This window comes from Mauremys reevesii, linkage group 8 (genome assembly GCF_016161935.1).
Source record: "Mauremys reevesii isolate NIE-2019 linkage group 8, ASM1616193v1, whole genome shotgun sequence".
In the NCBI taxonomy this organism is placed as follows: domain Eukaryota; kingdom Metazoa; phylum Chordata; order Testudines; family Geoemydidae; genus Mauremys; species Mauremys reevesii.
The window spans coordinates 42,335,231-42,407,319 of NC_052630.1; the positions used below are offsets into that span (position 1 = coordinate 42,335,231).

The window sequence follows — 72,089 nt, forward strand, 5'->3', positions numbered from 1 at the left end:
CAATCCCCCTCCTCTTCTTCCGCCCCGCCCCGCACTGTATTCTACATCAGTTGTTGCAATAAAACACATTCTTCTAGGAGAGGTTTTATTGTTTTCTTAAGCCTGATTAAGTCTCCAGAATTACATATTCAGCTGATAAAAGCATCCCCTAAGGCCAGTCCCCTTCTGGACAGTGTGATGGATGTCAGTGAGTGGGTTGTTAAAAGGATGAGGCAGGTGCTCTCACAGTGCTAGAGATGGGCAGTGAGTATCCCTGTGATACCACAGGGATGAGAGGAGGCTTGGCAGATCATCACCCGCTTCTACTAGTCAGCTTTGCTGCCATGGTACAGCATGAACGGAGTGGGGTTCACCTCTGCTCTAGTAGTGGACTATGAAAGTGGCCAAAACTATTGTTTCAAAAGCTCGTTAGAAATTAAAATGGGCCGGAAATTCCTTGAAAATACAGATTCATGTTGGACCTCCTGGCACAGAGCAGTGCTGTGATGTTACTCGCTGTGGCATGTGGGGGATGTATTTGTACTGAAATCTGCAGTGTAAGGAGGGAGGTGAGCCTAAGGGAAGCTGTTGAGATTATTTTTCCATGCACTGCATCTTTCAATGGAAGGTGTTCCAGATTGTCTGCTGGAGTGCAGAGCTGAGAGTCAATTTGAGGTAGCTTTGGGGGCGCCTTGGAAGACTCTCAACCCTGCACAAACCATCAAAACAGGTGAGAAATGAGAGACGTGGAATACCTGCTTTGTTCTACATCATGCCGAAATTAACAAATATTCCTATTTTTTAGTTAACAAGTTACTGATTCTAACATTTGCATTTCCCTCTTGAGAAGAGATGGTTGAAGGAGCCCTTCCAGGGGGGAAAACAATTTAATAGAGATCCTTTATTCAAATGTAGAGAATAGATGGGAGAAAGGGGCAGGGAGGTTCAGGGAAGGAAGCTTTTAGCAAACAGTATTGCCTGCATGTTATGACTTATGTTTACAAAAGTGTGTTTTGCCCTGAAACGTTCATTTAAATGTGTCTCCTCAAGAGGAAACACTGCAAATTCTTAGGGTCAGTCTTCACTTACAGTGGTGTGTAGAGTACAGACACTGCGTGCACAGCTAGCACAGGCATTAATAGCAGGATAGATGGTGCAGAACAGCTTAGGTGGGTAGAGTGTCCTATGAACCTGACCCCTTAGGTGTATAGACCCTATACAGGCTCTCTACATAGAATCATAGAAGATTAGGGTTGGAAGAGACCTCAGGAGATCATCTAGTCCAATCCCCTGCTCAAAGCAGGACCAACACCAACTAAATCATTCCAGCCAGGGCTTTGTCAAGCTGGGCCTTAAAAATCTCTAAGGATGGAGATTCCACCACATCCCTAGGTAACCCATTCCAGTGCTTCACCCCCCTCCTAGTGAAATAGTGTTTCCTAATATCCAACCTAGACCTCCCCCACTGCAACTTGAGACCATTGCTCCTTGTTCTGTCATCTGCCACCACTGAGAACAGCCTAGCTCCATCCTTGTTGGGACCCCCCCTTCAGGTAGTTGAAAGCTGCTATCAAATCCCCCCTCACTCTTCTCTTTTGCAGACTAAACAAGCACTATTCCCTCAGCCTCTCCTCATAAGTCATGTGCCCCAGCCCCCTGATCATTTTCATTGCCCTCCGCTGGACTCTCTCCAATTTGTCCACATCCCTTCTGTAGTGGGGGGCCCAAAACTGGATGCAATACTCCAGATGTGGCCTCACCAGTGCTGAATAGAGGGGAATAATCACTTCCCTCAATCTGCTGGCAGTGATCCTACTAATACAGCCCAATATGCCATTAGCCTTCTTGGCAACAAGGGCACACTGCTGACTCATATCCGTCTTCTCATCCACTGTAACCCCTAGGTCCTTTTCTGCAGAACTGCTTCCTAGCCATTCAGTCCCTAGTCTGCAACAGTGCATGGGATTCTTCCGTCCTAAGTGCAGGACTCTGTACCTGTCCTTGTTGAACTACAAATGAAAAGCCATCCGTTCACTAAAATGCATTCAATAGCTGTTCCCCCCGGCATGTGCACTCTCCTTTCCCCCGCACTTTTGCTTGCTTCCCCCTTCATGGTCTCCCCATTTGCTCCCAAAACAGCCAGTGATAAAGCAGTGCCATTTGCTCAGTTCAGGGGCTGGGAGTTGTGCTGGTGGCAGCTCCTTATCTAGCTGTGGGCTGCAGGAGTGAGGGTGGGGAGTTTGGGGGCCAACAGTGGTCCCTTCCCTCCAGGGGCGGCGAGTTATATGGGCCCGTGGGGCCCAGGCCCCACCAATAATCCAGGAGCTGGGCTCAGCCCCACCAATGTTTGGGCCCCAGGCCCTGTGCTGGGGGTCCCCCCGTTGCAACACCCGGTGCTCTCACTCACTGCAGTGGCCGCGGCAGCTCCTGGGAGGGGCCTCAGGAGCGACTGGACTCCCAGCCCATTGGCCGGGAACCCCAGCCAATGGGAGCTGCCGGGGGCGGTGCCGGAGCTGCCTGGCCGCGCCTCCACAGCAGGGAGGGGGAGCGAGCCACAGGCAGCGGCTGAGCCCTGGGCAGCCATTGTGAGCAGCAGACAGACACAGACGGTGAGCTGTGGGGGCAGCCAGACACACACACACACAGCCGGGGGGGGGTTGGTGGGGACAAACACACACAGCCAGGGGGTTGTGGGACAGACACACACGGGGGGACAGACAGACAGACAGACACAGCCTGTGAGCTGTGGGGGCAGCCAGACACACACACACACAGCCTGGGGGGTTGGTGGGGACAAACAGACACAGCCAGGGGGTTGGGGGTTGTGGGACAGACACACACAGTGGGGGGCAGCCAGACAGACAGACACAGCCAGGGGTTGTGGGACAGACAGACACAAGGACACAGCCAGGGGGGTTGTGGGGACAGACAGACGGACACAGCCAGGGGAGTTGTGGGGCAGACAGATGGAGCCGTGGGTGGGGAAAGGAGCAGCAATGGGCACCCCGGGGCTGGTATAAAATACACAGAATGGGGGGGCTTCCTGAGGGGACTATAGCAACACCCCCTGCAGAGCAGACCCAGGTTGCAGCTGGCTCCGCCCATCACAGCCCCCTGCCCCACAGAGACCCACACAATCCTCTGCCCCCTCGAGAGACTCCCAATGACCCCTGTGCCCCTGTCACTCCTCTCCAAAGAGCCCTCCCCTTTGTGCCAGCCCACTCCCCTCCCCCACTGCCTCCCCTCCTCCAAAGCTCCCTACAATCTCCCCCTTTGCCTTCCGCCCCCCAGCCCAGCCCATTCCATTGGCCGGGAGGCTCCCAGTCTAGTAGCTAGCAGGGCCCATGGGAGCTGCACCTGAGGCAGGGTGCCTGCCTGCAGATGCAGACCTGCCTGGCTGTGCCTCCACAGCACAGGGAGGGGGAGCCACAGGTGAGCAAGCCCTGGTCATCATCATCATCATCATCACAGGCCCAGTAATTCTCTGGATATTTAATTTCACTGAGGCAAAATGTGTGCAATTTTATGGGTTGAATGATTGAATGACATAATACCCACCTGCCCGCATTGTCCGTCACTAAGTCCAGTAATTTTGTCAAGTGTTTGTTGCACAACATGGTGGTGCCTACCCCTACCTTGTGCTTCAGGGGGTGATGGGGTCAGGGCAGCCTGTTATAGAACTACCTGATTAGTAATTGGATATGTTGGCTGGCATCTTTTTTAGTAATTGGATATGTTTGATGTTAGAACCTGGCTACACCACTGGGGAGGGGAGCTTCCTAGACCTGTGCAGCTGGGGCTTAGGTGAATTTTGTGATACTGTGCCCCTTCCCAGCTACCACCCTGCAGTCCCCACTCCTGCACCATGCTGGGCAAGGGGCAGCCCCATCCCCAGTGAGGCTATGGTGAGGGGTGGCAGCAGGGGAGGCCATACGTGATGGCAACCTCCCCCCTCAGTACCCACCATAGGGGAGCCGACTGGGCTTTCTGGACCTGAGAGGGACCCTAGGAGCATGTGCAGTGAACTGCGGGGGAGAGGAGGGGTCCCTCCCCTGGAGCTTGCTGCTGCCAGGGAGGGTGGAGGGGAGTCCTCTTTGGCCCTAGCCCTGGGGCAGCCTGTCTGCACCCCAAGTTCCTTATCCCCAGCCCTGCCCCAGAGTCCTCACCTGACCGGAAAAACACGCAACTTAAATTTGGTGGTCAGTTTAGAGTATCATAGAATATCAGGGTTGGAAGGGGCCTCAGGAGGTCATAAGGTCCAACCTCATGCTCAAAGCAGGACCAATTCCCAACTAAATCATCCCAGCCAGAGCTTTGTCAAGCCGGGCCTTAAAAACCTCTAAGGAAGGAGATTCCACCACCTCCCTAGGTAACCCATTCCAGTGTTTCACCACCCTCCTAGTGAAAAAGTTTCTCTTAATATCCAACCTAAACCTCCCCCACTGCAACTTGAGATCATTACTCCTTGTTCTGTCCTCTGCTACCACTGAGAACAGTCTAGATCCATCCTCTTTGTAACCCCCTATCAGGTAGTTGAAAGCAGCTATCAAATCCTCCCTTATTCTTCTCTTCTGCAGACTAAACCATCCCAGTTCCCTCAGACTCTCCTCAGAAGTCATGTGCTCCAGCCCCCTAATCATTTTTGTTGCCCTCCACTGGATTTTCCAATTTTTCCACATCCTTCTTGCAATGTGGGGCCCAAAACTGCACGTAGTACTCTAGATGAGGCCTCACCAATGTTGAATAGAGGAGAATGATCATGTCCCTCGATCTGCTGGCAATGCCCCTACTTATACAGCCCAAAATGATGTTAGCCTTCTTGACAAAGGCCAGAGGAGGGAGTGTTAGTGCCTGTGTGGACTTCTGAGAAGTGCATGGGGTGGAAGGAGATGCTGGGATGCTCTGGAACCACTCCTTCAAAGCCAGTCAGGACTCTGGGGGAGCCTCCTCTCTGAGCAGACTGTCTCCAGGGCAAGAAGCTTACACCTTCCTGGGTCTGACCTCAGAGCATTCAGCATGCCCTTCCACACCATGCACTTTCCGCAGTGAGTCCGCCCAGGCAGGGTCCAGGGGCAGCCAGAGGTCCCTGCACCCCAACTCGGCAGTCAGATGTGACTCTCAGCCAGACTGTAAAACAGAAGGTTTATTAGATGATGGGAACACAGTTTAAACAGAGCTTGTTGGTACAGAAAACAGAACCCCTCGGTCAGGTCCATCTTGCGGGGTGGGGAGCCCAGAACCAAGTTCTGAGTCTCTCCCCATTTCCCCAGCCAGCTCCAAACTGACACTCCCTCCTCTGGCCTCTGTGTCTCTTCCGGACAAGGAGGCCACCTGATCTCTTTGTCCCCAACACCTTCAGTTGGCATCTTGCAGGGGAAACTGAGGCACCCACACAGTATTCAGAGAAAATATTAAGAACATTCCCGCTTCATCACAACAGGTGCAACAAAATATAATACTGTATATTGAAGTAGGCAAGTGCTGCTTCTGACTTTCCACTTTTAATTGACCCTTGTAATCTTGTGGCGCTGACGCGTTGTAGCTTCATTTTATATCGGCTTACAGGGCTGGAGCGGGGGGGCACCACCATTTTGGGCCCCACCAAAAATTATACAAACCTGCCGCCTATGCTTCCCTCCCCTGGGGCTTGGCCAGCTGGCAGCCTGACCTGCAAAGGCGGGAGATGAAGAAGGCTCTGCTGTAAAGGTTCATCACAGCCTAGTGAAGTCGGGGAAACTCCTTCACTGTAGGTTTTCAAAAGGAGGCTGGATCACCATCTGTCTTGGATAGCTGAGACATAACAAATCCAGCATCTTGGCAGGGGGTCAGACTAACTGACTCTTGCGGTCCTGTCTAACCCTGTGGTTCTATGGTTATCTGTCAGGATTACTGTACATGCTGCAGGTAGTGGCAAGAGGCTTACAGCTCCCTCTTTCTCTCCCCTAGCCCTGAGCATATTGACAACACCACACACGTGTATGGGGCCAGGCAGTATGCAGGGGCTCCCTGCAGGGGGAACATAGACTGCAAAGGTGGGACAGTAGCACAGGGAGTCAAAAACTGCCCCTAGCTGTGATGTGCTACAAAGTGGAGGCAGACTTACATTTGTTCTTTCTTTGTTCCCTTGTTTTCCTTCATCTGAAATAGAAGTCCCTGGATGGAAAGTACATACATTGTGTGTGGGAAATGTAAGACAACTATGGAGAAAACTATGGAGTCAACTAAAAAGCACAGGCAGCAAGGTCTCTATTTCAGAATCACCAGTGCCTAGCACTAAAAAAATATGTCTCCCCACCCCCCATTTCATTAAAATGTCATAAAATCATGAGATTTAATGCATAAATAATCATTGGGCTCTTTTCATTCACCTTCTGGTTTTTGAACCACTAGGCGTCACCTTTTCAGGTTTTTCACTGTACCCACAAAGTCTAGAAACTTAATTTTGTTTTCAAATGAAAGTTGAGGTTTTCCTATTATTCACACGACTCCAGAAGCTGGGGCTTTAAGAACAGCCATCAGATCTCACAAGATGTGTGATAAAATCTCAAGAGCTGGCAGTACTGCAACTTAGAAATCCATTCTGCTGAAGCTCTTTCTGTGCTTCCTATGGCTGACAGCAAACACGGTCATGATGGCACTTCTACATGGCTGGCAAGTGCCTTAGAGAAAAAAGCCGATATGGCAAGGGTGAGAGTCAGAGGCAAGAGATTTTCTTCCCTGACATAAATGCCTAGGAGACTTTCTTTAGTTATCCAGTCTGTGCAGGAAACAGCAACTGTACCTTCTCCTCTGAAACTAGCTCCCATTAGCAGCCTCCTACATTAGCCTGCAGATTTATGAATCTCTTACCTGCAGGAGTAATCTTCCTTTCAGCAAGAAAAAACCTCTCCTAAGCGGGGATGTCACAGTGAATGGAAATGAGCCCAGGATACAGGAACAGACACGTGCCCCAGGAGGGAGGGCTGTATGCTGACCAGTTGTGCATGCTGCTCACACAGAGTCCATTCCCTTACGATCACATCTCACCCACCTCCCCATGAGTTACACTATACCCAGTAACTAACACACTGTATCACCTACAGGGACAGTGCCAAAGGGAGACACATGCTAGGCCAGGGGTTAGAACAGTGTGTGTACTGCAGTTAGGCACATGCCTTCCACAGGTCCCTGGCAGGCAATAAAGGGTGCAGCAAACACACTGTCTTCTCCATCGGCCAGTGCGAGGAGGTGGACCACAGAGCCATGGCTGCACCTCTCTCTCACCTACTTTTGGGTGTCTAATGCATGTAGCCCTGCACAGCGTTCATGTTCAGATGCCTTGTCCCCAGCCTCTGTGCTGGGACACTCACCGCACACCTTGCGTACCTGTGACCCTTCATGGTTGCACAGCTCTTTGTATTTTGATAGCCCTTTTCCTATCAGGCTCTCAAAGAACCCTTGTGGAAATATTTTACCTACTCCCCAGTTCCTCTGATCTCCCTCTGAGGAATTAGTTTTAAAATGTTTCAATCAGCTCTGGATTTGGGCTTTGTCCATTTATTGCACATTGCAGGAGTCTGCACTAAACCAGCAGTGTTTTTATCCACCAGAAGGGGCATGTGTATGACATTGGCCAGAGGGGAAGGGTCTCACCATCTGTTCACCCCTCTCCTGACATGCATCCAGGGCCGGTGTAACCACTAGGCGAACTAGGCGGCCGCCTGAGGAACCAAGATTTGGGGGCGCCAAAAAGCAGTGCCCAAAATTTTTTTACACTATTGCTTAGGGGCAGGTACCTGTCAGTCTCCAGCGCTCGGGCCGCACCAGCAGCCTCTTCACCTCGGAGTCTCCCCACCTTGTCCGGGGGCCTCCCAGGAGGATGCAGGCAGGGGGCGCCGCCGTGGAGGAGATGCCATGGGCCATTCTTGGCTGTGGCCCCGCACCTTCTGACCGAGAGCAGCAGGAACTGGGTGCCACTCGGGTGGAGCCAGGTGGCCCGAGCCAAGGGCAGTGGTGCAGCGGCGTAGCCAGGTTCTACCAGCAGGGGGAGCAAACACATAAAAAAAGTGCCAAAGCAGCGAAGAAGGAAAAAAACCAAGTCTTGCTGCCAAAGACTGAAGGACTTGCCGCCGAAGACCCGGAGCGGCTGAAGGACCCGCCTCCAAATTGCCGCCGAAGACCCAGACTGCTGGGGTGAGTATAAAAATTAAAAAGGCGCCACTTTTGGGGAATGTGCTCCCCTGGCTACGTTACTGGGCAGCAGCCTCCGCGGCAGCAGGGCCACGCGGGGAGCGTAGCCTGCCATGGCGCAGGAGAGGCAGCACTGCTGCTGCTGTTTCCCACCTACAGCCGTCCTTCTCCTGTGCCGCGCGGCAGGGCCGAGAAACAGCAGCAGCAGCACGGCCTCTCCTGCCCCAAGGGCGGGCTACACTTCCCGCCTCCCGCCTGCCCCTGCCACCGTGGAGGCTGCCGCCGCCCAGCTCCCCCCAAGCAGCGCCTGGTTCCTGCTGCTCTCGGCTGGCAGGTGCGGGGCCCCAGCCAAGCCTGGCCCCTTACATCTCCTCCGCGGCAGCGCCCCCACATGTGTCCTGCCACGGCGGCAGCAGCCAGGGAGCCTGAGAGGAGGAGCGGCCCCCGGGCAAGCGGGGGAGACTCCGAGGTGAAGAGGCTGCTCGCCCTGGCGCAGCCCAAGCACTGGAGACTGACAGGTACCTGTCCCTGCCCCATCCCGGCACTACCTGCCCCCCAGCCCAGTAAATGTTACCTGCCCCACCAGCCTCAGTGCCCTGCCCCATACTATCAGCACCCCAAGCTCACTGTGACACCAGCACCCCTTGGCAAAGGGCCTCCTGATCTTCACAAACAGCTGTCACCGCAGGCCTGACAAACTCACTGCACCCCACACATGTCTTACGGGCACTTACCCACAAAGAGGAACATGGAAGGGATCTACACAAGGCTGGTAACTTGTCAAGAGTGAGAATCTTTGTGAGATGTGTGCATGGGTAGTATTGAAGGAATAATGTATTTACCTTAAAAGTCTGCTTTATAGACTTGGAGTAGAAATTAGTCACCAAGGGATAGTGGCCCCTTGGGGCAAAGGGGATTTGTCACCCTGCCTAACCTGGCTGGTGATGCAATGCAAGGCTCAATTGTTTAGCTTTGCACAATTGTAAGACTTTGAATGGGACACTATCAGAGGCAATGGCAAACAACTGAAACGACTTTAAAGGTAAAAAAGAAACATTACAACAGCCATTACCCATTCTGACAGGCTGTTTATAATGTTATGTTTACTTGTTTTAGGAGGTTGTGTGTGGGGGGGTAGGAGGGGGAGGGGACGCAAGGTGGAAGTTTCGCCTAGGGCGCAAAATATCCTTGCACCAGCCCTGCATGCATTTCAGTGAAGGCCTGAGTCACCAACAACAGGCTGATCACCATTGTTGTCGGGCTTGAGAAAAGTTCCCTCTTTCCTCCCACACATACACAATCTAGTGCTTTCAAGAGGGGCACATCTTTCAGAAATAGCATGAAACCAGGCGAGGGAATGAGACAACGCACCGCTCTCTACAATGGAGAGGGTTACATGTCAGAGTCAACACACGCTTGTCTACAGTAGAGCTGGCTGGAAAATTTTAGTTGAAATGGGTTTTTTTCTTCTGAAAATGTCATTTCAACAAAACCAAAATGTTTCACACAATCACATCTCTGCAATGGAATTTCCTGCAAAAACATTTTGTTCCAAAATGAAAAATGTTCCATTTTTTGCAAAATTTCATTTTCAAAATTTTTTGATATTTTGAATCTCAATAATTTTGTTTCAAACTTTATTTTATTTTGTATTATTTTCCACTAGGTCATGGCATGTCAGCAGTGCATAATATGGCATGTCAGAGCATGCTACATCATATCATATGTATGACACATAGTAGTTATAATATGCTATTTATTATTTTATACTTTGACTCTTATGTCACTATATTTATGCACTGGTACTACTATTGATGTCATGAAATAATGTAAAATAATAATATGTATAAAAAGTAAATTTTGAAAAAAAGACTTTCATTTTGAAATAAATTTTCAACATTTTCCAAATGAAATTTCTAAACTGTCTATATCATGGGAAATAGTTGAGTTTGTTCCAATTTGGAATGAAAATAAAGTTCTAAATGCCAATATAGCCCATGAAATGGAAGGTCTAAGTTTTGACCAGCTCTAGACTACACTATCAACACTTATAAATCAATGCAAGTGCTTCCACAGTGAAGGTTGTGTTGATTTAGTTAAACTGGTGAAAAAAACAGCATGTGGCTGAGCTCTGAGTTTGCTTTGGTTTCATGCCTCATCATCCTGTGTATGCAGACTGAATATCATCCAGAGAGAGTTTATCCTCCTAGTAAAGCTAAGGGTAAGACCTTTTGAATTTAAAAGCCACTTCCTTGCAAAGAACTATTTAAAACTACATGCAGGAAGGCAAAGATGGAATGAGGAGGCCTTATCCAGCAGGCAGCTCATTCATGGTTGCAAGGACTGAGAGGTTTTCTGAAAGCTCAGAACCGTACTGTGAAGGGCTAGATACAGTTTTAACATCACCACCCCCAATCAACTGTAAAACGCAGACACATCCCTGCAAATCACAGGGTGCAGAAAGCCAAGTTATAAAGAAAATATTTCTTCTCATCATAATGACATGCAGCCAGCTGTGACCCAGACACAAAACAGCTCTTGATGGGAGTTAGAAAATACAGATTAAAAATGGAAAACAGCAGCTCTGTTGCCTACTCATTTAACTCAGAATAGAGCCCCCAAATTGTCCTCAGCTATCACACACTCAATGGAGGTTCTCCAGCTCGTGTCACTGACATTGTCTCTGTCTATTGTCATTCTCCTTTATGCCAGTCATCCTGCACTAGCTTCCTCTGCTCTGCAGAACCTCACCGATCATGTGTGGGATCCTACTTGCTGTAGCTGCTACCACAGGGGGATTCCTCAGCTGGGGAAAATCAGCGACATTCCACTGGCTGCCTTTTATGCCATTTGAGGATCTGGCCCAATGTACTTATACCAGGAAAGCAGAATGGGGACCCAATCCTGGATCCACTGAATTCAGTGGTAATTCTCCCCTTACCATCAGTGGCTGTGGGGTCAGACCATAAGCTGACACAAAACAGGACAAGTAGTAATAGCAAACAAGGGAGTGAGGGGTGGATGGACAAGGCTTAAAATGAGATCATGTAACTACATGTCCCGGAGCCCAAGAAGGGGTGAGAGGATGGGGACGATCCCACTCACCAATCTCTATGCTAACTATACTAAACTACACTAACAACAACTACCAAGAAACAGAGAGAACTAGATAACTAAGCTAAGGGAGCACTTGCATAGCACACAAGACACAGTTACAACAGCTGCCATGGATGGTAAGAAGGAACTGAAGGGGGGGTTAGGTCGGCAGGGTCATATATTGAGCACCATGGAGGCGCCACTCCAGGGGGGCTCCCAGCCGACCCGACGGGAGCTGCTAAGAGAAAAAGTTTCCGACGACCGTGCATGCAGCGTGCGCACACCTGATTAGAATCGACATGAACAAGCACTCAAAGAAAAATGGAAGTGCTGAGCCTCTTCCTGTGCCCAGATAGAGGGGTAAGCACACGGGTCCTTGCACTCACTACCCCCAGCTTCCCTGCGCACTCACAGACCAGCTAGGGATGTACAATTTGCAGTTACCCCCCTTGTGACATCATCATAGGTGTTAAGTGATTTCACTTGCCCAACACTAACTTCCCCAGCCCCACCAAACAACATGCAGAAGTACAGTAATCCAGAGGGAGTTATCTGAGGAAAAGGCACCAGCAAACACACAACAGCAAAGGCCGCCACCTTGTCATATCCTTGTTAACCTCAGACTTTATCTTCCAATTTACTGAAGGATCAGCTGGGGCTGCGATGGGAAATAGGACTTTGATGGGCTGGAATCTGTGCTGCGAGTGGCTTCTCTTCACGGCATGTGTCATATTTGTTTAGTTTCTAAAACCAATTTTCTCCCAGATGCCGAAGACACTGATTTCATTACAGGGACACAATGGCTCTTAATCAGCCCTGCACAAGGACGGGGGGACACTCAGCAGCTGCTGTGCTGCTGAGACCAGACCAGGGATACTGACGGGAATAGTCCTTTGTCTGGTTGACATTTTGCTTTTGGTTGACAATATTATTTGCTGTGAGTCTCAAACAACACAGAGCCCAGATGTAAAGGCATTGTTCTTCCTTGTCCTATGGTGGCTGGAAACCAGAACTGATGAAATAGCACAGAGGGATTTCTATCATATATTTGGTGTTTATATGACCCTGTCAACATAGTATCTGAGCGCCTCACAAGCTCTCGTGTATTTATCCTCACAACGCCCCCATGAGACAGGGCATGGCTATTATCCCCATTGTACAGATGGGAAAGTGAGGCTCAGAAAGACCAAGGGCCAGATTCATAAAGGAACTCAGGTGTGGCAATGCGAAGTGTCACTACACCTAACTTTCAGGCACCTAGGAAAACCACTGGCACCAAGGCTTCCAATAAAAAGGATGCGGAGAGATGGGAGCATCACTGCCCTCTGTTTGTGACCCTCAGCCGTGAACCCACCCCTTAAGTTAGGTGCCTATGCTGGCCCAATGATTCTTTCATTATTTAACCCCAGCACAACAGCATCAGCAGGAGAGATGGAGGGTACCACATCAGCATATCCCACAGCCCAGCAGTAGGTAGGGTGGCTAGATGTCCCGATTTTATAGGGACAGTCTTGATTTTTGGGTCTTTTTCTTCTATAGGCTCCTATTACCCCCCACCCGCTGTCCCAATTTTTCCCACTTGCTGTCTGGTCACCCTAGTGGTAGGAGCATTCTAGGAGGTGGCTGAGCCCCATTCACAAGCCTCAGGCAGAAAGGGAACTTGACCTGGGTGTCTCCCACTTGAGTACGCTAACCAGTGACTAGGCTAAAAGTTCTCAGCGAGGTCCTCCTCCCCTCTAGCCTGTTTTATGTAGGCTCGTCTACATAAAGCTGGGTGGCAGGCTCTGAGGTGGTGGGTATAATAGGCACAGCCACAGCCACTGGACCTCCAGTTGTGGGTTTTGGTGGTTTGCACGGGGGAAGTTTTTGCTTGTTATTATCATTCCCCTGGAGATTACTGATGAAGACAGGAAGTTGAGTAGCACATACTGCCTTCTCAGCTGCCCCAGAACCTGCATGGGGCATATAAAAGCTCAAGTTCTTCAGGAAGAGACAAACATTTTTCCTGCTGGGCAGCTTGGGGTCTCAGGAGGGGAGGCGCAGCACGGCTGAGGTGGCTTGAGCCAGTCTGGGGCTCCTCCAGCCGACGGAGGGTGGAGCTCCCTCTAGGCAGGGGGCTTGGAGCTCCATCCAGGGGTGTGGGGGTGGGCTCAGGGCTCTAGCTGTGGGGGGGAGGGGACTTTGGTGGAAGGGGTGGGGCTGGCGGCTTTAGCCTCACCGAAGGGGGGGCTCCACCCATTGCCCATGGTTCCGATGGGATCAGGCCCCACAGGTGACATAGGCAGAGGAACACATAGCTCTCCCAGCCCTGTGTATCACTTTGGGGCCAAGTAGATGCAGAAGTAGCTGCAAAGGTGCCTGGGGTGGTTTGTCTGCACATATGGAAGTGCTGAGAGCAGTTAGTCGCCTATGGGGTTTTGTCAGTCCCAGTGGGACTGGTTCTGGGATTTAGGCATTTTACGTGGCAGTTAGGTGCCTATGTCCTTTTGCCAATCCAGCCCTATGAGACGTGCCCAAGGTCACCCAGGAAGCCTGTGGGAGAGCAGGGGCTTAAACCTAAGTCTCCACACCACTCCCAAAGAGTTCCCCTGAGGCAGAGAGCCTGGAGCAAGAGCCTCACCGCACTGAGAGCAGGGCAAGGGAGTGAAGCGACGTGACATGCAGCACAGTGAGGAGAAATTTAATTAGAAACAATCTGGAATACGAGGTTGTGTAAGTTATGGCCTCTTTGGCAGCAGTAACTTGTATAATATTTACAGCACAGCAATTTTATAAGCTTAGCACAGAATGGCTGGTTTATGTGGTACGCAGGGTGCCGGAGCTTTCCAGAATCCAAATTGACTCTTGAAACCAAATTTTTGGACAGGTACAGACACAGGCCTGGAGCAGAGACAGCACCAAATGTCGTAAGGGACAGCAGAAAGGAGAGGCGAGAAGGAAAAGGATGTTTATTTTTAACCTCTTTTCTGTACATTAAAATCCCAGTGAAGTCAATTTGAAACGGCGCATGAATTCTGCAGAGACTACAGTGCTCAGAATCCATACACACTGCTGTCACAATGCATCAGCACACTTGGCAGCCTCCCTACACCATGTTTACATCACAAGATACTATGAGCTGTGCCTTCCACACTCGCACTTACTGAGTATCTAGATTTAATTCATGTTGAGGGCAGACTTTGTCAGCTGGCTGAGAGCTCTCACCTAAGTGAAAGGAGTGAGAATAATGCAATTGATTCAGCTGAAGCAATTAGAGCAGAGCCAAAATGTGTGATATAAACAGACTCAACATGGGTAAGTAATGCAAGGCTGCTTTTCATCAGTGCAGCAGGGAAGGCAATTTCCACATGTCTTAGGGGTAGCACAGAGGTCTAAGGGTATGACCCAGATATGTGACTGCAGCATGTGTAGACATACTCCTGCAAACTTTAACCAAGCTAGCTGGAAAAACAATAGCAGCATGAGCTGTACATCCCTAGCCAGGACCATGGGTATGTACTCCAGTGGCTAGCCGGTATCAGAGGGCTTGGCTACACTGGAGAGTTGCAGCGCTGGTTGTGGGTTTACAGCTCACTCACCATCCACACTTGCAAGGCACATACAGCGCTGCATCTCCCTGGCTGCAGCGCTGGCTGTACTCCTGCTCTGCCTCGGGTATAACTATTGCAGCGCTGGTGATGCAGCGCTGCTCCGCCAGTGTGGCCACCAACAGCGCTGTAATTGGCCTCCAGAATTTTCCCATAATGCTTTTAACTAAAGAACTCTCTTTGTTTTGTTATGATGCCTCTCTTTGTTTTTTTGTGAACTTGGGCTCCCGGAGCTGCTTATCTAAAAAACAAACACAGCTCCTGTTTGCTGTGAATGAGGCAAGCAGGGGGATGAATGTCTACAGCTAGTGTTTGCTTGAGGAGAGAAACAGCATGGCGGGAGGGGGGAGGGTGGGAAAGGGAGTCCCTCGGAGCAACTGCTTGTCTGGTCTGCAGGCTATTTGCATTTAAGAGTGAATGAGGGGTCGGGGAAATGGTCAGAATTTGCAAGGCAGGGAGCTGACACAATGGGAGCATGAACAAGGAGGTGAGAAGAGCCGAAGGTTGCACTGATATCGCCTTGGGCAAACTTAAAAGAAAGGAAGGGATCGGAACTTGCAAGGCAGGGAGCTGACACACTCTCTCTCTCTCCCCCACGCTCCCTGTCACACTCCACCCCACCCCCCTCTTTTGAAAAGCACATTGCAGCCACTTGAACGCTGGGATAGCTGCCCATAATGCACCACTCCCAACACCGCTGCAAATGTGGCCACACTGCAGCGCTGGTAGCCACACTCCAGCACTTTCCCTACACAGCTGTACGAAGACAGCTGTAACTCCCAGCGCTGCACACCTGCAAGTGTAGCCAAGCCCAGAGTTTGCTCTGCCACAGCTGCATTGCTATTGTTATCAGGTATTTCTCCACATGCTTCAGTCACATCTCTGATTGCAGTGTAGACATATGCTAAAATGATGGGAATAGATTACCCTAAGCAGTATTGGGCTATGCTGGGACTTTACATTCTACATGTGAATGAGTCTCAGTTTACCTGTAATTTTAGGAGATGGCCTAAATTTGGAGAGAGCAATTATCAACTAACACAGGATAGGAAATGCAAATCTGCAATTCTCTTTCTTATACTGGAGAATGAGGGTTGGGATTGTGAAAGTAGAATGAATTATATTGTAAAAATAAGAATGGATTAAAGAAATGTTGTATGTACCTTTAAGCAAAAATAAGAAATGTTTGAATACAGGTGCCAGGAAAAGAAACATTAGGCATAAACAATGGTACTAATGGCGAAACATTAATAGGAGATCGGTAATAGTTAATAAGGAAATAAGATATGCATGCCTAGCCCAGGTAAACTTATCAGATTCTGCTTCCTTTGTTATCTTGTTAAGTTCTCACCCTTTTATCTGTATAAATAAGATAGCTTGTGTCTTGCATGGTGCTCACATTATCTGTGTGTTATTAGCAGAGCGCTGTGCTAATAAAACAAAATGGTCTGACAAACTGTGAGTCCTGAGTCTAACTTTGACAATTTGGAGGTTCCACCCAGATGGCAACCGTCTTCACTGGGGCTGTGTGATTCCTGACCGTTTTTGTAGGACGACCCTGGCAGCCGGCACCTGGGCATTTGGCCCGAGCGGTCCTCCACCAGAATGGAAAGGTGCACGACCACAGTGAAGTCTACGCCATCGAACCTGTTGGTTCCCACTCTGTTCTGGTAGGGATCCCGGGATCTGACATCAGGAATCTGGTCAGGTAATTATTTCTATGTTTTGTCCGGACTGAGGACTGTCCTGTCTCTGTGTCTATCCGTTCTCCCTGTGGAGCGTTTGAGTCTGGGTGCCATCTTCGTCCGGGGATCAGCCGACCAAGGGGTTCCTGTCCCCGTGGTCTGAGTGAGTGGAATCTGCACAATCACAGCCGCATCGCACTTTGGGTAAAACCCTTGGTGTGAAAGCAAGGGCGATTGAGGCAGTAGCCTGTGGGCTCCTTTTGTGTGTTGCACCGGGCATCGCTCTGATGAACCAGAATTTCCTTCTTGTGCGATTGTTGTGTTAAGTCCTCCTGTATGGGTAACCAGATGTCTAAGTCAGGACAATTCCCTAAACGAACGCCGGCTCATTTTATGTATTTTAGGATGGGTCCGGACTCCTGTAAAAAGGGTCCGGACTCCTGTAAATTTCTGGAAAAATGGTCTAGGCTAACTCAGGGGGATCCCAAAACTCAGTGGCCACTGTTAAAATCTTGGAACAAAGACCGAGTGGACGTCTTAAAGAACAAACTCGGCCAACCTTAAACTAAATTGGCTAAAGGAGAGGTTAATTGTTTCATGCAGTGGTGGGAAGAGGCAAATCATAGGTGGACAAAATCAAAACTCGGCCTCTCACAAATATTCAAATAATAAGTTAAAAGCTTTATTAAAAGCCTCCTCTCCCACCACCAGACTGAGCGCTCCCCTTTACCCTGTTCTCAAAAAAAAAAAAACCCGGATCGATCCAACCCCCTTCATACTCCCATCTCATTGTAAAAAAGGACAAAAAGCCCCTTGTTCTGTTCCCCTTTATTTTCTGCCTCAGAAACTGATTCTTTAGTGTTCCACTACCAATTCAGCAAGGAGGGTGGGCTCCTCAACTAGCCCCCCACCCTTCCTGGTCCTTTTCCTTAAACATTTCTTTCAAAATTGTGAAATGACCACAATATCACTCACAAACGGTTCATTGGGGAAAAAAAAAAGAGCTGGATCGGGCCCAGACAAGCAGGCAAGCAACAGATAAAGAAACTGAAAAACAGGTTGGAAGCCCTAAGGGCATAGTGTCAGGAGTAAGAAGAAGCAGTAAGTGCAGGCATGAATCCCTGGAACAATACTTAAAATGGTGAAATCTGAGGTGATAAAGGTGTCATTTTGGGAGATAAACAAGTGATTTAAGGAAAGACGGAAAAGTTAACTCTACAGAGGCTGGAGAGAATTAAGCAGTTAAACTTTGTGAAAATGTTAAAAAGGACCATGTTAAAGAGAGAGAATTCTTGGTTTCTTTGCAGCCATTCTGAAGGAAAAATGGGCCCTTTTCCAAAAGAATACCTGTAAATAATCCAAATATATATACAGCTATGTAAAAACAAAGCAGTGTAAAGGAATGTTAAGGAAAAGAAAATGTGTATGTATCTATTTGTCTGTGAAAATATGTAAAGTTCTAAGAATCTAAACCAGTACATCTGGTTTGTAAAATTTCTGTTTTGTAGGTGTAAGATAAATTGGTTTTGTTTTTGTTTTTAATGCTACTAAAAATTCATTTGACTCTTTAATTCAAAGTTGCAAAACTGACAGACCTTTTTGCATGACACGGGTAATTAGTGTTGTTTGGCTTTGGGATTTAGCATTTAATCCTTAAGGGGTAACTTGATTCTTTACAAAATTTAAAATGTTTTAAAATAAAGACCAAGTCATGGCTGCAATAGGGCAGTCAAAATCAGGAGAATAGGGAGAGATTCTGGAGTCTTTTTGTTTGTTTGGATGGGTTTTTTTGTAACAATAGCAGATAAGAGCTGTAGTGAAAGAATAAGAAATTAACAGTGTCCCTCTGAAGCAACAGCAGAGGTGAGGTGCACAAAACAAAAAGAAGCAATGTTAAAAACACTGAGCCTTAAAATGGCTCTGTGTAATCAGACTGTCACTTTGATAAGGGTACTTAAAAACTCTGTAAGAACAAAAGAAACCGTTACACCTTATGTAAAAATTGATATGGCTAATGTTTTAAAAGTTATAGTATAGAAGGAATGTGCATTTTCCCTAGGACATGTGCAGTGTATATTGTAGAAAGGGGTAAAAGAAATACAAATGAAACATGCTACTGAATTAAAATCCTATTAGGGCTCCAAAAGGAGCCGCAATAGACTGTGTTTTCTTTTTCAGATCTCTGTGTGTTTTGTAAGCAGGAGTTGAAAGTGGAAAGAAATCAAAACTCTGGTGGAAGTTGATTGTGTCCCTTTTAAGACAGAGTCTCTGAGCTCTGCTGATGGCTTGGAATCCAAAAGCCAAGCCTGTGTTGATGCAAATTACCTAACTGATAAAGGAAGGTGAGAGCTGCCAGCACAAAAGAAATTGCCTAAATAAAAGACATGGTATAACAAGATACCTTTAATAGATTTGACGCTAATGTTATTTTTAATATTAAACATTGAAATAAATTTAATGTTAGTAAGTACCCCTGTAACAACGTATAGTGTGTATGATTTTTTGAAAAATCCTTTAAGGTAATATGGTATGATGCTTCTCAGCTATTGCCTGTGAATAAAATTAAAGCTTAACACAGCAGGAAAAACATTACAAACTTGGTCTGCTATATAAGAGGAAAAACTGAGGTACACCACCTCATGGATTTAATGACTAAACAGTGGGATAATTTCCCTATAACCCTTAAAAAGTAGAAGCCATTAAAACCTGGCCTGCCTATAGAACAAAAAAACACAGGAAAATATGGGGATAATTCCTCTGTTTTGCCTGCAATCAGCAAGGGTATTTGTAAAAGAAAGGAATCTTTTAAGCAATAATCAATGCCACCCCGAAAGGGGTAGAAAAATGTTATTTTTGTCTTTCAGAAAATCAGAAAAAGCTAATATCAGCTACAGAACAATCTATTACAAAAACAAATGAAAGTAAAAAAACATACTGCAATAGCTATGGAATGTACTGAAATGCAGTTATTTAGAACATAAGATGTTTTGGGTAATATCAGAAATATTAAGGTTTTGATGCATCTGTTAAAGCAAAGGAAAAGATCATTGTTTAATATATCAATATAAATGGATGCAGTATGTCTACAGTACGGTGAGACCAAATTTGTTAAGTGAAGAAATTGTTGTTAAAAATCGCACAACAACAGGCTCTGGAAGCAAAGATATGGAAAGTTAGCCCACTCCCCAGATTGCACCTGGGATCTTTCAAAAGTGGGTATGCTTATCCATGCCTGTTGCTCCAAAGCCCTGTAGTAAAGACATCTCACTAGGATCCTGTATTTGGGATAAAATTAATAATTAGACCAAAGTATTGTATAATGGGTAGCAACCCACCAGTAGACAAATGTACATGTAATGTAAGTACTGTGTTTACCAATAATCACATTTACTATTTGCCACAACCAAAAAGTCTCAGCTTACTACCAATCATCTGTTAAAAGGTAAAAAGGTAACATAGTTCCTAGAAAAAAAAAAAACAATGTGGGAAACAGGACCATTCATATTATACATGCAAAGGGGGACATGTTAAGAATTGCCACCACAGAAAGACATAACAGCTTACCATTGGTATAACATATTTTCTGGATGGTCTCCCACAACTACTGGCATACTAATGTTACTACCCCTAATCGTTTTTGGTTTTAAATTGTATGTGTTTTATTGAAATGTTTGAAATGTGCTGTTGGATAAAACAAATGTATGCAAAGCTAGAGCCACAGGCCCAGATCACCTCCCAGTATTTTCTATTATGCGGACTAAATAAGAAGTGACACTGGCGATTAATAATCTTAGTGTCAAAAAGGGGATATGAAGGAGCTGGATTTTATAATGTACTATGAGAATTAATGTATGATTTGATTTCATCCTGCGAGCCACCCCTTTTTGAATAGCAGAAAGGAATGACAGACCAGAACAATCCTTATGAGTGATTATGGTCACCCTTTTGTTTTAGGATGTGTTATAATGTCTACTATGGTTTCCTATATGTATTACAAATTAGGCACTCTAGTTAAACATACATTTCTTTGTTTTTAGGGTTTAGTAAGTAAAAGACAGGATTCTCTATTGTGTCTATGTTAAGTAGATTAGAGGAACATTGAAGACCTGGGTCTCAGTGTAAATTGTCTTGGTTATTGATTGTAAAACATAGCAAGGTTTAATTTTCAAATCCCTTTTTGCTCGATATAAAATACTGCTGTTTGTATTCTCAATCTGTTTGTGTGAATGAGGAATGTATGCATCAGGAAAAGATAAGCTGTGAAGGCCATTGTTATAGCCAGAGTCAAGGAAGAAGTAGTAAAGAGACTTAAAGAACATCAAAGAATCATCAGGCACTGCTTACTAGCCAGACGGCTGTTAAACTGTCAAGAAGGCACCACCCCCAGCGAACCAATCATCACCTCAGGACCATGCAGTCAATTTTGACTCCAGAAGAAGACATAGAGGAACAGCCTGCAATACCTTACAATCTACATTCTCGTAAGGGTTGCCAGAAGCAGACGACGACCTAAAGCAAGGCCCAAGAAGAAGCAGTAGCGAGCCTACCGCCTGCTGCCTGGTGGACGTAAAACCGTGACTGCGGTTTCCTCAGTTGAGGTTGTCAGAACCAGAAGGGCCCTGCCTCCAACATGCATCTCTAGTGGCGCCTGTTCCTCGGCTCCTAGTATCTTAAGGTCTGGGGAGTCCACAATGACAATTCTTTTATCCAGCAGCAAGTATGGATAGCTCAGACCCTTAATATTTCTAAATGTTGGGTCTGCAGCCACATCCCAGCCCACTCTCAAACTGGTGTTCCTGTCCTGGCTATCCCACTCAATTCCCCAGATCTCACTGGAGGACCTTGTCCGTTTAACACAATATGGAACAGTAATGACACCTGGGAAGAGGCTATTGGCAGTTCCTTTATCCCACTTGGGGGAGTAATACACCATGCAAAAAGGCTCCTGAAGTTACAAGCAGTAGTTAAAATAATGGCAAATAAAACAGGAGAAAGTTTAAGAGCCCTGGCCAAAGAAACAGGGGTGATCCGACAGGTGACCCTCCAAAACCATCAGGCATTGGACATAGTGCTGGCGGCCAAAGGAAGGACCCGTGCTCTCATTGGAAAACAATGCTGTGTATTTATACGTGATGATACCAATGAGGTAATAGATCGCGCTAGCCACTTAGAAGAAATCGCATATCTTCCCCATGAAGAGGGAGTTCTTTATGGAAGTGGCTAAGTAACCTGTTCAATTTCTCTGGCATAGGAAACTGGTTGTTTCAGGGAGCCCTGACTATCCTGTTTGGAATCCTAATAATTTTTTTATGTTTTCAGTTAGTCTCCTGTTGTATCCAAAATTGTGTAAGGCATGCCACTCAGATGACTGCCCCAAAACAGAGTGCTAATATGATTATTTTGAATATCGCTGATGAACAAAGAGATAAAGAACGGTTAATATGTGGAACCCAGTAAAATGTTGGTCATGGCATAGCTTGACCAAAAGGAGGGATTGTGAAAGTAGAATGAATTACATTGTAAAAATAAGAATGGAGTAAAGAAATGTTGTATGTACCTTTAAGCAGAAATAAGAAATGTTGAAATACAGGTGCCAGGAAAAGAAACATTAGGCATAAACAATGGTGCTAATGGCGAAACATTAACAGGAGATCGGTAATAGTTAGTAAGGAAATAAGATATGCATGTCTAGCCCAGGTAAACTTATCAGATTCTGCTTCCTTTGTTATCTTGTTAAGTTCTCACCCTTTTATCTGTATAAATAAGATAGCTTGTGTCTTGCATGGTGCTCACATTATCTGTGTGTTATTAGCAGAGCGCTGTGCTAATAAAACAAAATGGTCTGACAAACTGTGAGTCCTGAGTCTAACTTTGACAGGATTGTGTCCTGATCCAGCTGGGTGGACCAGTGGGAAAATTATTCCCAAGCATTCCTACATGTTATCAATGGCATTTGATTCGGCAGCATTCACCCCCATTCTTTCATACAAATGGTTGCACAAATGCTTGAGGAATAGTTATTCATCATGCACACAGCTGTCTTCAGATTTAGACAGGCACAGTCACAGCTGTTCATTATTCGCACAGCAATGGCACAGTTGCATTGGCTACAGCAGGGCCTGGATTTCAGCCCAGAAGCACTCCCCACCTGTTAATAATTTTTCAGGGCAGTTCTGGATTAAGTGAATTGCATTTGTGGAACAAAATGGATATAAAATTGATGCTGCTACACTAGGGCAAACCCTAATGTAGATGCATTTAAACTGGTTCTAATCTCATAAGTAGGGCTGGTTGAAATTTTTCCATCAAAACTGTTTTTCAACAGAAAAGCAGGTTTTTGACTACATGAAATTTCTCACAAAAAGTGTCTGCTTCCCACAGAACATTTTGCTTTTCTGATGAAATAGTTCAGACCAAACCCGAGAGATTTTGGCCAAAAATGGAGGTTGTATTTTTTTCTCATGTCCCCATTCTTCTCTGTGGGCTCGGATCCCCATCTGGCCTACATCTCCCATAATGCATCACAGACCGCCCTCTTGGTGCGGGGAAACACAGAGTCCCTTGCCATAGTTGTCAGCTGAGATCTTTCCGCTTTGGAGGTTTTATCATAACAGTGATGTATCCTTCCTTCACTCCCAAACCAGTCAACGCATTCACGAGCTGGACTGAAAATTGCTATTGCAAAAGCTCACAGTAGCTGAAGATGGAAAAGGCACTTAGACAGACCGAGTGCCTGTTCACACAAGCAGAGGCTGCAGTTCCCCCAGGAAGGGCAGTGCCATTGCACTGGCACTGTACACAGCTAGGTACACTGTAGAGGTGGGGTCGTCTTCTTATGGAACATACCACCAGTTTATAATATGGTTCAGTCCAGCCTCTTTGGACAGGGACAAAGCTACTATGAAACGGAAAGTTTTCCAAACCTGGTTTAGCCCCATTTGCAGAGAAGTCACCAAGTAGAGACCGGGACCTTTGGATGCTATCTTAGCATACAGGATGGGTGGTCCACAGTCGTTACAGTGCTAGCCTAAGACGTGTGGCAAGAGCTAGGTTCTTTCATACACCTGGGTGGAGAAGAAACTGAATCAGATTGTATGCTGGCCTATAATACACTTTGCAGACACTTAAAGTAGAGTGCAGTGGCCACCTCAGGACTAGGTTTCTGTGCTTTCCATGGGAGGGCGAGAATCTGAACTGGATTTCTTTGTTGCTCCTGGAATTGATTCTGGGAATTGCCCCAGGGAAGAGAAGACTTCCACAGAACACCAGGGCAGGTTTTCTGCCTTCCAGGGACTGTGCCCAGAATCCATTCCATGTGGGCACAGAAATCCAGTTCTGGTCTTCCTACCCCGGTACTATACGATCTGAGGGCATGAAAAATGGGAATCTCTTGGCTTTCCTGCTATAGGGTTAGATTGCTCTCTCTTGGTAAAAGCTGCCAGAGAGGTCTCCATGGGAACCCCCTGCAGAGACCTACCCCAATTACACTGGCAGAGGTGCAGGGTTCTCCTGCACAACCCACAACTCCTAGGGATCAGCACAGACCCTGGGGGATGGATCCACAGGCAGGGGGTGCCTATGTCTCTACAGAGGCTTTGCACTGCCAGCACTTCTGGCCCCAGTCCCTAGCACTGTTGCACACTGACAAGGTGCTGTCCATACCTATGGTTCAGCCTCTACCAGACAGGGAGTTATCAGAGTTAATCCCCATTAAGCCACTCTCAGGATCCAGGCTATGAGGAGGTAGCATAATGTATTCAATCTATGGATCAGAAGATTTTTGCAAAAAAAAGCATAAAAATCCTATTGTTTCTTCTGACACTTCAGGGGCTGGAGCAAGGAAATAAAAATGATGCTAAAATGAGGTCCTGTGCATGTTAAAGATTAAGTACAAGGAATTAAGCTGTTGCCATAACAGAACCCAAAAGCCCGAGGTGTTTCTATAGTCAGAGAGAAGAGATTAGACACAAAGAACCAGGCTATTAACTAATGTTCAGGAAAAAGACTGTGAGAACAGGCCCATTAACATTTATCTAGGGGAGTGTCAACAAGTTTGAACCCATTGTGCTGCAGTGTCATAGTGGCGCCCAGTTAGACACACAAGTCTCTGCCTTCCTTGATCTATTTGCAGGTTGTATATGGGATGGCTCTCTGTGTATGCAGCAAATATTTGCAAACCTGGGTGCCTAAAGTTACGCACCTAAATCCATATTTAGGCACCTAAATAAGCGCAGAACCTATTGAATCTGTGGGAACAGCAGATTCACACCTATGTCTACAAATATACACACAGACAACAAACAAATACACAGAAAGAACTGACTGATGCAGAAAGATTACAAGTGAAGTATATGCAGCTGGACTATGGGGGTGACTAATGAACTAGTTCAGGTCCCCATTCTCTCCTATGGACTGTGCCCCAGCAGACTACATCTTCCATAATGTAATGTAGATTTCCCTCTGACCAAGGTGCTTGGTGCACCCTGGGAGACTACTAGACTTTAAGGCCAGAAGGGACCACCACAATCAGGGGCGGTGCAACCCATTAGGCGACCTAGGCGGTTGCCTAGGGCGCTATTATTTGGGGGGCGGCATTTCGGGTCCTTCAGCGATGACCGTGATGGCTGGATCTTCAGCTGCCCTGGTCGTCATCAGCATTTAGGCGGAGGGACCTTGGGCAGAGAGGCACGGGGAGGGCCGCCTGCAGCAAGTAAGGGGGGACGTAGCATGCAGGGAAACCACTCCCCGCCCCAGCTCACTCCTGCTCCACCTCCTCCCCTGAGCACACCACCCCGCTCTGCTTCTCTCCCTCCCAGGCTTGTGGTGCCAAACAGCTGATTGGCACTGCAAGCCTGGGAGGTGGGAGAAGTGGAGCAGCGACAGCGTGCTCAGGGAGGAGGCGGAGCAGAGGTGAGCTGGGGCAGGAAGCTGCCACACAGCTCCCCGGGGAGCTGCCGTGGGAGGGGCGCCTCAGGGCAGAGGGGGAGAGCTGCCATGGGGGGGGTGCCTCAGGGTGGAGGTGGGGGTGGGGAGCTGCCACCGGGGGGTGGGGAGCCTTAGGGCGGGGGAGGGTGTGGAGAGCTGCCACAGGGCTCAGTGGGGGGGGGTCGCAAGGTGGAAGTTTCCCCTAGGGCGCGAAACATCCTTGCACCCGCCCTGACCACAATCATCTGATCACCTGCACAGTGCAGGCCACAGAACCTCAACCACCCCCTCCTGTGGTAGGCCAACAACCTCTGGCTGAGTTACTGAAGTCCTCAAATCTTGATGTAAAGACTTCAAGTTACAGAGAATCAACACCCAGGAGATCGGCCAATCTGACTTGGGGGAAAATTCCTTCCCGACCCCAAATATAGTGATCAGTTAGACCCTAAGCATGTGGGCAAGAGTGACCCACCAGCCACACACCTGGGAAAGAATGATCTATAGTTACTCAGAGTCCTCCCCATCTACTGTCCCATCTCCAGCCACTAAAGATGATTCTGGATGCATCAGGGGAGATGTAATCCAGTCAGAGAGCCTGGCACATAGAGAAGAATGGGGGCATCAGACTTGCAAACTACAACTCCAGATAATGTGTCATAATGGGAAAATGCTGTTGAATATTGAACTGACTCAAAACAAAGCATTTCAAGTCAGTTCTACAAACCACAATGAAACATTTGGATTTCAGCTATGTCTAAATGTTTTGTTTCAATTAAAAATGTCAAAATGCAATGTTTTGATTTACATAACACACGAACCAGGGGTTACCCAATGAAATTCAGAGGCAGAAGATGTAAAAGAAACATATGGAAGTACTTCTTCACATTATACTCAGTCTGCCTGTGGAACTTGTTGCCAGGGGATGTTGTGAAGACCAAAAGTATAACTAGTTTCAAAAAAGAACTAGATAAGTTCATGGAGGGATAGGTCCATCAGTGGCTATTAGCCAAGATGGTCAGGCACACAACCCTATGCTTTAGCTGACCCAGTATGGCCGTTCTTATGATATTTCTGAATCCATTTTTTTTGGAATTTCCACTCCATGAAAAATTTCAACATTTCACTTTTTTATCCTAAATTAGGACCAACAAAAGTGCTGAAATGTCAGCATTTCCAGCAAGATGGAAGGGCTGAATTTTACTCAGCCCCAATAAAAACTTTTCTCAGGGTGAAATTCACCTCTGTGCAAAGGGCCATATAAGGCCACATGAAAAGAGCCATGGGTCACTTCACCCACAAAACAGAACTTAACAGGACTCTAAGTAATACATGGACCTTGTCCTGGCCCTCTGCAAAGGGTTGAATTTCACCCCAAAAGAAAGACAACAATGACATAGCATACTGAGAAGACATAGCTGCCAATCATACTAATCTGCAGTGAAATGCAAATGACGGCATGAAGGTGAAAATGTGTATCCCCAATATCACCCATCCAATGTCTCCCTGAGTACCAGCAGCGACAACTTGTCTGCCATGTAAGATTGGATCTCAGGAGGTCATCTAGTCCAACCCCCTGCTCAAAGCAGGACCAATCCTCAACTAAATCGAGAAGCTGGATATGAGTCAGCAGTGTGCCCTTGTTGCTAAGAAGGCTAACGGCATTTTCGGATGTATAAGTAGGAGCATTGGCAGCAGATCGAGGGACATGATCATTCCCCTCTATTCAGCATTGGTGTGGCCTCATCTGGAGTACTGTGTCCAGTTTTGGGCCCAACACTACAAGAAGGATGTGGAAAAATTGGAAAAAGTCCAGCGGAGAGCAACAAAAATGATTAGGAGGCTGGAGTACATGATTTATGAGGAGAGGCTGAGGGAACTGGGATTGTTTAGTCTGCAGAAGAATGAGGGGGGGATTTGATAGTTGCTTTCAACTACCTGAAAGGGGGTTCCAAAGAGGATGGATCTAGACTGTTCCCAGTGGTAGCAGCAGTAGTAGTAGTAGGAAAAACTTTTTCACTAGTAGGGTGGTGAAGCACTGGAATGGGTTACCTAGGGAGGTGATGGAATCTCCTTCCTTAGAGGTTTTTAAGGTCAGGTTTGACAAAGCCCTGGCTGGGATGATTTAGTTGGGGATTGGTCCTGCTTTGAGCAGGGGGTTGGACTAGATGACCTCCTGAGGTCCCTTCCAATCCTGAGAGTCTATGATTCTATTAATCTGGAAATAAGGGGCAAGTTTTTAACCATGAGGGGTAATTAATCATTGGAACAACTTACCTCAGGATGTGGTGGATTCTACATAATTTAAAATCTTTAAATCAAAAGTGGGTGTCCCTTTCTAAGAGACCTGCTCTAGCTCAACCAGAAGTTATGAATTCATTGTAGGAGTTAGTAGGTTTAACTCTGTGGCCTGTGTTACAGAGGAAGTCAGACCACATGACCACACTGGTCTCTTCAGGCCTTAAATTTAGGCCTTGAATTTGTCTAGCTTCAATTTCCAGCCACTGGCTCTTGCTCTACCTTAGTATGCAACATTAAAGAGCCCTCTACTATCAGAAAACTACTTCTCATGTCGGTACTTCTAGACTATGATCAAGTTATCTCTTAACCAATCTTGGCTTAGATAAATAACTCAAGCTTCATTAGTCTCTCACTGCACTGAGAGGCAGGTTTTGCAGGCCTCAAATCATTCTTGTAGCCATTTTCAGAACCTTTTCCAATCGACGACATCTTTTTTAAACTGTTGACACCAGAACTGGACACAGTATTCAAGCATGAGGCTCACCAATGCCGTATACATGGGTAATATCACTTTCCAACTCCGTATTCACCTGTATATACACCCTGCAATTGCATTCACATTCTCAGTTGCAGCACTACACTCGGAGTTCATGTTCAGTTGGTTACCCACCATGCCTTTTCAGTGTGTAACTGTTTTCCAAGATACAGTCCTACATCCAGTAAGTGTAACCTACATTCCTTGTTGCTAAACTATGATGTAGCATTTGGTTGTAGTAAATACATTTTATTGAAATGAGCCCAGTTTACCAAGCCATTCAGATTGTTCTGTATAGCTGTCTTGTCACTATTCTTCACCACTCCACCCATCATTGTGCTATCTGCAGACTACCAGCAGCAATTTGATATTTTCTTCCAGTAATTTGTGTCCTTTTCTGTCAGGAAGTAGAAAGGAGAAGGTGAATGGCCAGAGGAACCATCTTTGTAAGGACAGCCTGTGGCTTCTGTCACACTGAGAACAAAAGGAGATGGCATCCATTTTGAAACAGGGCATGTCTTTATGGAATTCTGTGGACCAAGACTTTAGACTTTAGCCTCAACTGAAACAGAAACTGTCAGTTATGCAAAATAATGGCAAAAAATACCGCTAATGCTAAAATATTGTCTTCAAATACAGCCTATGCACAAGAGTTCAATTAATTTAAGCTATATGAGACGTTTGAGGAGTCTGCATTATTCCAATATTAAGATAATTCAGGACAAAAAGAGATCCAGGACAAGGTGCTAAATTTCTTAAAGGGCCTAGTATTTATTAATCAAATTAATCAACAGATTCACTTGTAAATTCTCAAAATATTCATTTTATGCTCCAAGAGTATGTGCTGTAACTTTGGGAAAGTACACTCTATTTTTTAATACATAACAAAAACAGTTTGAATTCCTGTTTTAAATGCAAAACTCAATTCACAATTATCTATAGAACCGTAATTGGTGCCTCCATCAATAACCATTGCCTCAAGACTTTCTGAGGCCTGGTCTACACTTAAACATCATATCAGCATAGCTGCATCAGCTGTGGTGTGAAAAAACACACCTCTGACTGACACAGCACTGCTGACAAAAACCCCACTGTAGACACAGCTATGCTGACACAAGGCTCTCATGTTGTTTGGGGAGGTGATGTTCCTACACTGACAGAAAAAACTTTGCTGTTGGCATCAGCTGCATTGACAATAGGAGGCTGTGCTGATGTAGCTATGCCCTGCTCTGAGTCACTGGTGTATCTTATCTCAGGAGTTACCAAAATCCTTCCGTTAAGCTGGTAACATGAGCACACAGACCAGCTCTCTGTGTTAACACTTCTATTGTGTTTGGCAATCACAAACCGCCTTCATCAGCTCTTCTCCCCTAATAGCCTGCTGTCCCCTGCAGGGCCCATTAACACAAACCAGAAAGCGCCTGAAGGAGGGAGTTCCGCTAATCAAATGTGCTATTAAGATCCTAATTCATTTCATTATTCCATTTCATTTCCCACTTGGTGAGATTCAGAGATGCTCTATACAATGGGGAGAAATGCACACAGCCTTGTTCTGGGGGAAGATCCTTTTCATTGGACTTGTCATTTCAGTTTAATATTTTATTTGCTTATTCTTAAAGCTAAGGGGAATTAAAGGTACATAGCTCTGGCTACAGGTGGATTTTTTTTTCTAAGTATGACTGCCCAGACTGAGACCATTACACTTCTCCTCATGGAATCAGAACCACATCTTTACGAGAAGTTATCGCTGGGACTAATGTGCTTGTGTAAGCAACCTCTGCTAAGTGACCATGGTGAATGGCCATTGACTCAAGACAAGAGGTTCTCTACTGCACCCAGCTCCTTACAGCCTGCTGAGAAAGACCAGACTGTCCCATGCTACCTTAATCCTGGCAGTTCCTGATGTGTGAGTGATTCACTTTTCTTTTAATTCTGTATGGAGTTGCCTAGGATTTTTTTTTTTTTAAGACAGACAATTCCATTATGCAGGAGTATTCTCCAGAGTTCAGTAGCATGCTGCATCCTGCACTAGTCTTTAAACTCAGTGAAACAAGGGTTCCTGCATCATTCCATGCACATTTGCCAGTACTCTATTTGATGGCACACCACACCTGCCCAAGGCTACTACACCCATGTTAAAAAGTTCTGGGTGCTCCAGGGCCTCCAGGGTGTGAGGGTCCCAAATGTTCTTTATACCCAGGGCCCCAATAAATCTTAAGCCACCTCTGTCATAATGCAATGTTTATTTCCCACTGACCAAGCTGCATGGGGCAACATGGGAGTCACATGACTCTGGCTCCTTCATGAGAGACGTAGTCCAGCCAGGGAGCCTGGCCCATAGGGGAACATGGCAGCATCAGGCTCTGGAACCACAACTCCCAAAAGGCAATGCATCACAAAGGAAAAAGGCAGCTTCATGTTGAACCTATTCAATATTTCAGAATCGATATTTTCTGAAGTCTCCATTGACCAAAAAAATTCAAAATTCCAATTTTTTGGCCCAATTTGGTATGAAGAGAAATACTGGAATTGTCAACAGGCTGGAAATTACAAATTTTGCAAAGCTCTACTCTGAGCCTGCACTAGCTACACCTCAGTGAGGAACAGTGGCAGACGCTAATTCTTCAGCTTGCTCCATGACCCCAATATACAATTCCCGATCAGCTGGTGCCCTGAATCACAATGGTGATTTTCAAAAATAAATCAGCATAGAGACTAAATCAATGGCCCTCAATTTTTTTCTGTAGCACCCTCCCCCCTTACCCATAATGGAACCTGTCCGCGTCCATTCCCTCCAGGGACATGGTCGGAAGCTTAGGCCAGAGCCACAGTTGGGAGCTGGGACCAGGAGTGGAGCCATGGCCAGGAGCGGAGTCACAGTCAGGAGTCGTGGCCGGGAGCGGGGCCATGGTTGGGGCTAGGAGATGAGGTTGGGGCTGTGGCTGGGTCCGTGGCCAGGATCCACAGCCTGGGTCCGAAGTGGAACTGCAGCCAGGGCTAGGAACAGGGGAGCAGCTGGGGACCAATGCCGGGGCCAGAGCTGGAGGTGGGGCTGGGGGCAGGGCCAGAGTGGAGTTGGGGGCAAAACAGGGCTAGGTAGCAATCCCTCCCTGCCTCCCCCACTGGGGGCTGGCCCAGGCACTGCCACACCCCCTCCCAAACGTTCCTCCAGGTGTGTCCCACAGTTTGGCATCCATAAAAAAGATGGAGAAAAATTGTTCTTGGCACAGAGGACATGACAAACTACAGCACAGCCAATTTAGATTAAATCTCAGGAAAAACAAGAGCAGCAGAACAATGGAACAGAGTGCCTAGGGAAGTTGTGGAAGCTCCTTCACTGGAGGTTTTCAAAAGGAGGCTGCATAGCCATCTGTCGTGGATGGTTTAGACACAACTAATCCTGCATCTTGGCAAGGGGTTAGCCTAGCTGACCCTTGTGGTCCCTTCTAACCCTCTGGTTCTTTGATTATTTGACCTTCTTGTTTGTTATAGTGAAAATGAAAAGCATAATATAAATATGGTTACTACTGAAGCACAAACATGATTGAGATCTGGTGTCATTCTGTTTATGTAACAGATCACAAGCTACCTTGAAGAGAAACTTGCTCTTCTAAAGTGCAATAGTAGCTTCATTCTCATTTGGTTTGCCTGTTTTTGTGTAAGATGAACTAGGGACTTCTACCTGTCTTGGATACGGACCATAAAACACCCACAAGCACATGAGACACCTTCCCTCTGCACTTGTGTTAAATCAGGTGAACTGACAATCTGCAGTTGTGGAATTCCAATGGAGCCAAACCACCAGGATGAGACAGGATGTGGGGAATAAGGTGGAGGGTTCTCCTGAAGTGGATCATTTCAGAACTCAGGAATGTCCCTGGAAATGTGACCATCTCAGTGAGATCAACTGTAAATGTGAGGAACACAAGGCAGGCATTGTTACCTCTGTTCCCCTAAAAACCAACCCAGGGTCACACTTGTATTAGTTTTACTACAATGCCACTGTTAGGTCAGATAGAAAAGAGATGGAGCTTTTTCATACACGCACACATTCACTGCATTCATACCCTCATGCACCCACACACTTACACAGGAGGAGAGTTACCAGAGACAGCATGGAGGCTGAGAAGCCGAAGCGTGGTAGATCTGGTGTGTCTACCTATGGTCAAGAATCCAGGCTGCTGAGCAGGTCAAGAAGCAGGGGCTTGTGTGCATGCCTTCTTCCTCTTATTTTGGAACTGGGCAGCTCCTGTCACGTACACTGAGTTTCCTTTCTGTGTCTGTCACTGAGAAGCATTCCCAGACCAGTTCCTTTCATGCATACCAGGTTCTTCTTTTCTTTACAGCACTCTGTGATTGCCTTCTCAGGGCAGATTATATTCGACCAGGGGTCGGCAACCTACGGCACGCGTGCCAAACACAGCACGCAAGCCAATTTTGAGTGGCACGCTGCTGCCTGATGCGGTCCCGGCCCCCAGCCCCACTCAGCCCCCCAGCCCATCACTCTCCACTGTGGGGGCAGGAGGCAGAAGCTTGGTCCTGCAGCAGTCAAGTTTCTCCCCTCCCCCACTTCTTCCCCCAGTGTGCTGCTTTCCTGCCCCTCCTCCTCTCCTTCCCCACACCAATCAGCTGATGGCCCTTGCAAGGGGGAGGGGGAAGAGCAGCAGTGTGCTCACTGCTCTGTACAGGAGGCAGAGAAGAGGTGGGGATGGGGCCTTGGGGAAGGGGGTGGAACAGGGCACATCCCTTCCAGCCCCATGCCATGAGCCGCTCAGGGCAGGGGGCTGGGAGCACCCCCACGAGCCGAGCACCCCAGCCCTCTGCCCTGACCCCTGAACCCCTCCCCACACACCCAGCCTTCTGCCCTGCACCCCCCACACCCCCCAGCTCTCTGCTCTGACCCCTGAACCCCCCTACACACCCAGCCTTCTGCCCTACACCCCCACACACACCCCAGCCCTCTGCCCTGAACCCTGAACCGCCCCCCCCAGGGTCTAGGGTCCCAGCTGCCGGCCCCTTGCCATCCAGCATCCCGGCCGCAGGCCCCACACAGCCCGCTGCTGGCCTAGGTGAACAGAACCCCAGGCTGGCAGCAAGCTGAGCAGGCTGGCGGCATAAGATCAGCATTTTAATTGAATTTTAAATGAAGCTTCTTAAACATTTTGAAAACTTTGTTTACTTTACATACAACAATAGTTTAGTTATATAATATAGACTTATAGAGAGAGACCTTCTAAAAATGTTAAAATGTGTTACTGGCACACTAAACCTTAAATTAGAGTGAATAAATGAAGACTCGGCACACCACTTCTGAAAGGTTGCCGACCCCTGTATTAGACACACCTGGCTCCTGGCTCCTTTCTCCTTGCAGTTCTTCTCCACCCAGTCCCACATACACTCCCTTATTCACACTCCCTTGTTCACACTCTCTGATTGTGTGATTGGATATTACACTGCTTGGAAGTTCATACAACTGGTAACTTGAAAAGGTTACAGAGCTTGCAAAGGTTACAAAACTTAAAAGGCTATGCTAACAATAACTGAAGTTACGAAGTCTGCAAAAAGGTTGCAGAACTTAATGATACAAGTTACAGATCTTACAATCGCATTTGAGTGGAGGCTTTACATAACAGGCATGACACTTTAGGTTTGATGTTACAGGTCCACTTGTTGTTCCCTGGGCCAACAATTTATGTTACTCTGGATGAACCTACAGAAGCACTTAAGTCTATGGCAAAGTGCCAAGTGCCACCATCTAAGTTCGCTAGGGACTTTGCTAGTGCCCCTGATTTAATGTGGAAATCACTCAGATACTGTGGTGATGGATGGCAGTATGACTGATAAGTCCCACACAAACATTTCCATCAGTTGTTGACACAACTCACAGCAGTGCGAGCTATGGAAAGAAGAGTATAATGTATAACAATGTTAGAAACCCCTTCAAAAAAGTCATGCTATTCCTTAATGAGACATTACTTCACCACACTTCTGGGAAATCAACTAGAAGAGCCTCAACTGAACATTTTGGAAAGTGAAATGATTAATACTTCAGCAAGATCTCAGAGAGTTTCTAATTTATTTCCTCTTGTGATTGGGAGTCATGAGAGCGATTTGAAAAGGTCAGTAGAAAGGTGGAATGGAGAATTAAATCCAGATTATTCAGAGTAAGACTGGAAGTTGATTTATGAGCAGGTTAAATTTGTATCAATAAATTTTAAACACAGGATGACATTATTTGATTTGCAGTTCAGATTATATATCTCTTCAAAACAAATGAATATTGGGAGCATTGTACTGGATATACAGCGGATTTTGTACATGTAGCTGAGAAATGCAGGAAGGTCAGAAGTTATCAGGTCAATACAAGGTTAGCTGAAAGCCATTGGTTCATTTCATCCAGATGTTTGCATTTCAAATAATGTAGAAGATGTTGCAATGACTAGACACCAAAGAAAATATATGGGACTAGCATTATCAGTAGCAAGAACACGCATAATGAGATATTGGACACAGGACTCAGTGCCTTCATTGTCAGATGGGATCAAATATATGGATGCAGGTATCCTGTTTGAATGTATTACCTATGAACTTAGAGGACATCCAGAGACATTTAAAGCAACATGGGACGCATAGGTAAATTTCATTTCATTGGTAAATATATTCCTGAATATTGTTTAGTTCACTGCTTGCAGAGTATATAGATATTGCTTTAAAGTTGATATATCAATATGTTTTAGGGGATGTTGCACTATGGGATGTGGTTTGGGCTTTTTTCATGAAAAATAAAAATATAAACAGAACATGCGAGACAAATAAGGCTCATCTTGGCACCCTTGTTTCTATGGGACCAGATTTTCCAAAGGGAAAACCAGAGACATCTGTGATGGAGAATGGAAATGTGAGTTGGGAAGGGCATGCCAGGGATGGAGGAGTCAAGAAGGTGACCGTAGGGTAGAATTGTCAGCTGGTAGGACGTCTCCTATCCAGCTGGATCAGCCCCTAAGAAAAGGGAGACTCCACCTGGAGAGTCCTGGGGAGGGAACCCCAGTTACTAGAAAGAGCCAGGTAGTCGTAATGAGGGATTTAATTATTAGAAATATAGATAGTTGGGTTTGTGGTGACTGGGAGAACCGCATGGTGAATTGCCGGCTGGGTGTGAAGGTTGTGGATCTTGTGAGACATCTAGACAGACTTGTGCACAGTGCTGGGGAGGAGCTGGTGGTTGTGGTATGTGAAGGTACAAATGACATAGAGAAAGGAAAGAGAGAGGTCCTGGAGGCCAAATTTAGGTTTCTAGGTAAGAGATTCAAGTCCAGGACCTCTGTGATAGCATTTGCTGAAATGCTTCCAGTCCGTGTACAGGGCCAAGAAGACAGGCAGAACTTCAGGGTCTCAATGCATGGATGAGATGATAGGAGGAAGATTTTAGGTTTAATAGGAACTGGGGAACCTTTGAGGAAAGAAGGGGCCTAGACAGGAAGGATGGGCTCCACATAAACCAAAACAGAACCAGATTGCTGGCATGTAAAATTTAAAAGGTTGTAGAGAATTTTTTGAAGTAAGGGTTGGGGGAAAGTCAACAGGTGCGGAAGAGCACACATTTCGAGGGGAGACATCCCTTAGGAATGAATTTATTAAAGGAGGAACTCTATATGCTAGTAAATAGGAGAGGAAAGAAGTTGGTAAAGTACAGGTAGGAGCTAGTGAGTAACAGTTAAACATAAACAAGTCCCATTTAAATATCACATTAAGACAAGCAACTGCATATTGACCAAATGTACAAGTGCTTATTGTGGCAAATTGCCAGCACTATTATGATGGGTCTCGCGCTTTCTCTTCTTTGGGGGGGGGGAGTTTCAGGGTGCCATTTCTTGCCCCTGAATTGGAATATTAATTGCCCCACTAGTGTCTTTGAGGAGGGGAGTGGAGAGGGAGGGACCTGGGCCCGCCCTCTACTCCAGGTCCCAGCCCAGGGGCCCTGAGGATAGTGGTGAACCACTTGAACTGGCGGTTCCTTTCCCTGGGCTACTTCCCTCTCCTACCCTTCAGCTTGTGGGGGGCTTCCTGTCCTCCCTCTGCACAAGCCAGGTGCCCCTTACCTAGGGTCTTGGACTTCTTAGCCCACTGCAGCACTCCTCCAAACTTTCCTCTGCTTCCCTTCAAACTGTTCTCTATTCCAACACCAATCTTCTCTGCTCCAACTCCTTCAAACTGTTCTCTGCTCCAATACCAATCCTTTCTGCTCCAACTCCCACACTGTCTGATTGAAGCAGGGGTTTTTATCATGTGACTGACTGCAGGTGCTCTAATTGGCTTCAGGTGCTCTAGTTAATCTATAGCAAACTTCCTTCCCCTTACAGGGAATAAGACTCCCTTCTAACCCTCTCCTGCTGCCCTCTGGCCATGCTATATCACATATGCCCCCCCCCACTCAACAACATGGGGTTGGGCTACTTGGGACGAGAGGCAGTGTTATCGCGATAGGCCATCAGCGTTGCCATGTTGGCTTCCAGCCCTATGCTGTACCCGGAAATGGAAGGGCTGCAGGGATAGGAACCACCTATTCACTCTTGCGTTCTTCTCCTTGTTCCTGTGCATCCACTGGAGTGGGGCATGGTCTGTCACGAGGGTCAACCGCCGCCCCAGTAGATAGTAGCGGAGAGTCTCCATAGCCCATTTTACCGCCAGACATTCCTTTTCAACAACAGCGTACTTTTGTTCCCTGGGGAGGAGTTTCCGGCTGAGGTACAAGATTGGGTGGTCCTCCTCCCCTATCATCTGTGAAAGGACAGCTCCTAGCCTTACCTCCGAGGCGTCTGTTTGTAGGATGAATTCCTTCTTGAAGTCTGGGGCTATGAGTACTGGATGGCAGCATAGGGCTGTCCTTAAATCTGCAAATGCTTCTTCTGTCGTATCAATCCACTTTACTATCTCGGGGCCCCGAGCTTTTATCAGATCCATCAATGGCCCTGCTCTTGTGGCGAAATGAGGGATGAATCTCCGATAGTATCCTACTATCCCTAGAAATGCTCTGACCTGCTTTTTGCGGACTGGTCAAGGCCAAACTTGTATTGCCTCCACTTTGTTCCATTGGGGTTTCACCAAACCTCTCCCTACTACATACCCGAGGTATCTGGCCTCAGCTAGTCCTATCACGCACTTGAGAGGGTTAGCAGTGAGGCCGGCCTTCCGCAGGGTGTCTACCACTGCTTCTACTTTTCCTAGGTGCGTTTCCCAGTCAGAGCTATGGATGACTATGTCATCTAGATAGGCGGCGGCATACTTGGCATGGGGTCGCAGTAACTTATCCATAAGTCGTTGGAATGTTGCAGGGGCCCCATGGGGTCCAAAAGGGAGGGCAGTGTATTGAAACAGGCCATCGGGTGTAGAGAAGGCAGTCTTTTCCTTGGCATTCTTGGCCAGGGGAATTTGCCAATATCCTTTGGTCAGATCCAGAGTGGTTAGGTATCGGGCCATGCCTAACTGATCAACTAGCTCGTCAATGCGTGGTATCGGATAGGCATCGAATTGGGATACTTCATTCAATATCCGGAAGTCATTGCAAAACCTCAGGGTGCCATCAGGCTTGGGGACTAGGACGATAGGGCTGGACCACTGACTGTGGGATTCTTCAATAACCCCGAGTTCCAGCATCTTCTTCACTTCCGTCCTAATTTCTTCCCTTTTAGCTTCCGGTATTGGGTACGGTCTTATCGTCACCCTTACTCCGGGGCTGGTGACAATATGATGTTGGACCAGTGTCGTACGGGCCGGTTGTGTACAGAACACGTCCTGGTTCCCGGTGGATCATCTCAATGACCTCTGTTTGTTGTTCTGGGGTTAATACAGGAGATTTCTTTACCTGCCCCTGTGGGTCGTCTGTCTGGGGTGGAGCTCCTCGAATGACCAGACACATCTCTCGGTCACACCAGGGCTTCAGTAAGTTGACGTGGTAGATTTGATCTGGCTTTCGGCGGTCTGGTTGTCTGACCTTATAGTCCACCTCCCTAATGGCTTCCACTATCTCATATGGTCCATGCCAGCTGGCTAGGAGTTTGCTTTCTGCTGTCGGCACTAGCACCATCACCCGTTCCCCCGGCTGAAATCTCCGTACTTTCGCCCGACGGTTGTAATATGTCTGCTGGGCTTCTTGTGCTTTTTCCAAATGTTCTCGTACTATAGGGGTTACTCAAGTTATTCGCTCTCTCATCTATGTCACATGCTCAATGACATTCTTTCCTGGGTTGGGTTGTTCTTCCCAATCTTCCTTGGCGATATCTAATATCCCACGCGGGTGGCATCCGTATAGTAGTTCAAAGGGAGAGAAACCAGTGGACGCCTGGGGGACTTCCCGTATAGCAAATATTAGATACGGTAGAAGGGTATCCCAGTCTTTTCCATCCTGTGCTACCCCCTTCCGGATCATACTTTTAAGGGTACGATTAAACCGCTCGACCAGTCCATCTGTTTGTGGATGGTAGACTGAGGTCCGTATAGCCTGGATGTGGAGTAGGGCACATAAATCCTTCATTAATTTTGACATGAACGGGGTTCCTTGGTCTGTCAGGATCTCCTTAGGGATGCCCACTCTGGCAAAAACCTGTAGTAGTTCTTTTGCTATTGCCTTGGATGTGGGGTTTCTTAAAGGAATGGCTTCTGGATACCGCGTGGTGTAGTCAAGGATGACTAGTATGTTTCAGTGGCCCCGTGCCGATCTTTCCAGTGGGCCCACTATGTCCATGGCTATCCTCTCGAAAGGGACTTCAATAATAGGAAAAGGTACTAATGGGGCCCGCAAGTGAGATCGGGGGCTATGCAACTGGCGTTCAGGACAGGAAGCACAATAGCGCTGGACTTCTGCGCGTATCCCTGGCCAATAAAACCTTCTTAGGACTCTATCCAGTGTCTTGTCTACTCCTAGATGTCCCCCAAATAGATGACTGTGAGCTAACTCTAGTATTGCCCTTGTGTGTTTCCGTGGGACTAAGAGTTGCTCTACTTCTTCCTCTCGTATTTGCTCTATCCTGTACAAGAGATCATGTTTGAGCACATAATATGGCCTTGGGCCTTTGATCTTTCCTTCTACAGGTACGCCATTTACTTCCACTACCTCCTCCCTCACATTCACATATAGCGGATCATTGGCCTGGTCCTGCCCAAAATTCTCACATGCGGTACCGATCTGACCTAATTCTAGGGGGCCTATTTCTGCTCTTCCCCCTGGGTTGCTCCTACTTGGGCTAGGAACCGCCTCCGAGTCCTCCCTGGCCTGAATTATCTCCTGGCCTCCTGAGGGGGTTCTCCTACCCACAAGGGATGTTTTTTGGTTCTCTGCTAGAATCCTGGTCCCTAATCTTTTATCTGCCCTCCTTTCTCGCCTAGACTTTCAGGGTTTCCCAGGGGATGAGAATAACTCTGGAGCAAATTTGGCAAACATTGGGGTGAGGCTATCTGTAGGTACCTCCGTCTCAGCCTGGGGGTTGCTACCCTCCCCTGGCTCTATTGGGGTAAGTAAGCTCTCAAACTCGGGGAAGTCCCTACCAATTAAGACAGGGTGGGGGATCTTGGGGACCACCCCTGCAGTCACCCTGGTAGTATTCCCCTGGATCTCAATCCGCACCGGGATTGTGGGGTAAAAATTCATGGTGCCATGAACGCACGTTACCCCTGTGTTTTTGGCCCAGGTTAGTTGGTCTCGCCCCACCAACTTCCCCGAGACCAGCGTGACAGCACTCCCAGAATCTATTAATGCTATGGTCTTAATACCATTCATTTTTACTGATCTTGTATACCCATGTGAGGTCATTGTGACCCCTACCAGGCCGATTAGGCCACATTGCTCCCCAGATTACACTGCATAGGTTCTTCCCTGTTGGGGCATTGGGCTGCTATATGCCCCAATTCCCTACATTCATAACACCGCCCCCTTATTCCAGTTGTCACCCTCTGCCTCGGGCTATTTGGCTGGCCCCCCCACCTCTCTTCCCAACCCCCCAGGTCCCTTCTTGGCCTCAGGCCATTCCTTGGTGTCTTTCCTCCCTGTTACAGTTCTCCTGTAGTTCTTGACAGTTCGGGACCTTGGGTTTGGGGTTGGCTTCCTGGATTGCCGTGTCTCCCTGCCTGGGGTCTGGAACAGTTCGCAAGCTGCCAATTGTCTTTCCACGAGGGAGACCAACTCATCATAGGTGGAGGGGTCATTCTGGCCAACCCAAGCCCGGAGACCTGGTGGTAGCCCCCTCATAAACTGGTCCAGTACCAGGAACCACCATCATCTTCTCAGAGCTGAGAGCATCAGGGTGCAGCCATTTCTGGGTCAGGTGGATCAGGTCAAACAATTGTGATCGGGGTGTCTTGTACTCCGTATACTGCCACTCATGGAACCTCTGGGCTCGCAATGCCGTCGTTACTCCGGATCTGGCCAGGATCCCTGCCTTCAGCTGGGGGTAATCTGCTGCAGTCTCTGCGGCCATATCGTAGTAGACCTTCTGGGCCTTCCCACACAGGAATGGGGCAAGGATACTAGACCACTGATCTCGGGGCCAGGCCTCCCGCAGGGCTGCTCTTTCAAAAGCCAGGAGGTATGCCTCCACATCCTCCTCCTGTGTCATTTTCTGTAGGCAATGGCTGGCCCGTATGGTCCAGGTCCCTTCACAGTTGCGGCTCAGTTCCATAAGGGCCTTCATCTGGTTCACCAGGTCTTTCAGCAGGGCTCGGTCCTGGGCAGCCTGACTCATCAACAAATGATTAGTCTCCTGCTGCATCCGAGTCGCCTCCTGTTGGGTGGTTGCTTGGACCCGGGTAGCCTCCTGCTGGGCCGCGGTGGCTTGTATTAGGGCCTTGACCACATCGTCCATCTTAAGGACGGGAGGGTTTTGCCTAACCCTGGTTTAAGTCCCAGTGCGCAAATCCCACTGCTGACACCACGTGTGGCAAGTTGCCAGCACTATTATGATGGGTCTCGCGCTTTCTCTTCTTTGGGGGGGAGGGTTCAGGGCACCATTTCTTGCCCCTGAATTGGAATATTAATTGCCCCACTAGTGTCCTTGAGGAAGGGAGTGGAGAGGGAGGGACCTGGGCCCACCCTCTACTCCAGGTCCCAGCCCAGGGGCCCTGAGGATAGTGGTGAACCACTTGAACTGGCGGTTCCTTTCCCTGGGCTACTTCCCTCTCCTACCCTTCAGCTTGTGGGGGACTTCCTGTCCTCCCTCTGCACAAGCCAGGTGCCCCTTACCTAGGGTCTTGGACTTCTTAGCCCACTGCAGCACTCCTCCAAACTTTCCTCTGCTTCCCTTCAAACTGTTCTCTGTTCCAACACCAATCTTCTCTGCTCCAACTCCTTCAAACTGTTCTCTGCTCCAATACCAATCCTTTCTGCTCCAACTCCCACACTGTCTGATTGAAGCAGGGTTTTTTATCATGTGATTGGCTTCAGGTGCTCTAATTGGCTTCAGGTGCTCTAGTTAATCTATAGCAAACTTCCTTCCCCTTACAGGGAATAAGGCTCCCTTCTAACCCTCTCCTGCTGCCCTCTGGCCATGCTGTATCACATTATATACAAATGCTGGAAATCTCAATACTAAGATGGGTCAACTAGAGTGCCTGGCATTACATGACGATATTGATATAATAAACATCACAGAAACTTGGTGAAATGAGGATAATCAATGGGATGCGGTAATACCAGGGTACAAAATATATCAGAATGAATGAGTAGGGCATGCTGGTAGGGGAGTGGCACTATATGTGAAAAAAAAGCATAGAGTCAAATAAAGTAAAAGTGTTAAATGTATCAAACTGTCTCATAGTATATCTATGGATAGAAATTCCATGCTTGACTAATATGAGTATAGCAGTAGGAATATACTACTGACCATAGTCGCCAACTTTCCCTGGTGCTAGTGGGTGCTCGTGCCCCCCTGCCGCTGGCCCCACCCTGACTCCATCTTTTCCCCACCCCCGCCCCACCCCCATGCCAACCCCTTCCCCAAATCCCCTGCCCAGCCCTGCCTCTTCCCCGAGCATGCCGCATTCTCCCTCCTCCCCCCTCCCTCCCAGTCATGCAAAACAGCTGTTTCACAGTGCAAGTGCTGGGAGCTAGGGGAGGAAAGCAGGCACATGGCATGCTCAGGGGAGGAGGTGGAGCGGAGGTGAGCTGGGCGGGGAGCTGCCGGTGGGTGCAGAGCACCCACCAATTTTCCCCCATGGCTGCTCCAGCCCCAGAGCACTGACGGAATCGGCACCTATGCTACCGACCACCTGACCAGGGTAGCATTCATTTACAGAAGATCGCTTTCCTAGCTAACAGGGCCCAGGATGTCTGAGCCCATTCACAATGAGTTCCACCAGCCGTCAGTACAATACTGTCACCCTGCAGCTATATTCTTTTTTTTTTTTTTTTTTTTTAACATACAGTCCTTAAATAAAGGACCTATCAGATATTAAACTGATAAGAACAGACACTACACATGATCTGAGCTCTAAGGAGCCAGAGAAAGAAACTGACACCGCCTTTGCTCTCTCGACCCACCCCTTTTCCCAGCTTTGGAGCTTTCCTTGCCTAACTTGAACAACCCAGAGGTAGGCTGTTTTATTTGCCTGTATTTTATAGCTCCTCATTAGCTCTAGCTCCAGGATTTTCATTGTCTGATGTGTTTGCTATCTGGGCAACTAGTGTGGATAATTCATCTGTGATTAAGCCACGCAAAGGATGTGTTGAGTCTTGGAAACAGGAATGCAAATCAGCTGCTAATTAAGAGACTGCAATATAAAATCTGCAGGATGGAAAGCAGAAAGAGACTGCTGTCCTGGCTGTTGCAATATGTTCCTGTTCATCAATAGCTGATCGTCTGGCCCTGAATATAAGCTGAAGAACTTCTCTTGTTGGGATGGTGCCACTTCACTGTTGGGTAATGGTGCAGAGAGCACACTTGGGCAGTTGTTACATCCCATTGTGCTGTATTACAAGCCTATTGCTTCCAGAAAAAGCCTCTTTATAAACTGCACATGACTGGTGTGGATAGGACAATACTGCATTTACCTTCAAGGTCTTGGAAAACTAGCAGAAAGGTTAAAGAAGGGAAGGAAAAATTACAAAGGTTCTAGAGGATCTGACATGATATGATAGTGAGAGAGCAACTGAGTCATGGAAGTACTCAGAGCTAGATCAGCATAAAAAGCCTCAATCATTACTGTCTCTCCATAAGACAGAACTGAATGGTGGGGTACAATCCCCCATGCTGGAACTTGATTCTGTGCATGTTTTTAGAGACCCAGTCATTCTACCATCACATATAAAATCTCTCTCTTTATAAACTCATTTTATTGTAATTTTTAAGGAACACAATATAGTACAAAAGTATTTCACAATAGAGATGGCCAATTAAGGATCAAGACCTAAGACACAACGAAAGAAGAGCTGCACAATATTGCTGAGATCAGAGGTTCCTGAATGTTTCATTAGCAATAAATGAGGTGGTGGGCAGGCACAGCTGTAGGAAAGAGATCTCTATTAAGCATGCTGAGCAACCAATGTTATCTGCTGATCCTGTACAGTTTTATGTGCCAGCAACCAGGGCCCAGCTTGCATCCCCCCATGGTGACACATTGAACTAAGTTCCTCCTGAAACCTGATCTTCTTGCTTCAGTCCCACTCATCAAACTGCATGGGGCACTTGTGAGAAGACAGCTTGCTGGTCACGTGGTGCTGGCTAAATTGCACTGAGACAGCAAAAGCTACATGAAATACATTCCTAATATTATATTTCCAAAGAACCAATTTGTTTGGCAGGGAGGGTATAAAACCATGATTGGTCCCTTTGGTTCAGCTTCCCCAAATGACCCCATCACCCAGCTTATGACATTGTGTGCCACTGAGGACTTGTCTGTTATGGGCTCCTGGTTTAGGCACCATCACTGGACCTGGGTTTCAAACAATAGACATGCCATGAAGGAAACTGACCACATCCTCACCAGAAATCACTCCGTAGTGAAATCTCACCCAGTCTGCAGCAGCACAGAAGCACCAGTAAAGAAGAGCTCTATGTAGCTCAAAAGCTTGTCTCTCTCACCAACAGAAGTCCGTCCAATAAAAGACAGGACCTCTCCCACCCTCTAGCTTTCATATCCTGGGACCAACACAGCTACAACACTTTAGTTGTCACTCAGCTGTCACTAGGGTGACCAGATGTCCTGATTTTATAAAGACAGTCCTGATATTTGGGGCTTTTTCTTATATTGGTGCCCATTACCCCCCACCCCCTGTCCTGATTTTTCACACTTTCTAGCTGGTCACCCTAGTTGTCACTGCGACTTCCAACTCCTCACAAGCCAGACATCCACCAACAATACAATGTCCAGCATCTCTCTGAGGTTCCTGCTGAAGCCATATGATACACCCAGGCTATCAAAGATGACATGCATAACTTTGATATGCTCTCGGATGACGTGGCGATCACCTGGAGTAGTATATATAATGCTGTATCACATGCCGCTGCTGGAACAATTGGGCATCAGATGATCATGAACAAAACTGTGGTTTTCTGAAGCGGCATTTGATATATTAGTGAGAAAGGCAGAAGCACACAAGCAGGGAGATGTCCAAAAATGTAAACTGGAAAGCCATTTTCCAGGCCATGGCAAAACATGACTGTATGATCTGCATCAACTCCCTGGCCGACAAAGCAGAGGATAGTCTAAATCTGTGCCGTGTCTACAAAGCACACACCTGAGTGGCAGCCATAAACAGCCTTCTAACATCCCCATCACAAACAAGAATGCTTTACCTGCTTCTGCACAGATGGAAATCACGTTCTGCTGATGACTGTCCAGAACTATGTGACCTGACAAACCACATTGCTGCACTGGTGACAGACACTGATCCTCCATTACTCAAGGAAGTATGAAAGGCCGTCCAAAACTCAAGGAACATATGTGCTGCTGGACCAGATGGTATTCCACCTGAGCAGCTCAAAGGTACCTTGAAACATTTCACTGCCTGGTGTGAGCTGTCATTGACATCATGCAGCTCTCCCAGTTTACAGCAGCATGTTTGTAAGGCAAATCCTGTTTGGTTGGGCCTGTATTTTGTGAGACAGATCAGAGATGGTAAGGCTGAGATGTTCCAACCCACCTCAGGTTCCACACCCTAAAATTCTGACCCACCAATATTTTGTTTCAGCGTTGTATAAATGAATAGTTTCCAGACCCAGACCCACTCCCTGGGTAACACAAAATGTACTAGCATAGGACTGTAGTCCTTGATTCTGCTGCCTTCACTATCTCTAGTAGATCCCGCTCTGTACACTAATCTCTCTATGATCCCCCATTACCACAGCATCTACACACCACCCCTGGGAAGCAGGGAAGTATTATTAGTAACATTTTACAGATGAGGCACCGTGAGGCTAAGTAACTTGCTCAAGGTCACACCGGAAGGTCGTGTGCAGCATGGAACAGAATCCATGTACTGAACCCAGGTGTTCCAGACCCCAGGCTAAGGCTTTCAGCACTGGACCCTCTTTTCTCTCTTACCCACACCAAGGAGCCTTTACCATTGCAATGAATCCCATGGACTTTGGCAAGCACTCCTCGATGCAATTAAAAGTTTGAGATTTGGGCCCAGAGTGTTTAGAAGTGACACAAGAATTCATGATGTTTGGAGAATCAAATGTTGAGGGAAAGAGTCTGTTACTACTGACTCCAGCAGCTTCAACTCAAGTTTTTCTGGTATTTACTCCTTGTCTCCTATTGAGAGCATTCCCTCCAGAAAGTTGGCAAATTTCCATACTTAAATTCTCAAGCATTAAGCAGGTATCTCTATACAGTCATTGGAAGGTCAATCCAAAGGTACTTAGGGAAAAACAGACCACTGTCCATAGTAATGTTCTCCTAGTCTGAAGGTGCAAGTACATGTTTCAAGTTAGTGCCAATTGGTTCCACTGATATAGATTAATTTTTAAAAAGTCCCCATGGTCTCTGGCACAATTGTGATACGAAACTTGGTTTGACTGAAGTTTGTAAATTGTGCAGCTGGTTTGGGATGGCAGGTTTCAGCCTTTGCCTGGCCTTGAAGACAGGTAATTAGGAACCTCCTCCACAGCAAAAACATGACAACTCAACAATAGATTCCTGAGAGACAAAAAACAAAATGCTGAGACTCTAGCAGAAGTGTGGGGAGCCCAGCTCAGACTGGAGACATTGGTCCAGGGACTTCAGAGACATTGGCAGTTTTCCCTTCTCCAGCCAGAACCTTGAGTCTGGCTGAGCAGCACTCAGCACCGGACCTGGGCTGAAGGTCGTTCTAAGGTGCATGCTTGTCCTCAGCCCACGCAGGAGTCAGTGCCACACCCAGAGTCTCTTTCCAGGAACAGGTATATTTTCCATCCAGGGACAATACCAACCAACCAGTTCCTCATCCCACCCTGGGCTAGAGCTCCCAGGGGACTTCGCCCTTTGGTCTCTCCTGCTTTAGGGCCTATGGCAGAATTCTGCTATGCTTTTAGCTCAGCACCACCTCCCACGGCTTTCTTCCTGGAGGTGTTTTCCCCCCCGGCAGCAGGTTCCCACTTCCTCCCCTCCCATGGGACTCTGGCAGCTTTTCCTATGAAACTCCCTGCTGCCCCTGCTCCCTGAGCAGCGCCCTGCTTTATTCACAGTCTGGGTCTTTATAGCCCTAGGTGCCACCCTGCCCGCTGAACTGGGAGCACCTGTTCTAGTACGGGGATGCTGGACCTGCTTCATGCAAAGGGGCCTGTGACAGTCACCTCTGCTTTGTCCTAATCCTAGGGCCAGCCTTCCTGAATTCGCTCGCTCCATGCCCCCTGGACTGCAGGACGCAGGGCTGGTGTGTTTGCAGTTGGCTCCTGCTGCACTTATCTCCAGCTGTAAGGACTGGTGGGTGGGTGGGGCTCTGATGCCTGAGTCTCCCCTTGTAAAGGCCCAGTGATGTCAATGGGAGTTACCTGTGCCCTGTAGTGGGAGAGCAGGTGCCCAAGTGATCACACCTGCCAGCCAATGGGAGTGTTTTCACAGGCTAGGGAAGAGAGTGATTGGATGGAGAGATGGGGGAGAGGTTCCCTGAGGTTATGGGTCTGGGTAAGTGTTTGGTTCACTGGTCGCAGGATCCTTCTGCTCTGCAGAGTGGAACAAAACAAGGGAGACGTGCTGCAAAGCCATGACACTGGGGACACAGCGAAGAGATCACTATGCTCTAGCCTGACCTCCCTGCATAACACGGGCCAGAGAATTTCCCCCAGAGAATTTCATAAATGCTGATGGAGCTACATCAGGAACATGCTGAATAGCCCGTGTCTGCTGCAAGGAGCAGCAGCGCTTTAGCTGTTCGGGGAACCACTGGTGTAACTGGGTCTCCCAAATGGTAATCTTCCTGCTGCATTTCAGTAGCAAAACAATCAACCCCAGTAAGGTGTGATGGTTGCTTCACTGTGACCCAGGGTTGAGTTCACGCTGTATCCTGCTGCTGTGTCCTACAGCCCAGATGAGTTTATTGGGCAAGTGGATGCCTCTGGCATTGTTCATGGGTGATTCTGAGCCCCATATGTTATAGGGAGGCACACAGGGTTGAGCTGCATCCTATGGGTTGGTAACAATTCCACCTGCCCCACTCCTGAAAGAGCATGGTAGGCTTCCATCCCAGCTCTTCAAGGTCTCACATCTCAGCCACCAGCCTGGTCTCAAAAGCACTGCATGGGACAGGCTCTGGCTGTGGTTGAGCAACCCTAGGCATTCTTGTGGTTGTGCCATTGCTCCAGCTGGCTTGTGGGAAGAAAGATGAGATCCCAACATCAGTCCTAGGAGCACAGCAAGTTGCTACCAGCCTACTCAACCAGCCAACATGCCAATTTTCTATAATGAATGAGCACATCCGGGCTTTTTTATAATAACCCCTCCCATCCCTTATCCTGCTTTCATCAACCCAGAGCCATTAGAGTTGGCAACGACCTTAGGTTACATCTAGCCCATCCTTCTCAGGAGCAGGTGTAGAAATGTGTCCTGCTGGTAGTTCTCCAAAGCTTTAGCCGGTCAACTTTTACACATCTCAGCACACACAGTGCAGCTGCCACAATTCTCTGGGGAGACTAAGACGCATTCTAATAGAGCTCACAGTTAGTTTTAGCTTGTGCCACTCTGAAGTGTGCAATTGAAAGGTTACAACTCAAAGGCAGAGAATAAAAAGAGTTTCTTAAATCACAAAAGATTGTCTGTTCTGTCAGAGATGCACATCCTGCCCTTTTCGGGAATGGAGTCAGTGCAAATATCAGGTGAATGCTAAGTGACTGCTCAGAGTGACTCTTGTTCAGCTAGCGGCGATAAACCAGCCATTGGACACACATTAAACATCAGTTAGGTGTAAAGACAGCACATACTGGCAGTAACAAGCACTTCAGCTATTTCAGAACTAATTCAGGAATGATTTCCTAGCACATTCCTGCTGTGATGCTGAAAGCCATGTCCAGGGGTGGGTGTGCAGTGAGATAGGTGCTGGTGACTGGGATGAAACTCATCTGAACTAGAGGAGAATTTGTAGAACACAACAGGAATTAATCAGTCCAAAAGTCTCATTTTATAGAGTACTGAGAGTTTGGCTCCAGTACCCAAAAACTCCAGCTGTTGGGTATGATATCAGATTAGCCAGTGAAGACAAGACATGTTAATTACACATTGCCAGTCTTTTAGCAAGAGGCTCCCAGCAGAGTTTCCCATGTGATAAACCCCATATATACATCCTTAAAAAGGTTTGTCCCTTTGGAGACACATTACTGGCTCCCGGGGCATCTCCTCAGCTGATATAAGTTGGTCTAACTCCTGCTGAGGATCTGGAATCAAGACACCGACCAGCAGCCCTTCCAAATGGACAAGCTCTTTCAGAGGCTTGGGTGGAGCATGGGACTAGGGATGTGTGGTGTGGAATGAGAAGAGAAGTGATTCATTTGTAGCTGTAATGAGCTGGGTGAAATGCTTCAGGTTTCTGACCCCGAAAAATGTGACACGTTTTTCACACACAAAAAATCCCAGCTCAAGCCATACCCAAGACGAGTCATTGCCACTTGGCAAGCTCACTTATACTACGTGCATGTGCTGGAAATCTTCCTCCAGGAAATCTCCGTTCGAAAGAAGACCCCAATCATGGTCTCCTTCCCGCCTCTGCCCCCGCCCCCAGGTGCTGCACATTACATAGCAAGCGCCTGTCCCTGCCACAAAGAGTTCACGGTCTCAGGGCAAGATGGCACCTTACTCTCTGCATAACCCACAGTCCTCTCTGGCATTGTGGCTCCATCTCCAGGCTCTTCTTTATCTCTCATCAGGGCCATCCCTCACCTCCCAGATACTGCCCAGAACAGCTGAGCCAGTCCAAGGGCAAACTTGTGTTCAGATGACCACTTTGCAGATGTCAGGAGTTCTAATGCCTTCAGAATGGTTTTAGTCCTGTCTAAATAAAAGGTGATTGCTCGCCTGACATCGAGAGTATGCAGGGTTGCCTCTTGCGGAGTCTTGTGAGGTTTGGGATAGAAAGTAGGTAAGTATATAGGTTGGTTGAGGTGGAAGGTCAATACCACCTTAGGAAGAAATTTAGGATGTGGTCTCAAAGTGACTTTGTCTTTGGAGAAGATTGTGTAGGGAGGGTGGGCCATTAGGGCGCTCCTTTCACCAGCTCTCCCTGCTGATGTTATGGCAACTAAGAAAGCCACCTTCATGGACATATGGAGATGAGAGGAGGTAGCCAAGGACTCAACTGGAGGTTTCATGAGAGCATGAAGAACGAGGTTAAGATTCCATGCAGCTGCTGTTGGGTAAATTTCAGGGTAGAGATTTTGCAGGCCGATGAGAAATCGTTTTATGGTGGGGTGGGTAAAGAATGAATAACTGTCTAATAGGTCATGGAAGGTGGTAAGCGCCGCCAGGTGCACTTTGATGGAACTGAGTGAAAGTCCTTCCTGTTTTAGTTTCAGGAGGTAGTCTAGAATGTTAGGGAGGGTCACGTTATTGGGCGCTAAGTGATTACATGAGCACCAGAGGGCAAAACGCTTCCACTTCTGCAGGTAGGTTTTACGAGTGGAGTCTTTCCTACTGTGCAGGAGGACATATTGGACTTGCTCAGAACAGGCTAGTTCATGGGTTTGGAACCATGAAGGAACCAGGCTGTGAGGTGGAGCTTTTGGAGCTGGGGGTGAAGAACCCGTCCGTTGTCCTGGGAAACATGGTCTGGCCTGTTGGGGAGAGCCCGTGGGTGACAGGAGGACATGCAGAGTAGGTAGGGATACCACATGTGTCTTGGCCAAGCCGGGGCAATAAGGATGACCTGGGCCTTGTCGTCCGCAATCTTCCGAAGAACCCTGTGTAACAGAGGGATTGGTGGAAGGCGTACAGGAGGGAGTTGTTCCATGGGATGAGGAATGCATCTCCTAGGGATGCAGTCCCGAGTCCCGCTCTGGAGCAAAACGGAACATTTTCAATTCTGGGTCGTGGCAAAGAGATCTATTGACGGGGTGCCCCAGACGGAGAAGAGCTGTTGGAGTACTGCGGGGTGCAGTTCCCATTCGCATTGTGTCAAGAAGTGCCTGCTAAGTGCGTCGGCAGTAGTGTTGTGGCAGCCTGGTAGGTAAGAAGCGATGATTTGTATTCGATGTCGTATGCACCAATTGGCTTCCATGCAAAGGGAATGTGATCGGGCTCCCCCTTGTCTGTTTATGTCGTACATGCATGCTATATTGTCTTTTAAGGCCCGAAGAGATTTGTTCTTTATGAGGGGAAGAAAGTGAAGGCATGCTCACCTCACTGCTCTGAGCTCTAAGAGATTTATGTGTAGGTGCGTCTTTGATGCGGACCACTGGCCTTGTGCCCTGTGCCGCCCTAGGTGCGCTCCCCAACCAATTAGGGAAGCGTCCGTGGTGAGCATGAGCGTTGAGGAACATTGCTGGAAGGAAACCCCTGTGCAGAGGTTTTCTGGACTTGTTTACCAGTGTTGGGAAGCTATAACATCGGGAGGAGGAGTTAGCAGCATCCCTAAGGTGTGTCTGTTGGGTTTGAAATTGGAATTGAGCCAGCCCTGGAGACATCTCATGTGTAGCCTGGCGTGGTGAACCATGAAGGTGGTGGCTGCCATGTGACCAAGGAGCTGTAGGCAGAGTCTTGCCTGTGTCCTGGGACGAATAGAGAGCGTGCGTTTGAGCTACGTGATAGCGAGGAATCTGTGATATGGGAGCGAGGCCCTGCTCTGGATTGAGTCGAGATGAGCTCCGATGAACTCGATCTGTTGTTTAGGTGTCAGGTTGGATTTCTGGATGTTTATTTGGAGGCCTAGGCTATGAAAGAGGGAGATGGTGAAACGGGTAGCTTGAAGTGTCTCGCCATAGGAGTTGCCCTTGATGAGGCAATCGTCCAGATAGGAGAACAGCATGACCCCGTGTTTGTGGAGGTGAGCCATGACCCACAGCTAGAGACTTGGAAAAAACCTCTCGGTGCTGTGGCGGGTCCGAAAGGAAGAACTCTGTATTGAAAATGGTCGTGACCGATTGTGAATTGTAGGAAGTGTCTGTGAGCTGGATGAATTGATATATGAAAGTAAGCATCCTGTAGGTCGAGGGCTGTGAACCAGTCCCCTTGATCCAGTGCAGGTATTATTGTGCCCAGTGTGACCATCTTGAATCTTTGTATCCTCACTAATTTGTTCAGTCGGCATAGATCTAGTATAGGCTTCCATCCTCCGGTCTTTTTCTGAGTTAGAAAGTAATGGGAGTAGAAACCTGTCCCTTGATTTTGCATTGGCACAGGTTCCACTGCACCTAGCTCTAGAAGATGTGCCACTTCTGTGCAAAGTAAGTGGTCATGAGAATGATCCCTGAAGAAGGACGGGGAAGGGGGAAGGGTAGGAGAAAGTTTGTCCTTATCAAAAGGGAGATCCTCCACTTTGGTCTGCAGTTCTTTGGGGATGCCAGATGCAGAGAGCCATGAGGATCTGCGCATAACCGCAGCAGTTGCAGTTGTATGGGCTGCTGTGTCTGCCGTGTCTAGAGATGCCTGTAGGGTTGTTCTGGAAATCAGTTGGCCCTCAATCAGGATTGATTTGAAGTCTGTTCTCCTATCCTCTGGAATGTAGGAGGCAAATTCAAAAGTTTATTGTAATTATCAAAGTCGTAACTGGCGAGGGGAGCAGAATAGTTTGCAATTCTGAACTGTAGTGTGGAGGACGTATAAATCTTGCGGCCCAAGACATCAAGGCGTCTAAGGTCTTTGTCTTGCGGGGTGGGTCGATATTGTGACTGTTTCATCCTCTGTGCAACTGCATCCATGACAAGGGAGTTCGGTGGTGGATGAGAAAATAGGAAGTCAGCGTCCTCAGCATGGACATAGTATTTACGTTCGGCCTTTTTGTAAGTTGGTACTAAAGACGCTGGGGTTTGCCAGAGAGTGTCAGCTGGCTCCAGGAGTGCTTCATTTATAGGGAGCATGATGTTTGAGGGCTCAGATGGTTGAAGGATTCTGAGGAGTCTGTGTTGTGTCTCCTGAACCTCTTGAAAGGGGATAACTTGACTGAGTGCCACCCTCCTGAAAAGTTCTTGAAATTGTTTACAGTCGTCCATGGCCTGTGGAGGCAGAGGGAGGAGGGCTCCGTCCAGGGCTAATGGAGAGTTAGGAGTCGGTGAGTCAGGATATGGTGCGTAACTTGCATACTCAGGAGGGGGCTCAGGCACCTTAGAAGTGGATGGAGCAGGAGATTGAGGCACAGAAGGAGGATAATTGGTAGGAGGATGTTGCCAAGGGTACCACTAAGGCCAAGGCATAGGGTAGGAGAACCCAGGTGTCGCCCATGGGGGGGCGAAGTAGGGAAACTGAGGCTGGTGGCCTTGAGCCGTGACCTGAGGTGGCAGAGGTGCCTGTGGAGGAGAAGCAGGAGGGGAGAACTCCGCTTGCTGCTGTAAATCAAGTTCACTGTCAGTGAAAACCAGTTCAGGTGGAGAGAGCGGCGGTTCAAAAAATGAGCCCTGTGTATCTAGGAGCGGAGAGTGAGGCTCAGGTGGCACTGAAAGGTCACATTGAGTGAGAAACTGTTTCTCCTGCTCCCTGGGCTGAGCTGAGCCTGCTCTCTGCTCTAGCTCATTAGCAGGAGAAAGTGACAGCGGTGCTGCAGACTGCTTGGAGTTGCCCTGCAGGGGGTCTGCTACTGGTGCCCGGGTGGAAGATAGGCTCGGTGCCAACGTTCTTCTCCCTGCAGGGGAGGATTGTGCTGGCGGCACCATGGCAGTTTTTGGTGCCAAGAAGCAGGGTGCTGCCGGCACCGCGGCCATTTGCGGTGCCCAGGAGGCGCGCGCTGCCGGCACCGCGGCCGTTTGCGGTGCCCTGGAGGCGCGCGCTGCCGGCACCGTGGCCGTTTGCAGTGCCCTGGAGGTGCGTGCTGCCGGCACCGCGGCCGTTTGCGGTGCCGAGGGGACCGGAGCCACAAGGACCTTCCTGACACAGGAGGTCGGGTCCCTGCCTCTGCGCTCTGTCGGAGCCACGGCTGAGGCATTAGAAAAAGCTGAGGCACCTGCCTTTGGTGCTGTCAGCACAAAGGGTAGGGATCTCGCGGGAGAACCCCTACCCTTGTTAAAGTCTCTCCTGTGAGACTGTTCTGCTTCTTGCCTCCGCTCCAGGGAGGGTGAAGCAACGCTGCCCACTGGTTCTGATCTGGCTGGGGAGCGTGTGGGAGCGGGTTTAACCTTTCCCGTCTCTGAAAGCGTCTGTAAGGATTTTTCCATCATCAGCATTTTGAGCCGCAGATCCCTGTCACAACGAGCTCTTGACTTGAGGCTCGCGCAATGGAGGCACTTCACAGGGACGTGGGTGTCCCCGAGGCACTTCACACAGTATGAGTGCCCATCTGTCCGTGGCATGGATTCCTGACAGGACATACACCTTTTGAATCCTGAAGCTCCTGGCATTATGAATTAGAGATGGCCAAAGAGAGTGTCTCAACGGGAGACAAGCCTGAGGGATTTTTTTTTTAAACTAAGTAACTAAATATGTAACTACACTAAAGGAAGGGAAACAACTGGGATGTAACTAATAATTATTTCTCTGTTCTTTGTTACTGTTTCCTATAGAGGCCAGGGAAGAAAAGGCAGCACTGCCCCGAGTTCCGTCTTCGGCCGAGGACAGTTGAGAAGGAACTGAGGAGGGTGTGGGGTGCACGCACTCAGGAAGATTCCAACGAGACGGGAGATACCAACTGAGTGTGTGCATCCCAACCAGGCACTCCTACCGAAAATCTCCAATCAACAGCACCGGGACACACCGTCACCTAGAGTGGAGCACCCACAGGGACAGCACTCGAAGAAGAATATTAGTTTAGCAGTCTGCACACTAATGAGAGGTATACAGGTAACAAACAATAATAATGATACTTAGCTCTTAATTACCGCTTTTCATCAGTAGATCTCAAAGCACTTCACAAAGGAGGTCAGTAGCATTACCCCCATTTTACATATGGGGAAACTGAGGCACAGAGTGGTGAAGTGACTTGCCCAATCACCCAATAGGCCAGTGGCAGGAATAGAACTCAGGTCTCTGAGTTACAGTCCTGTATCCACTAGTCAACACTGCCTCAAGCACAGTTAGAAGGGATAAAGAACTGCAATCTCCTGGACATATCTGAAATATGGGGAACTGGTTAGTGTGACTACCACACCAGCAAAGAGAGAGAGCGTGTCAGGAGAAATGGAGGTGGAATAATAATACAAAACCCTTATACTAGAGAAGTGAACATTCTATAGAACATCTGCTCTGGGACACCGCATGAGCATCTGCTGTGAGTGAACTCTTTGGCCTCTGAATATGGCCAGCACCAGAGTGTGTGTACACTTTCAGTTCTTGGTGGGGTTAAGTCTTTTCCAATAATGATGAATTAGGAGGACTCAAACTCCATGTTTCTTGATCTGCTCTCTCATTGCCTTTCAAGATGACCAATTTTTGAGCAATTGGAAAACTGCAGGAGCAGCATCTCAATTCTTTTCGCAATGAAAGCCCCTGTTGCTTCATCAGGGATGCCAGGGCACCTGGCTTCAGCAGAATATCTTCCAAAGACTATAGCCCAGACTGTACTCTATTGGGTTCAAATAGAGTCTGTGCTCAAACATATTTCTGGGGCAGGCGTCTTTGGAAGGGCTTTTCCTCACTACTTGGAGACCAGAGGCAGAGGCAAGGACTGGAGCAAGGCTGTGAGGTGGTGTGATAAATTAAACACACAATGTTTTCATTCAGCTGTCCGAGGTACGCTAGAGAAAAGGAAAGCCATCCCCTGCCCCTACCATGTACAGCAGCCAGGTCTGTGCTATTTGGGAAGGTTTAAATGCCCCAATGGGAGGTGAGTGCCTCGCTCATGTGATGACTGTGCTCTCTGGCTACAAACAAACTATTGATACAGCTAAAGGGCCAGAAGCTGGTGCTCAAGAACAGGTTTCACGGACCTTGGGCTTTCAGCACCAGCAAACCCACTGTCATTGTGCACTGCAAAAGGCTTGCCCTGTGCAGATCTTTCTACCCACTTTTAACCACTCCCTGAGGCACCTTTGATCATTTTGGCTGCCTATATAGCAGGGGTCGGCAACCTTTCAGAAGTGGTGTGCCGAGTCTTCATTTATTCACTCTTATTTAAGGTTTCGCGTGCCAGTCATACATTTTAACGTTTTTAGAAGGTCTCTTTCTATAAGTCTATAATATATAACTAAACTATTGTTGTATGTAAAGTAAATAATGTTTTTAAAATTTTTAAGAAGCTTCATTTAAAATTAAATTAAAATGCAGTGCCGCCCGGACCAGTGGTCAGGACCTGGGCAGTGTGAGTGCCGCTGAAAATCAGGTTGCGTGACGCCTTTGGCACCCGTGCCATAGGTTGCCTACCCCTGCTATATAGGATGGAATTTAAAAGGCACCTGAATCCCATTGACTCTCAATGGCACTTCTGCTCCTTAGCCAGCTCAGTGCTTTTGACAATCCAGCCCCAGCTCACAGCCCTGCACTGTGGGGTGAAATCCTGGTGTCCTTACTCATGTTTGATTTTCTCAGACAAACTCCCATTGCCTGTGTGCCTCAGTAAGGCCCTCGTGCTTAGCCTCGTGTAACTAGAACGTAGGGTCCACTGAGCAGTGCTCCTTTGCAGTGCACCCCATCATCCCCCTCCTGTGCAGCGTGAACACAAACTCAGGAGGAAATTCACCAGGGTGTGGAGACCCTATGCCATGCCCTCTGCACTAGTGACATTCTGAGGCGGGGCTGTGCAGGGGGACACAGCTGCAGCTCCATCTCCCTGTGTGTCGCAGGTGGGGGCAGGTGCATCTCAGCACCAAATCCTGTTAGGTTAATATGGAGGAAGCCATTGGGGGTGACATGGGGAAGGACCAGGACAGGAGAATCCATCCCTAGGCAAACCAATAGGCCCAGGACCCCTATGGGGGAGGTGCAAAGGGGAAGAAGCCAGGCACTGACCTAGTGCTGTAGAAGGTGTCTGCTGCTTGCCTTGGGGATAGAAGTGAATTCCATAGTCATGATCCCTCGCATAAGGCCCAATTACTATGCAAGGCCAAGTGTAATTTCTCCGAGAGTGACTGATCCATCACATGCAAAACCAATACTGATGCAATTGAGAAGCTGCGTAGTTAGAATGGTAATACATTAGGAAAAGCAGAAATGAGAGTGCCTACAAGATCATTATCTCAGGCACACTGCACCGCTGATTAATTATCTGTAGTCATTTCTTTGTTAAACACTGACAGCGTGTTGGTGTAGTGGTTCATACGTCTGCTTTCCTTGTTAAATGCAGGAGTGTGTTTTTAACATACAATATCCTCTCAAAACAAAATTAAATACACAGCACAGTTTGCAAGAAAGTGCCTATTGAGTTCTCGGAGCATAAATCACCCACTTTCTATCCTTGTCATGCTGCAGAGAATGGATAAAGTGCTGCAGACTAGGAATGCAAAAGAAATCTATTGCAGAAAAAAATCATCCTCCCAAATATATATTAGCCAAACCACAAGTGGTTTCTTCAATTTTCCCTTGAAAGTTTCATAGATTTGTGAGCTGATCTTACCGTCAATTGCTCACACAACTCCTGGACTACATTAGGAATTACAGCAATCAATCTACATTTATAAATCACCCTTCTTGCATAGCACAACTTGCAGTCCGGCACTGAGACACATGGTTAGAAGTATTGTCAGTGACAGACTCAAGGGCCAATGCAGAGCACATGAAATAGATCACAGCACCTTGCACAAACCAACAAGGAGCTGGGGTGTGCAAGGTGTTTCACTTGCGTTGACTTGCCATCTAGAGGGGGCCCCCAGCCTTCCTCATGCCAGCAGTCACTGAGGCAGCACATTCAACCCCTGGGAGGAGGTGTGGTGCACTAAGTAGCATCTGCACATTCAGAAAGACGTCATATCCAGCCCTCTTTGGTGCCATGGAGAGGATGGCTGCAACACAAAGAGCTCTTTCAGGTAGGTGTGGGACTAGCCAGGGGCCCTGCAGAGCGCTATCCTGGCCATAGGAGCTGAAAGGCTGCATGCAGTCTGAAAGAGCTGCTCCAGCTACTTTATTTGCTCAATTCAGGGCCTTTTCCATACACCTGAGCAAGCCAGAGGGATTAGAAGAGGGAAGGGGTTACTGATTTTCTGGGCCAGAACAGAGCACTGCCCTCAGAGCTGTGAAGATAGATAGATAGATAGATGATAGATAATATGCATATGGACGGACGAACTACCCTAGTTCACCTATCAGCCTGTGTCCATTACAATATTAGTGTGGCATTCGAGCTGTGAAGCTGGGTGACTCATTTCCAGGTGAGTTGAGCTCTGCTCCCAGAGCTGACACAGCTTGGGGTCTGTGACATCATTTTTTCAGACGACTCCAACTTGATGTTCAGAGCTTTAATGATTCACAGTTTGTGTCGGCAGGGCACTGACCCCTCTGCCTTGGGGACAAACGACAGAGAAGGTGGAGACGCATGGGAAAAAGAGGGAGAGCGAATTCACTTTGGAAGAGGTGGATTCTCCATCACTTGGAGTCTTCCCATCAATATTGGGTTGCTGTTTCTGCTCAAGCTCAACCAGGATGGGCTTGAGGAAGGAAGCCCTGAGTGGCGTACTCTGGCCTGTGCTATGCCGGAGACTAGAAAGTCATAATGGGCCCTTCTGGCCTTAAATCCTGTGAATCAATGAAGATAACAAAGGGAGGGAGGGGCCAGGGTTAGAACGACTCAAGATAACATAACTCATGATGTTGCAAATGTCATTCACTGAGGCAATCGGCCCCATGCCATTGAACAATGATTGGCTCTAGGAGATAATTTGGTCCTTATTTTTCACATCACCATGTTCCATAGCTGGGCTACTTTAGCATTGTTAATTTTACCTCCTCGTACACCTGCTTTAATCTGGGGCTTCTTTTCCCAGCAACATCACACAAAAGCCATTCGTATTTCCCTGAGCCCCCTGGCAGCACTAACACACTCTGCATTTCCTCTCTCCCTGCACCTTGGCTGACCCCTTCTTTCCCAGAACAACTAGAGCCCAGGCAGCAGCACTTCAAGCATTCTTGGCACTATTTGTTCATAAACTTGCCCTGCTGTCTCAGGAACCTCTCTTCTTGCCTTGGTAAAATGAAAGATGTTGCATTCCAAATTTGGACTTTGGAGGTGCAAATTTGCCCACCTCAAATGCCGCCACAAAAGGCATGTACTTTAGTCAGTCATCTGAGTAACAGCATGCTATATTACAAGCATGCTTTCTAGGGCAAATGCTGCTTCAGTGGCTAGCCAGAAGTGTATTTCCTTCACCAAGAGACCAAATTAATATTGGTGCCTGGCAGACATAATGATGCTGAGTAAATAACCTACAATTGAGTTTCATTGTTATGATGCTTTTTTTTGTTGTTGTTTTAGCCCCAAGAGAATGGCAATGAAATGGAAAGAAAGCAAATAGAAATCGGTAAGTGCCTGAAATAAATGTGTGTTTTGAGTGAGAGAGAGAGAGAGCGAGATTAATACTGAGACATTTAGGGTGCATAGGAACACAAGAATTGCCAGACAGCATCAGACCCAAGGTCCATCTAACCCAGTCTTCTGACTCTTACAGTGGCCAGCAGATGTGGGGTAAACTTCCCCTCACATTACGACTCATTCAAATTTCTAATAGTTAGAGATTGGTTAAACTCTGAGAAAGGAGGTTTAATATCCCTTCCAAAGTGTTTGTTAGCATTAACTGTTGTAACATCTTACCCATGTAAGTCTCCAATTGTTTTTCAAATCTTGCAACATTCTTGATCTCAGTGATCTCCTGTAGCAATGAGTTCCGCAGTCTAATGGCATTCCACAGTCTAAGAGCAGACAATGAGTCTGTGGGTTTGGGATCTCTAAGTACTGACACATCAGAGAAGCTATAGTAATTCCAGTTAACCAATGGAGTGAGTCTGGATTGAAATAGAATTTGGCTCAGTGCAGTTAAAGCACCGAGATAGAAACAATGTGGCAAAAGGGGACATGGTCTAGTGAATAAAGCCTGGCTAGCACCGTAGCATCTAGTAGCTCCCAGCATGGGCCAGGATGCCATTGTGCTGGGCAGAGATGGTCCCTGCCTCAAGGAGTTTACAATCTAAGTCTATGACAAGAGACAACGGCTGGAGACAGATTGGGCAGCACAAGGAAACAATGAGACACTGCTGCTGAGCAGGGTGGGTAGGGCTTTCTGCCCCCAGCAGCATAACTGCTGTCAAGTTCTTTGTGTTCTGTTCTTGGTACTGCCAGAAGCTTTTGTGTGACCTTGAACCATTTGTAACATTGGCCTATGTCCATCACTATCACTGGTTTGAGGGGGCCCAGTTCAATTCCCACAGGCCTCCAAATAGCTACCACTTGGGTGGTTTTCAGTCACTGCTCAGCAGGGCTATTAATCTGTAATCCAACCCAGTTCCCTTTCTGGGCTGATTTTTTCTACCTGTGGGTAAGTGCTCTCTGTTTAGCAGCAGGAGGAGTATTTGGCACATCTGAGCTGATACCAGTGCAAGAGGGATACTACCCTTTTGCAGAATACACAGGCTGGAGGTCAGTCAGGCATTGATGTGCACAGCAGTCATATTAATTTATGGCGTGTTATCATTCTAAAAAGATGTTTTTAAGACATAACATTATTGCCACACAAGGTGTGATTAGTCAAGTAGAAGAGAAGCATCTCCATATGGGAGGTTAACATTGCAAAATACACATTAGGGTTTTTTTAATTAATCAGTATAAGCAAGAAGAATACATTTAAAAATCTAATTAGAAAGCTCATTTACTTTAAAGAACCAGAATGAATTAATATTAAATCCCAGAGCCATAAAATCCATAGAGCAAACTCATGAGGTGAATGATGGGAGCTTCCTTTCTTTTAAAGAGTCACCTTGTGAAAATGCAGAAGAGACGTCATGATATTGTTACCAGATTTGCCAGTTACTTTGGGGTACACTCATTTATTAGGGTTACTCTTTTGGGGCGGTGTTCTGTAATTCTATCAATGTACTGCTTGTGTCACTTGTGTTCTCATACGAAGCTTTACTTCTCCCTTCTGCAAGTCCCCTCCCAATGGAGCTAGCCTGCAGGACCTAGGTTCCCCAGGGCTGAGTTCTTCCAGCCCCAGAATCAGACAAACCCACATACACATTAAGAGAGCGCATCTGAGAGGACCAGGTTAATCAGCACTTCCAAGCTGCCACCCTCATATGCCCTTGGACTCAGCAAACTGGGTCAAACAGCACTTTCAAGCTGCCACCCTCATATGCCCCAAGTTCAGCACGTTCTTATCCCCACTTTCACATTACAATTCTTCTGACAGTAACCCAGTTGATGAGCAAACCCCACAGGATTTTTGGGCACTGCAGGGATCTTTAGCTTAGGTATGAGAAGTGTCGCTGCAGAGCAAATGAGGAAGCCCAAAAATACCCACAAGGAGTGGGAGAGAGAAAGAGAGAGAGAGAGAGAGAAGCAACCAGATTAACCATGACATTTATTTATTGCCAGGTAATAACCATACAGGGGGAGCCAAACAAACGAAATAGTTATAATATTAAATCTAACTTAAATCTGATAAAAGTCAAGTTTAGAAAACTATAACAAATCAGCATCAGAACTGAGAGAGAGAGAGAGAGAGAGAGAGAGAGATGGATTCTCACCACTCTGTGAAGCTTGAATCGATTGGGGGTCCCAGGTGGTGGTGGTAGTTGAGGGCCCGGAGTGCTGGAGACAGGCAGAGCCCCCAGCACGATCAATCAGGAGAAGATGAAGTCCCAATGGAACTGATGCACATTTTGGATCCAGGCATCAGAGCACTTACTTGAGTATGGGTAGGGGTTTTTGTAGGGAAAGAACAATGGTTCAAGGGAGAACACTAGATTTGTTTATGGGTAAACTGATGGCTCAAGGGAAAATACCAGAGTTGTTTTGTCCAGGCTAGACAATAGGAACTGATCATTCCTGGCTATGGGCGATGTTCCTTCAAGGGAGCTCACAATGCAATTGGGCAGCTTCAGTACTTTGGATACCAATAAAGGATTTATTACTAGAATTGGTCTGATAACTACTGAGCTGGGTGTGTGCAGGTGTGGGTTCATTAACATCTGGAGCAGAGATTCCCCATCATGCCGTGCTGCCCTGCTTTTCTGGTCCCAGAGTTCTGTGCGGTTCTTGCCTTGGAATCTCTTTTCTCCATTCTGTATGCTAATACAGATGCCTCCCTGTCCCATCTTCGATGCAAATGAGGCTAGGGGAGTTTCCTTAATCCTGTCACCCTTGTCCTGGGGTTTAGGTGTGTCTCCCGCTGCCTTTTCACTGCTTTTTGTAAGTCTTTCTTCTGATTGGTTTTGGTTCAAGCAGAGGCTAGGTGGTAGGGGGAAGGTCTTTCATGAGTCAGACAGGCTGGGTACTGTGTCCTGATTCCCCAAGAACACAGAGCTGACAGGCAACAATATTTGACACCCTCTCATCCTGTATTTCTAAAACCAATTGTGGGTCTTTCTATAACCTTACAGAATAAATGAGGAGGAGACATCTTCCTAACTGTCAGGATGATTAAGCACTGGAATAAATTGCCTAGGGAGGTTGTGGAATCTCCATCATTGGAAATTTTTAAGAACAGGTTAGATAAACACCTGTCAGGAGTGGTCTACATAATACTTAGTCCTGTCACAAGTGCAGGGGACTGGACCAGATGACCTCTTGAGGGCTCTTCCAGTCCTATGATTCTATGTCTCTCTGTGTCCTGTGAAATAATCAGCAAACTTGTATCATTCTGGGTCAGCAACTTACCTATGTTATAGCAATTAGAAAACAAAATAAAATACAACACAGTAGAGAATCGATACAGTAAAACTTTGCCACTTGTGAAAATGCATTGAGTCTTTGCTATTTCAGCTGGGATGGAAGGAACTGAATGGTAGAAAATTAAGTTTTGTTAGTTTAGCTAGCAAATGAGTTTGGATGAGATAATACTTATGCCAAGTCTTTGGCCTAGCCTCTGCTTGGCCTGAGTGTAGTCCTTTTTGCTGACAGGACGAAGGCGATGTTTTGTTACTGCATTGGAAGATTTAGATAAAAGGAAGTAAATTAGTATAACAAATACACAAAATTGTAATGTTAAAGGCCTGTAGCAAGGCGGTGGGATACCCTACAGCCCCGCTGAGGGACGGACCTCCCCTGACACGAACATGGGTGGAGCCACTGGGTCCTGTGCCCGCCCCTCAGAGGTCACGGCACAGACCTGAAAGTATAAAAGACTCACCTGCAGAGCTCAGTTGAGAACCAGCTGCCGCAGAGACCAGACATCTGCGGCCGAGCTCCCTCGGGGGAGACAGCAGAAGGCCACGGCTGGCCTGAAGTCGCACCGGGCCAGCCGAGCTTACCCCTCGCCCATTACCCGGAGGAGGACTGGCCGAGCCTGCCCCTCCCCAGCTACCCCGAGGACTGGCTGAGCCTGCCCCTCCCCAACTACCCCGAGGAGGAGCCGAGCCTGCCTCTCGCCAGCTGCCCCGAGGAAGAGCCGAGCCTGCCTCTCGCCAGCTACCCCGAGGAGCAGCTGAGCCTACTGTCCGCTACTTACCCGGAGGAACCGATGATGTTTGAGACTGCCGGCGATGCTACCATGACTCATGTACGAGGGGGAGTGTGGAAGTAGCCCGGGGGCAGCCGACCCCAGTCTGGCTGCAACACTGCCAGATCCAGAGCCTATGTCAGTGTGTTGCGGCCAGGATCCCCACTGACAGCAGTGAGTTTCTGCCGCTGCTAGAGCCCCGGGCTGGGACGCAGTGGAGTGGGAGGGACTGCGTCCACCCTGTCACCACTCCTTGGGTGGCAGACTCCCCCTTTTCCCTGGCCTGGAGAAGCTAGGACCTCCTGCTAACTGACTGTTTGTTTGCTGCCCCGCCCTGACCTAGGGCCTGGGCTGTTACTGAACTGCTGACTCAGTCCCTGCCTATGGGCCTGAGTCCCTGACTGTTTGCTTGTTGCCCCGCCCTGACCTAGGGCCTGGGCTGCTATTTGAACTATTGACTCAGTCCCTGCTTAAAGGCCTGAGTCTCTGACTGTTTGCTGGCTGCCCCGCCCTGACCTAGGGCCTGGGCCACCATTTGACTATTGACTCAGCCCCCGCTCCAAGGGCCTGAGCCCCTAACCGAGTGTGCGTTATTCCCCACGACCGCAGAGCCAATGGCCGGCGAACTAGAGCGAGGTGCTGGGATACCCCACAGCCCCGCTGAGGGACGAACCGCGGCAAAGCCGCACCACAAGGCCCTATCCTGGGAAAACCACAGCAAGATGGCATGGAGACATAATGAGATGAAAATAGTGTAAACAGCAAAAGTTGTGTAAATTGAAGCTTGTGCAAGCGTATTGTGCAGGTCTCCTAAGACACAATGCTTAGTGCTGATTGGAGAAAAGCTAATGAATATGTACTGTGGAAATATATAAGAAGTCAAAGGAATGAAATACCAGAGAAATACCAGACCAGAAACTGAAGGAATGAGCCTGAAGGGCCAGACAAGAGATCAGAAGTGCAGGGCTTTCTGGAATCCCAGAACTTGGTAACTTGGGACCCAACCTGTTTTGTCTGATCTGCTCATCCTCGGGCATAAATATATGTCCAGGAACTGTACGTGACAATAATTCTCTCTGGGAAATGGAGTTACAAGTCCACCCAATCTAGGCTTAATCAATTTTCATCTTTATTTACACATTTTCAATTTACACTTCCAGCATGTCCGTGGCCTGTAAATTCAGGGTAACCCGCTCATTCTGGGCACATCCTGCACAATTCCTATTCCCCTTCATGAGTACAGCCACAGTGACAACTGGTTGTCATTTATACAGTCAGAATACAGACAATTTCAACCACACACAGTATATGGAGCTGTAGGTTAGCAGCATTATAAAACTGGTGTAGCCTAATTGATGGATAGGTGTATTGTTCATTGACTAATTTTTTAGACTATAAGGATTCAGTCTTCTGAATGGGTACAGCACCAGGAAGATTATTACCAATGTTATTAGAATGAGACACCTGAGGAGCACGTGAGAAACAACTGCAATTTATCACAAGTCCCTTTACTAACAAATCCGCTAAGCAGATAAACAATCCCACAAACACTGAAATACCACAGCAGAGAGAGAGTGCAAAGTGGTTGCCCTACAACTGGCATCACTGTCATCTCCTGCTGTGGTACCCTCAGTCCTTGTCTTCCGCATCATCTCCATCTTCATCGTCACCAGCGGCAGCAGCAGGTGTCATCCTGGCATCTCCCACAGCACGCAGGCCAGGACACAACTTTTATGTGTGATGCTGACACCCACTGGGGTTCAGACATATTTATGAAGGTTTCAATCCCCTTTTCCGCATTTGAACTTCCACACCTTACTACTTTTGCTGTGTCCTGTTTTTCATAAGCTAGCTTGTTAATTCCCCTCATACACGTTAACATTTACATTATACAATCACAATAACAACTCATGGTTAACACATTGCTGATACTCTCTGTCTACCAAAAATCTCCAAAATACGCTCACTATCTTTGACCAGCACATTGCAGTGTATATTTCCAAAATGTCAGCAGTTTAACACGCTTCCTTCATGCAGCATTCTCTCTTAGGACATCCTATGCTATAGGTCATTGCTGACAATTTATCGTCTAGGGTCACTTACTCATTCGTTGCTTGTTTCTCATCTTTAGGCCTGAGGCCTTGTTTGGCTAAGCTAAGTATCTTACTGGCCTGAAGACTGTAGACCCTGTGTTACGAGGCCAATTAATACTTATATTTCACTTTTACATCCTAGATATACCTGATAACTTTTATCCTTGGCTATACTGGCCATCTGGCCTCTCCCCTTTATGGGAATGGGAGCCCCCACCCCTCTAAGTCTAGGGTTCTCAAACTTTTGTACTGGGTACCCCTTTCACATAGCAAGCTTCTGAGTGTGACCCCTCTTATAAATTAAAAACACTTTTTAACATATTTAACACCATTATAAATGCTGGAGGCAAAGCAGGATTGGGGTGGAAGTTGACAGCTCGTGACCGCCCATGTAATAACCTCGTGACCCCCTGAGGGGTCCCAACCCCCAGTTTGAGAACCCCTGCTCTAAACAGTCTACCTCTAGGGCTTACATTAGTAACCAAAAAATGAGGGGATATCATAGAAGTTGCATTTCAGCCTTACCTATTGGAGTCCCTCATTCCTGCTCTGACGCACGTAAATCTTGCCACATCTGGCAAGAGTGCAGGATTGCCATAAATTAGTGTGTGATATCCCAGTTCAGTGCCATGCTGTGGCTGACACCTGGTGGCTTTGCTAGACTCATCTACCTTCCACTTGACACACACACATTGAGGATCCTCCAGTACTCTGTTTGGAAAACAATCCCAGCCCGCAGCTTGCATACCTGGCCCTAGGGCATTGCTCTCAAGTGCAGGATCACAGGGTAATAGCTATGCAGCAGCCAGGAGCCATCTCATGCCAAAAGAGGATGACTTACAAGTCTGAGCTGGTTTATTGTTGCTCCTGACTGTCATGCTAAGCCCTTGATCCTGTACCAGGAACCTGGGGTGGGGTGGTAGGGTGCGGGGGTGTTTCAGTGTTAACTGGGATGCTGATTCATCCCCACATGCTTTCTGTTGCTGGGTGATGAGACAGTGTGAGGGCTGGAGGTCGCTATTTCAGTAGGAATGGAAAAATGCCCAGCACTTTCTCCAGGGCGCTATGGACCAAGTGAAATAGCACCCAACAGACTATAGGGGAGGCCCTAGTGGCACTGAAGTCTCCAGCTTTCTAAGCTGCACACATCCCCAGGGTAATGGGGCTCAAGGCCAGCGGTTTACAGTACTCCCGCATTAGCAAGGCTAGGAGACAAGGTTCACCCATTTCAGTCGCTGGCTCTGAGACCCTCTCCCCTTGGGCCAATCCATTTAAAGAGTCCCAGGAAATACCCACCCACCTGTCCTGTTGGATCTTTTCTCCCTCCCTTCCCCAACTGCCCTATGGACTAGTGGGTCACTCTGGGGTGGGGAGGGCAGACTCTGACACCTGATACATTGCATGGGAGAAAGTGAGATGCGATAACACTCCATGGGTCGGTGGCCCATAAAGAGGTGACCACTGGTTTATTTTCAAATGGTCTCAAGGAAGCTCCAGGCAGGGGCTTGTCTCCATGGAGTGACATAAATGGAAAGCATACTGGACTGGGACTCGGGAGCCCTGGAGTCTCTTTCCTGGCTCTGCCACTGATTTGCTGACATATCTCAGTCAAGTCACTTCCCTGCTCTGTGCCTCAGGTTCCCTATCTGGGAAACAGGGCTAATGGTGCTTTGTACAGCACTTTGAGATTGAAGTGGAAAGCATTAGGGCATATCATTAAATCATCCAGAGAAGCAGGTGATCCTTTGATGCATCTCCTCAGTATTTCTGGGGTAACTCATCGGGGCAGGGAGCACTGGGCTGGTAGGGAACACAGCTGAGACCCGGTCGCCTTGGTGCTGACCGTTCTTCCAGAGGCCCAAGAGCCCTCCTGTGGAGGTGGATAGAGATGGCAGGCTGGGAGGATTTGCTCCTTCCCCTGGTTGGAGCCAGCTCAGCAGGTGCAGAACAGAGCTCCTCCAGTGGGAGAGAACATGACAAATGCTGGGAATAACAGTCTGTGACAGTTCATATCCAGCAGGGACAGGAGCAGTTACAATTACATAGTCCCAGGCACGGCCGCTCCCTGCTTGTCTTGGCGAGAGAGCAGGTAGGGCACAGCAATGCCCATAAAGCAGAGTGCAAAACACTAACTCCAGTTCAGAACTGGCTTCAAGGCATGGGACAAAGCCAGCACCCTCAAACTGCCCCCCAGCCAGGCCAGCATCTGCTACTTGTCAGCAGCCTCAGAGCCACCTGTCACTGGCAGAAACTGAGCCCAAGGCAACTGCTGTTCTCTCTCTCACACAGCTGCAGCCTGTCTGTTCGGATCAGACTGGGGCATTGCATGCTGGGATCTGCACTCTGTCGCGCTCCCTGAGCTGGGTGAGGCCTCAGAGCCACTTTGGAAATGGGGTCTGTGGGGAGAGCGGTTGGGTGAAATCTGGCTCCCATGCAGTCCACAAGATAACTTGCACAGACCTCAGCGCAGCCAGGATTTCACTCTCTGTGCACACAGCATGCCTGTCGTGGCCATCAATAGCGTGCAGCACTGCAAGAGATCACTGCAGCCAACTGTCTATGGAACAGGCACCACTAAGCTATGTTGAAATGCCCTGCTCCCCGGCACCCTCAAGCCCACTTGTTTGTCTCTTCTCTTATAGAGCGCAAGTCCTCTGGCAGGGAGTAGCCCTTCCTAAGAGTTTGTACAGCACCTAGCACAGTGACTGCACCATCTAGATAAAACTAGACTCACCCTCTTGGCTGGCTGAGTGAAGCAAAGTCCTACACTCACCTCAAGGGCCTACCTCTATCTGTCTGTCTACAACACAATGACATACAAAATGTGCACATTTTCCTGTATAAGCAATGAAGTGTGTGACCCTCTATTAATAACACAACCTAGAGCTTATCTAGTGCTTTTCATCAGCAGATCTCAAAGCAGTTTACAAGGGAGGTGTCAGCATCATTATCCTCATGTTACAGATGGGGAAACTGAGGCACAGAGCAGGGAAGTGACTTGTCTAAAGTCATCCAGCAGGCCAGTGGTAGAGCTGGGAATTGACATCACGCCTCTTGAATCCAGGCTCTATCTGCTAACCCAGACCATTTATAAGAAAAAAAAAAACAAAAAATATCTAATAAAAACCTGACCATTTTCTGTCACAGGGGACCCACTTTGTCAGTTTCCCACAAACTAAGCATGTGCCCAGCTCCTGCGCTGACTGGGAAGGGAGCTACAGTTCGTTGGGCAGTGATGGGATGACGTTGCCCAGGATTGAGCTGCCAGATAGACACAAGGCTCCCATTTTGCACAGCACTGATACTGTCTATAAAACAGGACCACCCCCATATGTGATAAGCAAGCAGCTTGCCAGGGTGCAGGGGCTGCTGGGAGCTGTAGTTCACTGGCAGAACCCCAACCCCTGCAGGCATGGTAGCAGCTGCAGTGCTAGTAGTTGAAAGATGGGGACTGATGAGAACAGCTGAGGAACCAAACTGCTGCCATCCCATGGCTTACCAGCTCCGGGACAAACAGCACATGTACATCTGGGGCAGGGGGAGGTGTGACAAACTCATGGTGGGGGGGAAGAAAATGAAGCCCTTAGATTGGCCCATAAACCTTTCTACTTGTCTCCTTTGGGAAGTGATACAAGCTGGAGCTGTTCTCTCAGAACTGGAAGGTGGTAGGATCCAAGCACCCGGCTGAAGGTAGTTAGTGCCTTGTCCCAGGCTGGTCAGGAGAGCATGAAAGTGCCCACCAGCATGAAATCAAATTGACACCTTATAAGTCCTTCCCAAGGGCCTGGGAGAAGGAAACCGTTGAGGGTGTGTATTTATTCTCTGTTTTTCCCAGAAGTCAGGGGGAAGAAAAAATACCAGACAGCTAGGAACAGGCTCGCAGTAGGTGTGAGTTAGCTGTAGGATCAAATAAATTCATCATAGGAGTTAGCTCTGGCTGCAGAATTCAACACAGTCTTTCCCACAGAGTGCAGCTGCAGCTTCCTAGAGATTCCTGTGACTTCTTCCCCCAGTATAATCCCCCAGCACACTGCCTCTCACAAAGGAAGCAGAATGACAACGGGGGAAAGGATCAGTCACAGGAGGCAAAGGGATTAGGACAGAGGTGGGCAAACTTTTTGGCCCGAGGGCCACATCTGGGTGGGGAAATTGCAAATTGCATGCAGGGCCATGAATGTAGGGCTGGGGCAGGGGGTTGGGGTGTGGGAGGGGGTGCAGTGTGCAGGATGGGGCTCAGGCCAAGGAGTTGTGGTGCAGGAGGGATGCAGGGTGTGCGAGAGGGCTCAGTGCAGGGGGTTGGGGTGCAGGAGGGGGTGCGGAGTGTGGGAGGGGGCTCAGGGGAGGGGGTTGGGGTGCAGGAGCGGTGTGGGGTGCGGGCTCTGGCCCGGCGCCACTTACATGGAGCGGTTCTGGGGTGGCAGCAGCACACAGCGGGGCTAAGACAGGCTCCCTGCCTGCCCTGAGGTTCCCCATTCCCAGTCAATGGGAACTGCGGGGGGCAGTGCCTGCAGGTGAGGGCAACGCGCCGAGCCCTCTGACTCCCGCCCCCGCCTCTCCCCCCCCCCCCCCCCGCCAGGGGAGTCAGGGACATGGTGCCGGCCACTTCTGGGAGTGGCAATCCCGCGGGCCAGATCCGAAGCCCGGATTCGGCCCGTGGGCTGTAGTTCGCCTACCCCTGGATTAGGACATAGGCCAAGGTGAGGACTGGGAGTGAGGATGGTGTAGGGCAGGAACCAATGATCCATAGCAACAAGCCACAGAGGACTGTTTCTTCCTTTGAACTAACCAGAGGGAGATGAGGCAGTGCAGTGCGAGGTGAGCTTTTGGGAGCCGCATTCACTTTCCCAGGTCCTTGCAGATTGGCAGCCAGTACCTCCCCATGGCTTCACTCTCCATCTTCAACTCTGATCACATCAGCAGTAAGTCACTCCAAGCATTTCCTGCCAAGGACTTGACAGAACGTCTTGGTGGCTGAGTCGTGTGTGCTATAACTAGAGAGGGTTTGGTTTTTCAAAGCTCAAAGCTGCCCTGGCACTAGGTCTGGGCTGGTGCCTGGTTTGGGATTTACATTGGCAGCTTATAAACACAACACAATGAATAATTATTATATAGGAACGTAGCACGGATCTAGTCCATCTTGCCCCATACGTTGGGCTGTTCCTTAGCTCTCTGGGGCAGCAATTGTCCTATGCTGTTTGTAAGGCACACAGCCCAACAGGGTCCTGATCTAGGAGGTGTGACTTTAATTGGCTGAGCAAGGCAAGGCCAGGAAGCTTTACAGACAGAGAGAGGCCGTGGGGCTGAATGTAATGCAATGGCCTTTGAAATCCGCATTGAAGAATTGCAAAAGTTCAGGGCACCGTCTAGGTATCAATGAGCAGAACCTTAGTGACTGAGGGGTGGAGGGGCTGCCTGGAGTTGGGCAAGGGGCTGGGTGCGCGTACAGCTCAGCATACATAAGCGAAACAGTGTGTGAATCACAGAATCATAGAATATCAGGGTTGGAAAGGTCCTCAGGAGGTCATCTAGTCCAACCACCTGCTCAAAGCAGGACCAATTCCCAACTAAATCATACCAGCCAGGGCTCTGTCAAGCCTGACTTTAAAAGCCTCTAAGGAAGGAGATTCCACCACCTCCCTAGGTAACCCATTCCAGTGCTTCACCACCCTACTAGTGAAAAAGTTTTTCCTAATATCCAACCTAAACCTCCCCCACTGCAACTTGAGACCATTATTCCTTGTTCTGTCATCAGGTACCACTGAGAACAGTCTAGATCCATCCTCTTTGGAACCCCCTTTCAGGTAGTTGAAAGCAGCTATCAAATCCCCCCTCATTCTTCTCTTCTGCAGACTAAACAATCCCAGTTCCCTCAGCCTCTCCTCATAAGTCATGTGCTCCAGTCCCCTAATCATTTTTGTTGCCCTCCGCTGGACTCTTTCCAATTTTCCACATCCTTCTTGTAGTGTGGGGCCCAAAACTGGACACAGTACTCCAGATGAGGCCTCACCAATGTTGAATAGAGGGGAATGATCACATCCCTCGATCTGCTGGAAATGCCCCTACTTATACAGCCCAAAATGCCGTTACCCTTCTTGGCAACAAGGGCACACTGTTGACTCATATCCAGCTTCTCGTCCACTGTAACCCCTAGGTCCTTTTCTGCAGAACTGCTTCCTAGCCCTTCGGTCCCTAGTCTGTAACAGTGAATGGGATTCTTCCGTCCTAAGTGCAGAACTTTGCACTTGTCCTTGTTGAACCTCATCAAGTTTCTTTTGGCCCAGTCCTCTAATTTGTCTAGGTCCCTCTGTATCCTATCCCTACCGTCCAGCATATCTACCACTCCTCCAAGTTTAGTGTCATCTGAAAACTTGCTGAGAGTGCAGTCCACGCCATCCTCCAGATCATTAATGAAGATATTGAACAAAACCAGCCCCAGGACAGACCCTTGGGGCACTCCGCTTGAAACCTGCTGCCAGCTAGACATGGAGCCATTGATCTCTACCCGTTGAGCCCGACGATCTAGCCAGCTTTCTATCCACCTTATAGTCCATTCATCCAGCCCATACTTCTTTAACTTGCTGGCAAGAATACTGTGGGAGACTGTATCAAAAGCTTTGCTAAAGTCAAGGAATAACACATCCACTGCTTTCCCCTCATCCACAGACCCAGTT

General features: G+C 47.9%; 1 pseudogene; it reads right to left on the reverse strand.

Annotated features, from left to right (window-relative positions):
• Positions 1–42,601: 42,601 nt before the first annotated feature.
• LOC120371199 lies at positions 42,602–42,712 on the reverse strand (annotated as a pseudogene).
• Positions 42,713–72,089: the final 29,377 nt, after the last annotated feature.